General features: G+C 43.7%; 1 long non-coding RNA gene across 1 annotated transcript; it reads left to right on the forward strand.

Annotated features, from left to right (window-relative positions):
- The first annotated feature begins 8,800 nt into the window (after window positions 1–8,800).
- On the forward strand, window positions 8,801–48,815 carry LOC147912944 (uncharacterized). The gene is made up of 4 exons (XR_015549378.1): window positions 8,801–8,921; window positions 15,916–16,003; window positions 16,744–16,841; window positions 48,277–48,815. It is a non-coding gene; the product is annotated as an uncharacterized LOC147912944 (long non-coding RNA).
- The last annotated feature ends 23,274 nt before the right edge of the window (window positions 48,816–72,089 follow it).

Here is a 72,089-nt window from a genome sequence, read left to right on the forward strand (position 1 = left end):
CGGGGTGGCCCAGATGGCGCAGGCAGGGTGGCGCAGTGCTTAAGGGTGCCGGAGCCGGGGTGAGCCGGGTCCTGGGCAGGAGCCGCAGGGCGAGCGCGCCAGGGGCTGGGCGTCTGGGTCTCAGCCTGAACTTGCGGATCTGGAAAGCCCTCTCCAGCTCCAGCACTGCGAGGCTCTGACTCAGCTGGCAGCCTGGGGACCGGCTGCCGGGGGGAAATGCTGCGCGCACATTTATTCTGGGTTTGGATATTTAAAGAGCCGGGCGTGTTGCGCGCCATTTCGGAAGTGCTTGGGCAGGGAGGGGGTTGCAGACCGGGCTTTTCTTTAAACACTTATAGATATCCTGTCCTGATCTCTCGGTCCACAGAGAGGAATTTTCTGCCCCTAAGAATCTGACGTGGGTCCTGCCCATTGTGTCTGCCTGGCCGGCTCCCGGCTGCGCAGCCCGGCAGGAAGCAGGTGGCCGAGGTGGGACACGTGCCCAGCCCCCACCCGGCCTGCCGTGGGTCCCCATCCAAGTGCCACCCCGCTCCCTGACAGGCCAGCGTGGCGGTGGCCCCGGGGCGGCTGGTCTGGTTCTGCTGGGCCCCTGGGGGGCTGCCCCTCCGGCCGGGGGGCGGCACGGAGGCTCCGGGCCCGCGGGGTCGCGGCGCGGGTGGCAGCGCAGGCCCGGGGGCGGGGGCGCAGCTTCCCCTTCCGCGCCGCTGTGTTCACTGGCTCAGGAAACCCCGGCTGCAGGCCCGACTTTGTTTTCAGCCCTGCGTCATTTTTACTATTTGAATGGCCACTTTGGGCTGCTTTTACGGAGGTGGTTCTTTTGTCGCTTTTCTCACTCAGGATGTTGTTCCAATAGACTTCCTCACAGACTCCGTCTGCGGCCTTTGTTTTCCTTTCCACACGCATGTGGAGGAACCGTCCAGAACGAGCCGACATGGGCGAGCGGGGCCTGTGGCGCTGGGAGTGGGCGCTGCTTCATTTTTCTCGCCTGACATTTATTGTTTTCATTTCTGCCCACAGAGGTCATTTTGTTCACATGCTCGTTATGGCACATTCGAGAAATGCAGCAAATAAATATGGGTGATACAGGAGGAAAGTCAGGATCACCCCTAGTTCTGCCAGCCAGCGAGCGAGCTGCCATGAGCATTCTGGCGTTGTCTTGGTTGTTAATTGGGCCGGTACTGCACATATTGTTAACGAGCCAGCTTTTTACACCCAGCACTGTCGTTAACAATGCCCCACGCCCTTGGATGTTTTGTAGGTGCAGTTTTTAAGCCTCTGTAGCTTCCCTTTGGCCCTGCCGCCAGCAAAGCACACCAGAGACATTAGCACGTGTTAAGGAGGAAAGCAGGGCAGGACAACTGTGCAACATAATCCAAATCTGTATGTAAAGCCTGGACGCGTGGGATTGTGGATGACTTTCAGCTTCCTCTTTCTCTTCTGTAGTTGGCGCATTTTTCTGTAACAAACCCAGGAGTAGAGGCAGAATGGTGTAGTGGTTAGAAGTGCAGGCTTGGGTAACAGGCGGCCTGTGTTCAAACAGGCGAGTTGCTTAACTGCCCTGTGCCTCAGTTTCCTCATCTCTAAAGCGTGGACAATAACACTGCTTACCTCAGAGGTAAGTTTTGAAGATTAAGTGAAAGTGAAGTGATGCATAGGAAGCCCAGTAAATGCCCTGTAAATGGTAACAATTGTGGCTTTATATTAGAGTTATGACCATAAAAATTCGAAAAGTTATGGGCTGAATTGTGTTCCCTCAAAATTCATCTGTTGACATCCTAACCCCCGGTACCTCAGAGTGTGAAATATTTGGAGATAGGGTCTTTAAAAGGGTATTTCAGTTAAAATGAGGTCTTTGGGAGTGGATCCTAATCCTTTAAAAGGGTATTTCAGTTAAAATGAGGTCATTGGGAGTGGATGCTAATCCCATACGACTGGTGTCCTTCTAAGAAGAGTCGATTAGGACACAGACACACTCAGAGGGAAGATCATGTGACGACATAGGGAGAAGACGGCCATCTACAAGCCAAGAGAGAGGCCTCAGGAGAAATGAATCCTGGCGACACCCTGATCTTAGACTTCCGGCCCACAGAACTGTGAGACAATAAATTCTGTTGTTTAAGCCACCAAGCCTGTGGCCCTTTGTTATGGCAGCCCTAGCATAATAATATAGTTCCTTAATAAGTATATCAGTGTCACTGTTGTTCATGGCCTAAATCTCTCCCCTGAGTTCCTTATAATCTGAGAGCAGTGCTGAGAGATCTAAGAGACATTTGATATCTCTCATGCAAGTAGAAAACAGCCAGCCAAACAGGCACTGTTCTCCTTGCTCACTCCTGGAGCCCTCCTCATCTTCCCAGGGCGCCTGTGTCCTGGGGATGTCCTCGGGGAGCCCCGTGCTCATGCCTCACCAGGACTGTTTCTCTCCAGAGAGCATTCAAGGCTGTTGACTCCATATGGAGGGAATTTGCTCCTTCCTCCTTCAAGAGCCTTGGCCAGCCATCTTCCCATACAAGATGCCCTCTCTCGAAGGTGTGTCTGCACTTAAATGAAGTGGTTTCTATCCTCCAAATACCAAGAGGAGAATGTGTTCATGCATCCTCCACTTGGATCACTAACAGGATGGTCTCTTATGGTGGGATTTTTTTTAATGTTTAACTTTATTATTATTTTAAAAAATTTTATTTTGTTGTGGTAAGAACACTTAACCTGAGATCTACCCTCTGAACAAAATTTTAAGTGTATAAAACATTATTGGTGATAAGGTACAGCAGATCTCTAGAGCTTATTCATCTTGCTTAACTGAAACTTTATGCCTGTTGATTAGTAACTCTCCATTTCCCTCTCTTTCCAGCCCCTGGCAACCACCATTCCACTCTTTGATTCTATGAATTTGACTTTTTTTTTTTTTTCCTCTGTCCCTATGTGTTTGTTTATTGTTGTTATTATCTACTACTTAATGAAGGAAATCATACGGTATTTGACCTTCTCCCTCTGACTTATTTCAGTTTGCATTATACCCTCAATGTCCATCCATGATGTCACAAATGGCTGGATTTCATCGTTTCTTATGGCTGAGTAGTATTCCATTGTGTATATATACCACATTTTCTTTATCCATTCGTCCCTTGATGGGCACTTACGTTGCTTCCAAGTCTTGGCTATTGTGAATAACACTGCAATGAACACAGGGGTGCATGTACCTTTACAAATTGGCGTTTCCAAGTTCTTTGGATGAATACCCAACAGCGGGATAGCTGGATCATATGGTAGTTCTATCCTTGATTTTTTGAGGAATCTCCATACTGTTTTCCATAGTGGCTGCACCAGTTTGACTCCCACCAGCAGTGTATGAGAGTTCCCTTCTCTCCACATCCTCTCCAACACATGTTGTTTCCTGTCTTGTTAATTATAGCCATTCTGACGGGCGTGAGGTGATATCTCATTGTAGTTTTGATTTGCATTTCCCTGATAGTTAGTGATTTTGAACATCTTTTCATGTGTCTGTTGGCCATCTGTATATCTTCTTTGGAGAAATGTCTGTTCAGGTCTTTTGCCCATTTTTTAATTGGGTTGGTAGTTTTTTTGTTGGTAAGATGCATGAGTTCTTTATATATTTTGGAGATTAGGCCCTTATCAGAAGTGTGGTTTGCAAATATCTTCTCCCAATTGTTAGGTTGTCTTTTCGTTTTGTTGATGGTGTCCTTTGCTGTGCAGAAGCTTTTTAGTTTGATGTAGTCCCATTTGTTTATTTTTTCTATTGTTTCTCTTGCCCGGTCAGACGCGGTGTTTGAAAAGATGTTGCTAAGACTGATGTCGAAGAGCGTACTGCCTATGTTTTCTTCTAGAAGTTTCACAGTTTCAGGTCTTACATTCAAGTCTTTAATCCATTTGGAGTTAATTTTTGTGTATGGTGTAAGGTAAGGGTCTACTTTCATCTTTTTGCATGTGGCTGTCCAGTTTTCCCAACACCATTTGTTGAAGAGACTTTCTTTTCCCCATTGTGTGTTCTTGGCTCCTTTGTCAAAGATTAGCTGTCCATAGATGTGTGGGTTTATTTCTGGGCTTTCGATTCTAGTCCATTGATCTGTGTGTCTGTTTTTGTGCCAGTACCATGCTGTTTTGGTTACTACAGCTTTGTAGTATATTTTGAAATCAGGGAGTGTGATACCTCCAGCTTTGTACTTTTTTCTCAGGATTCCTTTAGCTATTCGGGGTCTTTTGTTGTTCCATATAAATTTTAGGATTCTTTGTTCTATTTCTGTGAAAAATGTTTTTGGAACTTTGATAGGGATTGCATTGAATCTATAGATGGCTTTAGGAAGTATGGACATCTTAACTATGTTAATTCTTCCAATCCAAGAGCACGGAATATCTTTCCATTTCTTTGTGTCTTCTTCAATTTCTTTCAGAAATGTTTTATAGTTTTCGGTGTACAGATCTTTCACCTCTTTGGTTAAGTTTATTCCTAGGTATTTTATTCTTTTTGTTGCAATTGTAAATGGGATGGTATTCTTAATTTCTCTTTCTGCTGCTTCATTGTTAGTGTACAGAAATGCAACTGATTTTTGTATGTTGATTTTGTATCCTGCAACTTTACCATATTCGTTTATTACTTCTAAAAGTTTTCTGGTGGATTCTTTAGGGTTTTCTATATATAAAATCATGTCATCTGCAAATAGTGACAGTTTCACTTCTTCCTTTCCAATTTGGACCCCTGTTATTTCTTTCTCTTGCCTGATTGCTCTGGCTAGGACTTCCAGTACTATGTTAAATAAGAGTGGTGACAGTGGGCATCCTTGTCTGGTTCCTGTTCTTAGAGGGATGGCTTTCAGTTTTTCACCATTGAGGATGATATTAGCTGTGGGTTTCTCATATATGGTCTTTATTATGTTGAGGTACTTTCCTTCTATACCCATTTTATTCAGAGTTTTTATCATAAATGGATGCTGTATCTTGTCAAATGCTTTCTCTGCATCTGTTGAGATGATCATGTGATTTTTGTTCTTCATTTTATTAATGTGGTGTATTACGTTGATTGATTTGCGAATGTTAAACCATCCCTGCATCCCTGGAATAAATCCCACTTGATCATGGTGTATAATCTTTTTAACGTATTGTTGTATCCGATTTGCTAGTATTTTGTTGAGGATTTTCGCATCGATGTTCATCAGTGATATTGGCCTCTAATTTTCTTTTTGTGTTGTCCTTGTCTGGTTTTGGTATCAGGGTAATGTCAGCTTCGTAGAATGAGTTAGGGAGCTTCCCCCCCTCCTCAATTTTTTGGAAGAGTTTGAGAAGGATAGGTATTAAGTCTTCTTTGAATGTTTGGTAGAATTCACCAGGGAAGCCGTCTGGTCCTGGACTTTCATTTTTGGGGAGGTTTGTGATTACTGTTTCGATCTCCTTACTGGTGATTGGTCTATTCAAATTCTCTACTTCTTCTTGATCCAGTTTTGGAAGGTTGTATGATTCTAAGAATTTATCCATTTCTTCCAGATTGTCGAATTGGTTGGCAAATAGCTTTTCATAGTATTCTCTTATAATCTTTTGTATTTCTGAGGTGTCTGTTGTAACCTCTCCTCTTTCATTTCTGATTTGACTTATTTGTGCCTTCTCTCTTTTTTTCTTGGTGAGTCTAGCTAAAGGTTTGTCAATTTTGTTGATCTTTTCAAAGAACCAGCTCTTGGTTTTATTAATTTTTTCTATTGTTTTTTTGGTCTCTATTTATTTCTGCTCTGATTTTTATTATTTCCCTTCTTCTACTGATTTTGGGCTTTGTTTGTTCTTCTTTTTCCAGTTCCTTCAGGTGCATGGTTAGATTGTTTATTTGAGATTTTTCTTGTTTGTTGAGATAGGCCTGTATCGCCTTAAACTTCCCTCTTAGAACTGCTTTTGCTGTATCCCATAAATTCTGGCATGTCGTATTTTCATTTTCATTTGTCTCCAGGTATTTTTTGATTCTTCTTTGATTTCTTCGTTAACCCAGTCATTGTTCAGTAGCATTTTGTTTAATCTCCACGTATTTGTGGCTTTTCTGATTTTCTTCCTATAGTTGATTTCTAGTTTCATACCGTTGTGGTCAGAAAATATGCTTGGTATTATTTCAATCTTCTTAAATTTATGGAGACTTGTTTTGTGGCCTAATATGTGATCAATCCTGGAGAATGTTCCATGTGCCTTTGAAAAGAACGTGTATTCTTTGGTTTTTGGATGGAATGCTCTGTATATATCTACTAGGTCCATCTGTTGTAGTGTGTCGTTTAAGGCCAATGTTTCCTTATTGATCTTCTGTTTGGATGATCTATCCGTTGGTGTAAGTGGAGTGTTAAAGTCCCCTACTATTATTGTGTTACTGTCTATTTCTGTTTTTATGTCTGTTAATAATTGCTTTATATATTTAGGTGCACCTACATTGGGTGCGTAGATATTTACAAGTGTTATATCCTCTTGTTGGATTGTTCCCTTGATCATTATGTAATGCCCTTCTTTGTCTCTTTTTACAGTTTTTGTTTTAAAGTCTATTTTGTCTGATATGAGTACTGCTACCCCAGCTTTCTTTTCATTGCCATTTGTGTGGAGTATCTTTTTCCATCCCTTCACTTTCAGTTTGTGAGTGTCTTTAGGTCTGAAGTGTGTCTCTTGTATGCAGCATATATATGGGTCTTGTTTTTTTATCCAGTCAGCCACCCTATGCCTTTTAATTGGAGCATTTAGTCCATTGACATTTAAAGTAGCTATTGATAAATATGTAGTTACTGCCATTTTGTAACTTTTTTTTTTTTCTCAGTGTTTTAGTAGTCCTTCTCTGTTCCTTTCTTCTTCTATACAGAATTTATGGTCACTTTAGTTTGACCTCTGTCTGAAAGCTGTACTCTTTAACTCCCCTCCTCCTTCATGTTTTTGATATCATATCTAGCCTCTTTGTTGTGCATTTGTATCCATTACGTTCTAATCATGGAAATAGATAATTTTTCCTATTTGTGCTCTTTTCTTTTCCCCTTAGATCAGTCCCTTTAACATTTCTTGTAGCACTGGTTTCTTGGTGACAAACTCCTTTAATTTTTGCTTATCTGGGAAAATTTTGATCTCTCCTTCCATTTTGAATGATAACCTTGCTGGGTAGAGTATTCTTGGCTGTAAGTTTTTTCCTTTTAGCACTTTAAATATATCGTGCCATTCTCTTCTAGCCTGTAAGGTTTCTGCTGAGAAGTCAGCTGATAGCCTTATGGGGTTTCCTTTGTATGTAACTTGACATTCTCTTGCGGCTTTTAGGATTCTCTCTTTATCTTTAATTCTGGACATTTTGATTATGATGTGTCTTGCTGTGGGCCTCTTTGGGTTTATCTTGTTTGGGGCTCTCTGTGCTTCCTGTACCTGGATGTCTGCTTCCTTCCTTAGGTTAGGGAAGTTTTCATCTATTATTTCTTGAAATAGATTCTCTGACCCCTTGTCTCGCCCTTCTCCTTCCGGGACACCTATAACATGGATGTTAGTGCACTTGATGTTGTCCCAGAGGTCCCTTAGACTGTCCTCGCTCTTTTTAATTCTTTTCTCTTTTACCTGTTCACCTCGGGTAATTTCTTCTAGTCTTTCGTCCAGCTCACAGATCCGTTCTTCTGTATCCTCTACTCTGCTTTTGAGTCCCTCTAATGAATTTTTCATTTCCAGTATTGTATTCTTCATTTCTGATTGGTTCTTTTTTATATCTTCCATTTCTTTGTTGACATTCTCACTGAGGTCATCTATTCTTCTCCCCAGATCAGTGAGCATCCTTAACACTCTTAGTTTGAACTCTCTGTCAGGTAGGTTGCTCATTTCTGTTTCACTTAGTTCCTTTTCTGGGGTTTTGTCCTGTTCTCTTACTTGGAATGTATTCTTTTGCCTCTTCATTTTGCCTCTTTCCCTGTGCTTGTGTCTACGTATTGGGTAGGTCAGCTATGTCTCCTGCTCTTGGATAGGTGACCTTATGTAAGTGATGCCTTAGGAGGCTTCCAGTGTGCTTCCCTCAGTTCTCAATGTTCCAGGGGTGACCCCTATGTGGGCTACGTGTATCCTTCTGCTGTGGCCTGTTTGCTCTCCCTGTAGGCACCCAGGGAGGCTGAGTTATGCTCCTGGCCAGCTGTTGTAATGCTCAGCTGCTTGTAGTTGTTGTGGGCCCTTCAGTCTCTTTATCAGGTGTGGGGAGCCCCAGCACAGTTGGCTGCAAGTTCTAATACCACATTTGTGTTGCAGTATTTCTTTTAAGTGAGTAGGCCCCCACCGTGGCAGGTTGTTAGGCTCAGGGCCTTACAATTGCTGTAAGCCTCTAGCCTATTAGGTCTCTTGTCAGCTCTCTGAGGATTGCAGCTGGGTGGGGCTGGCCTCAGGCACAGGAGCACCCAATTGTTTCAGGCTTTGGAAGGTGGGGCAAACCCCCTATGTGGGTCTTTGAGAAACACAAGTCTTCTGCAGCTGACAAGCCCTGCAGCCCACAGGTCCACACACACAGTCAACACAGTCCTGCCCCGTGTGAGTGCCCCGACCTCCCCAAGCGGACCCAGTCTCTCCACGGCGGGAGCCCCACACACTCTGCCACCACCCCACACTCTCCACCTGCTCCTTGTGCACACCCTGCCCTGCTCAAGTCGGCTCAGTTGCCAGGCTGCAGAGAATCCAGTCACCAATCTATGCAGGCCCACAAGTTGCCTGAGGGCTTGTTGTTGGGTGGGGCCAGTCTCTAGGGTGGGCTGCCTGCCCTGGCTGAGCTGGATTAAATCGGTGCTCTAGCGGGTGGGGCAGACCCTGGGCTAGCAGGCCTCAGGGAGAACTCCAATGGCGTCTGTGTCAGCACGCCCACACCAGGCCACAACAATGTCTGCCGCCAATGTCCCAGTCCCTGGAGAGGTCTCACCCCTCACCGAGATGCACTCAGGGCCTATTAGGTGAGTCTCTTGTCACCAAAGCACTGTACACCTTTCTTTCTGGTGATTTTAGGATGCTTCCTGAAACGGGTGAGTTTGCGCGTGGGCCCTTTAGGAGCCAGTTTTAGTTTCTTTGTGAACCGGTTTTCTGGGGCTGCTCCCCAGTGTTTTAGTAGCAGGCACAGTCAGATATTATGCCGCTGGTCTCGATTGTGCTGGGTCCACAAAATGCCCACAGCGGGGGCGCTCCCCGGCTCAGGGCCCCGCGCCTCCAGGGAGGGTGCATACCTGTGCGCTGCTCCCGGGCGGCCGTGACGCTGGCGGCTTGTGAAGGTGGCGTTTTTCCTCTCCAGAAGGGAGTCTCTGCCTCTTCCACCTCAGTTAGGATTGTCCGTTGTTGCAGGAGTTCCTCTCATCCAGTTTTCAGTTCTGTCTCAGGGGTAATTTTTCCACGAGTAGTTGTAAATTGGCTGTGTCCACGGGAGGAGGTGAGTTCCGAGTCTGCTTACGCCGCCATCTTGACTCCGCCTCGAATTTGACTTTTTTATTTTAGATACCTCATATAAGTGGAATCATGTCTTTCTGTGACTGGCTTATTTCACTTATAATATCCTCAAAGTTCATCCATATTGTCCCATATTGCAGAATTTCTTTCTTTTTTAAGTCTGAATAGTATTCTGTTGTGTATACCACATTTTCTTTATTCATTCTTCTGTCAAGGGACGTTTAGGTTATTTCCACATCTTGGCTATTGTGAATAATGCTGTAATGAATACAAGAGTGCTAATATCTCTTCAAGATCCTGATTTCAGTTCTTTTGGATGAGTACGCAGAAGTGGGATTGCAGGGTAGGATTTTGCAGATGTGGAGAGGAGACTGCTGGGAGACATGTCTGCAGTGTGTCCTCAGGTTATAAAAGTGCACTAGCCCTCTCCTGGGAGCACAGGAGAAGTGGCTGTTGGGTAAGGATATTTTTTGTCTTTGCAAACTGAGGGCTGGCTCTTTCTCCTTGGCTAGGTAGTTAACCAGTGCACCTTGTCTGCTCAGTCAGCCCCTCTCCACCCCTATTTTCTCAGGAGACAGTCTTATAAATCTGGCTAATAACTCCCATTTCATTTCCCCAAACTCCATTAGAGGGAAATTATAATGAAGCTCAAATACTCACCAGGTTATTCATGGGAAAGACCTTTGGCTTTTAAAAAATGCATTTTAGATGGCTGGATTAATCTAGTGGCACATTACAATACGGCCCTGCTGAAGTTTGCAGGAGATTCCTGGCACCTGGCATTGTGCATTACACAATGCCGCCAAGGAGCATGAATTATCTTTACAGGAAGAGGCAGGAATTAATATGTCAGATGGAAAAGACCCACTGGCGGTGCCTGATGAAAGCCCAGGCCCCTTGCTCCTTGTCAAGGTTCTGCAAGGTTGGAGTCATAATCACATACCTCCAGAGCAAGCACACTGAGCAGACTCCTTTTGGGAAAGGGCACAAGGGCAGAGCAGCAGAGAATTTATGCACTGCCCTGCTCCATCTGGCCCTGTGCACCCACAGGGGTTGGGGCAGGAGTGTTTGTAGCCTTGGAAAGAGGCACTTACCTAGATGCTTAATTTATGACAGTCACATTGAAAAAAATGCTGATTGCATTCCTTTTATTACCTCCCTAGCACAGCAAGTTAATTAAAAAAAAGTATGATTGCTGTTTTGTGCTCACTTAAGAGGTTGATTTGTAATGTAAATATATGTGTTTGTATGGTACATACATTAATATAAAAATAAAAATAATGATGATAGTATCTATCACTAAATGAGCTCCAGACCCTGGGGAAGGAGTTATACACAGATTGTTTATAACCCTGCCAAACCAACATTATTCATTTCATTTTACTGATGGAAAACTGAGGCTCAGAGTGGTTAAGGAGCTTGCCCGAAGTCACACAGCTGATAGGTGGTGTGTTGGGATTTAACCTAAGTTGTAAGATAGTATTTGTGGCAGGGTGAACTGAAACTTCTCTCCATACACCCTGCCCCAGTCCCACCGTCTGCCTCTACCTAACCCCCACCACTGTCAAGGGAGAACCTGGGCGTTAAATGCAGGCAAGCTTGACAGCACGTGGTTCATTATTATGTAATGTGAGGAAGCTGAGGAATGGGACCTGGAGCAGACTGTATGCTGCCTACAAGAAAGCAATCTTAATAAGAAGACATAGCAGGGGCCGGCCCCGTGGTGCAGCGGTTAAGTGCGCCAGCTCTGCTGTGGCGTCCCGGGGTTCGGATCCCGGGCGTGCACCAACGCACCCCTTGTCAAGCCATGCTGTGGCGGTGTCCCACATAAAGTGGAGGAAGATGGGCATGGATGTTATCCCAGGGCCAGTCTTCCTCAGCAAAAAGAGGAGGATTGGCAGATGTTAGTTCAGGGCTGATCTTCCTCACATACACACAAAAAAATAAGAAGACACAAGTAGGTTAAAAGTAAAAGGATGACAAAAGATATACTTTGCTAGCCACTAATCAAAAGAAAGCTGGCGAGAGGATATTAACATCAGACAGAGTAGATTACAGAACAAACAATATTTTCAGGGATAAAAATATGTCATTTCATAAAGATAAAGAGATCAGTTAATCAAGGGGACATAACAATTCTACACATGTATGCACTGAATAACAGACTTTCGAAATACATGAAGCAAAAACTGATAAACTGCAAGAATAGATAAATCTACAATTATAGTTAGAAATTTCAATACCACTCTCTCCATAATTAACAGAACAAGGGGACAGAAGATTAGCAAGAATATAGGAGACTGGGCAACTCTATCAACCAAGTTGACCTGAGTGACATTTATAGACCACGTCACTCAACCACAGCAGAATATACATTCTTTGCAAGTGCACACGTACATTTACCAAGATTCATCATACTCTGGTCGTAAAACAAGTTTCAATCCATTTAAAAAGATTCAAGTTATATAAAGTAAGTTCTTTGACCAGGGTGGAAGTAAATTACAAATCAATAACAGACAGATATTTGGAACATCTTCAAATAATTATAAATTAAATAACACATTTATAACTAACCAATGAGTCAAAGCAGAAATTATATGATTATCTCAATAGCCATAGAAAAAGCATTTAACAAAATTCAACATTTGTTCCTGATTAAAAAAAAAAACACAAAAAAACTCATAGGAAACTAGCAGGAGAAGGGAACTTTCTCAACCTAATGAGGCATCTATGAAAAATGTATACCTAACGTCATAATTAATGGTGAAAGGCTAAATCCTTTTCCTCCCTTAAGATCAGAAATAAGACAAATGTCAGCTCTCACAACTTCTATTCAACATTGTACTGGAGGTTCTAACCAGGAAATTAGGAAAGATAACGAAATAAAGACATTCAGTTTGGAAAGGGAGAAGCGAAGCTGTCTTTACTTGGAGACAATATGATCATCTATGATCAACTCGATCAACTAATAAGTGAATTATTGCAAGCCTGCAGGATACAATATCAATATACAAAAATCAATTTTATTTCTATATACCAAAAATAAACAATCATGAATAGGAATCAAGAAAAAAATAACATAATTGACAGTAGCATCAAAAATATGAAGTAGGAATAAATTTGATAAAAGCTATGCAAGATCTCTACACTGGAAACTACAAAACATTGCTGACAGAACTTAAAGATCTAAATAAATTGAGAAATATACCTTGTTATAGATCAGTAGACCTAATATAGTTAAGATGTCAGTTTTCCCCAAATTTATCCATCTGTAGATTTAATGCAATCCCTACCAAAATCCCAGTCGTTTTTACGTAGAAACTGTCAGTTGGTTCTAAAATTCATACGGAAATGCCAAGAGCCTAGCATAGCTAAACACCTTTGGAAAAGAAACCTACCTGATTTCAGGACTGCTGAAATCAGGACTTCACGCACGCTCTTTCTTGTGTCTCTTTTTAAGAGCAAAACATTGTTGACAACTCCCTGGAAGTCTTCTCATTGATCTGAGGATGGGGACTGAGATTGAGGGGAGGGCAGATCCCCAAAGGAAAATCTGAGGGCTGTTGCAGAGAAGAGGGAAATGGATAGATGTGGAACAGGCAGAAACAACAGATATCCATTGCAAGACGACCAGTGAAATAAATAGAATTCAGTCTGAGCCACTGTCGCTTTCTCTGGTAACACCCAATAAAACATATGTGGTTCCAGGGGGCGTGTATATGCTGAGGAAGCTACAAACCTCAGGGCCACAGGGCCTGAGAAACAGTGGAGGGAGGACCCAGGAGACTGCCCTTGATGAAGATGTGGGAATTTGAAATATCTTCTCTTGTGAGGCACAGGAAAAGTCCAAGTGAGCAAAGCTTCTAGCTTTGTTCCTCCCCCAGTGATATTACCTTTAGAATTGTCCTCACCGTTAAGTGAAGAATTTCTTACATGGGATAGAGTCCAGGGCCTTGGCGTGGCTGGGTGGACAGGATGGTGTGGCCGGAAGAAGCAGGAGGGGACTGCTCCTCCTCCTTCCGGGTCTAACCCCTTGGATGGAGGACGGCGGAAATGGTGGCCACTGGGGCAAGGCCAGGAAACCTTGGGTGCCAGAGAAAGTCTGTGAGGGAGAGAAAGAAAGAGTGACAGAGGGAGAGAAACAGACAATTCTCAGATGACACTGTGGATTGGAACAGCCAACTTCCGGTAGCAGAAAGGGCGGCTGCCTGAGCAATAACAGAGTGACACACAACAAAGTAAGTAACTCGCAACTTCTCTCAGAAGTAGCGGCTCTCAGAGCCCACAGACCCAAACCGGGCCCCAGGGCCCCTTTCCCGACCCTGTTACTCTAGCTCACTGGCCAGGTCCAAGTAGCTGGGGAAATGTGTCCCCATCACTAGAAACTTCCAGGTGGCTGTCTCCATGCTGTAGGGTCCGGGGAAAGCAGATGGGAAACCTCAGATAGAGGAAGACACTTCCCCTCAATGCAGTCTCATTCCTGCCCCCAGACCCACATCTTCCTGGGAACACACAAAGATGTGTGCTTGTCCTTTGGCCTCCAGAAAGACATTCCCAGTACACTGGAATGGTAATAAAACTGCAAAACGTCCTTAATGCCTACTATGCACCAGGCACTATTCTAAGTGCTGCCCAACATTAACTGTTTGAATGCTCGCAACAACTCCATGAGGGAGTTACTATTATTATCCCCATTTGACAGTTGAGGGAACCGAGGCACAGACATGTTAGGTAACTTACCCGTGATCCCACAACAAGTGGGAGTTGAGGCTGACACTGGAATCCACGCAGTTTGGCTGTGGAGCTCCCATTCTTAGCCACTGTGTTCCCACAGAACATATCATTCAGTGTTGGGACATTCTGGACTCTTCGGTTGTAAATAGCATTGCATGTGGGACAGCAAGTCTAACTCAGACTTCCTGCTCTTCTGTCTTTCCTCCATGGTGAGGGGAGTAACAGGCCTGCATGTCTTTCTACACTCCTTTCCATCCATCTCCGTCTTTCTGGAAAACAGCTACTTAAAGAATGCACCTGGTGCCATGAGAACACCAGCTAACACGCAGGCACAGTGTGGTCTAAATCCTGAAACATGAGACATTCTCCAAAGAAAACAAAGAAGTTAAGGGAACCTTAATTTCCTGGTCTTCTTCAAATAACTTTACTACATTCAGGTTTCTCCACAGATGCTTGCTTTACTACCATTGGCCCATACTGGTGATTTTTTTTTCCAGAAAAAAGGAACATTTTGTCCCAAGATAACCTGGTAGCTCCTCAGAAGACTGAAACTTCTAGAACTTTTAAAATGATAGTTTCTCTCTAACTTCCAAGTCCTTAGTGGGCAAGGCTGTGTGTGAGGTGTGTGAGGAGAGAGAGAGAGAGGGAGGGAGGGAGGGAACAACCCATGAGTTTTACCGCAGAATCCTACCACAGAGGATATCAGACCTAATGTTAGAAACCAGGCAGCTGTATTGAGACTTCACCTCTTTTCTTTTAACTTTTTATTTTGAAGCAATTATAGGTTCACAGGAATTTGCAAAGATAGTAGAAAGAGGTCCCGTGTACCCTTCATCCAGTTTTCCCCAAAGGTAACATCTTACATAACAACAGAATAATATGAAAATCAGAAGATTGACCTTGGTACCATTGTTTTATACATGAGTGCCATTTTACCACATGAGTACATTTGTGTAACCATCACTGTAATCAAGATCCAGAACTATTCTATTGCCACAAAGATCTCCCTCCTCCTCCTCCTCATTCCTAGCCCTTGGTGACTACTCATCTGTTCTCCATCTCTTTCATTTTGTCTTTTGAAAATGTTATATAAATGGAATCATAGATTATTTACCTTTAATATAACTATTGGTATGTTAGAGCCTAAGTCTGTCTTTTTATTTTTTGTGTTCTGTTTGTTCCTTTCATTTTTCTGTGTTGTTTTCCTGTCTTACCTTTGGTTATTTGAACATTTTTAGAATTCTGTTTTGCTTTCTCTAGTGTTTCTGAGTGTACTCTTTGTGTAGATGTTGTAGTGGTTGCTCTAGGTGTTGTACCATGCGTACGTAACTTATAATCATCTACTGCTTTTGACACTTTACCAGTTTGAGTAAAGTGCTGAGACCTTACCTCCTTTTAAATTCCTTTACTCTCCCTTGTTTATAATGTAATTTTCTTAAATATTTCCTGTATGTACATTTAGAACCACATCCAACGATGTTATGCTTTTTGCTTCAACCAAACACAATTTAGAAAACTCAAGCAAAGAAGTCTATTGTATTTATCTTATTTATATTCTTTCCATTGTTCTTTCTTCCTTCCAGATGTTCTAAGAATCCTTCTTTTACCATTTTCTCTCAATTCAAGAATTTCTTTTAGCTATTTTAGGGTATGTCTGCAGGCCACAGATTCTTCTAGTTTCCCTTCATCTTAAAATGTCTGGATGTTATCTTTATTCCTAAAGGATATTTTCACTGGATACAGAATTCTGGGCTGACTTTTTTTTTTTTTTTTTAGCCCTTGGAAAATGTTGTGCCACTTCCTTCTGGGCTCCATGGTTTCTGATGAGAAATCTGCTGTTGTTCAAATTGTTTTTCTTTTAAAGGTAAGATATCATTTCTCTCTTACTACTTTCAAGAATTTTTCTTTGTCTTTAGTTTTTAGAAGTTTCAGTACGATGTGTCTTGGTGTGGTTTTCTTTGGGCTTATCCTGTTTGGGGTTCATTCAGCTTCTTGGATCTGTAAGTTTATGTCTTTTGCTAAATTTTGGAAAATATCCAGCCATATTTTTTCTAATGCTTTTTCAGCCCTCCTCCCCTCTCCTCTCCTTCTGGGACTCTGATGACGTGAGTGTTAGATCTTATATTATGGTCCCACAAGTCCCTGAGGCTCTGCTCATTTTATTTTCGGACTATTTTCTCTCTTGTTCAGACGGGATAATTTCTATTGTTCTATCTTCAAATTTATTTATCCTTTCTTGTCCTCTCCATTCTGTTCCTGAGCCTGAGTTCCTGCTATGTTTTTAACATTTTGATCCTCATATTTTTTCAGTTCTCAAATTTCCATCTAGTGCTCCTTTACATCTTCTATTTCTTGGCTGAAATTGTCTTTTTTTAAGTATGTTTGTTATTGGTTGTTGGAGCGTTTTTATGATGGCTGCTTTAAATTCCTTATCGGATAATTCTCACATCTGTATCATCTTGGTATTGGTGTCTGTTGAACATCTTTTCTCACTCATTGTGATTTTCCTGGTTCTTGGTGTGGTGAGTGATTTTTGTTTGCATCCTGAACCTGGGTATTGTGTTATGAGACTCTGCATTTTATTAAAGTCTTCTTTTTTAGCAGGCTTTCGCTGACACTGTATGGGCTAGGGCAAGGCAGAACTCTGTCCCACTGGATGGTGGTGAAAATTGTGGCTACCACCCACCTTCCTCTGACACTAGGTAGGCATGGAAGTCCAGGGTCCCCACATGGTCTCCACTGATCCTGGGGAGAGGGATTTATAACTGCTGGGTAGGACTGAAAGTCCCAGATCCCCATTCAGTCGTCTCTGACATCACTCTAGTGGGCAGGGGCAGCCTGGTGAGGTGGAAATTGAGGCTCCTCATTCTGCCTTTCCTGATGGGTTGTTAGCATAACTACAGTTTTTTCCTTGGTGGTTGGCAGCGGGTAGGGTGCTTATTCTCTAAAAGTTTTTCATCTTGTTAGGTTGCCCCTTTCCTGGTCCTGTGCCTAGGGAGAGCAGGTTTGTCCTGGGTTTGTTTATTTTTTTTTCACTGCTCCCATGGGCATTTCAGGTTGCCAGCTTCTCCAGAACCCAGTCTGAGATAGAGAAGGCAAAAGAAAACACAGGGGACCCACTGCCATGTTGTTCCTCAAGTCCTGAGATCCCTAGCTGGTCTGCCTTCTCCACACTTTTCAGAGTCTTCTTATGTTCGAGAGAGAGAGAGAGAGATGTAAATATATAAATTTATTTATTTTAATAAATATTTTAAATATTTATATTTCCAATATTTATATTAAATATTTGTATAAATATTTTAATAACTATATTTATTTATACTTATTATTAAATATAAATATAAATGCATATTCATTCTAGGGTTTTTATTTGTACTCAACAGGAGGCACAGAGAGAAGTGTGTCTACTCCATCTTGGTCCAGAGACCTAATCTTTTAAGAAAAGAAAGTCTCAGAGGGAAGAAACAGAAAGTCTTAGCCCTCTGCCCGCTTTAGTTTGGGCACAGTTTGCATTGTAGCCTGGGAAATCATTTCCCCAGCATTCCCACTCAGCACTCAGGTATCTTTTGAAGACTACGGGGATCCTGGAAATAGAGAGCAGGACTGAAAAATGCAGAAGAAGGTGGGGTCATGGGGGTACCTGGGGCACCTTGTCTGTCCTTGCTGATACGGTCAATGACACACAGAAATAGCCCGAGCTTGTTTCTTTGAACTCTGCAGGACAAACCAGGAAGTTATTGGCATCTAAAAAACACTGGTTTTTTAATTCAAAATCCAGCAAGCTTTCCTTTGATTGTCCACCAATAGCTCTTGCTGAGGCTTGTCGAGAGACCTTGCCACCCTTTGCTCCCTCAAAGCCCACCAGGAGTCAGGGTGTCATCCCCACCTCTGTGTCCCTCATCCTCCCAAGGAACCCTCTACCCCAAAGTACAAGGAGAAAGATTAGGCCTGACTGCTGCCAATGATCCAGCAGCAGCAGCAGCTCAGGGGACAGACCACCAAGATAGGAGCGGAGACTGCAAAGCAGTGAGCTCTCAACCTTCAACTCACATCGATCCCATTCAGGAGGTTCCAAACTGCCGAGCCATTTTACTCACTAGATTTTGTCTTTAGGGACTTTGGGTCATTTGCAAAATCAAGCCCTCCCTCCAAAAGTAAAAATTTGCCATTATGTAAGATTTTAAAGAAATATCCTACTGACCCAGAAAATTTTTCTAGAAGCAAAGTTATGGCGTTGTTGCTGGAATGTGTGCTGTCCTCCAAGAGAACTCATTTATTTGGGGTATCACTTCTGAAGGGATTGTCTGTCAAACAAAACAAAAACAAAACAAGTCACCTTCCTTCAGACATAATCTCTTCCTTCAGTGGGTCACGGGGACTCCTGGGGGTTTCTGTATTCTTTTTTTTTTTTTTTAATTTTTTGTTTATTGCAGTAACATTGGTTTATAACATTGTAAAAATTTCAGGTGTACATCATTATACTTCTATTTCTGCATAGATTACATCATGTTCACCAACAAAATACTAATTACAACCCATCACCACACCCATGTACCGAATTATCCCTTTCACCCTCCTCCCTCCCCCCTTCCCCTCTGGTAACCACCAATCCAATCTCTGTCCCTATGTGTTTGTTTGTTGTTGTTATTATCTACTACTTAATGAAGGAAATCATACGGTATTTGACCTTCTCCCTCTGACTTATTTCACTTTGCATTATACCCTCAATGTCCATCCATGTTGTCACAAATGGCTGGATTTCATTGTTTCTTATGGCTGAGTAGTATTCCATTGTGTCTATATACCACATCTTCTTTATCCATTCGTCCCTTGATGGGCACTTAGGTTGCTTCCAAGTCTTGGCTATTGTGAATAACACTGCAATGAACACAGGGGTGCATGTACCTTTACAAATTGGTGTTTTCAAGTTCTTTGGATAAATACCCAACAGCGGGATAGCTGGATCATATGGTAGTTCTATCCTTGATTTTTTGAGGAATCTCCATACTGTTTTCCATAGTGGCTGCACCAGTTTGCACTCCCACCAGCAGTGTATGAGAGTTCCCTTCTCTCCACATCCTCTCCAACACGTGTTGTTTCCTGTCTTGTTAATTATAGCCATTCTGACGGGCGTGAGGTGATATCTCATTGTAGTTTTGATTTGCATTTCCCTGATAGTTAGTGATTTTGAACATCTTTTCATGTGTCTGTTGGCCATCTGTATATCTTCTTTGGAGAAATGTCTGTTCAGCTCTTTTGCCCATTTTTTAATTGGATTGGTAGTTTTTTTGTTGTTGAGATGCATGAGTTCTTTATATATTTTGGAGATTAACCCCTTATCAGATGTATGGTTTGCAAATATCTTCTCCCAATTGTTAGGTTGTCTTTTCGTTTTGTTGATGGTTTCCTTTGCTGTGCAGAAGCTTTTTAGTTTGATGGGGTTTCTGTATTCTTATAAGTTCCTGGAGAAAGGCCAAGCTTTGGTCTCAAATCAACAAAAATGTGTTGTGTGCCCAGCATGGAGGTGCTGATGGAAGCAAAACATTGGCTTTAGCGTGGGAAGAGTTTGTTCAGGTCTCAACGACCAGTTTCCCCTGCAAATAAGTTCCCTCTCTTTTCAGTATTACAGTTAATTACCAAGCACCTTCAGGATAAACTTAACAGAAGTGCAGCATTTGTGCCAACGTTTTCTCTTCCAAATTTTCATTCATTTATTCATTTAACAAACATACACTGAGCACTAATTTTGTGCCCGGCCCTGTTCTAGGTGTTGGAGATATAGTACCAAAGAAAACAAACAAAACCCTGCCTCCAGGTTGGCTTACATTCTAGTGGGAGAGAGATATCATAAGCCTAAAAAATAAATGAAATATATAGTATGTTAGAAGGTAATAAGTGCTCTGGAGATAAATGAAGCAGGGAAGAGAAATAGGAAATGCCTGTGGGTAGGGTTGCAATTTATAACAGTGTGGTCAGGGAAAGCCTCATTGAGAAGGTGACAGTTGAGCAAGGACTTGAAGGAGGTGGGGAGCAAGGGCAAGGAGGACACTCCAGGCTGTAGCAATGGCCCTGAGATGAGAGTGTGCCTGGTCTGTTCAAGGAACACCAAGGAGGCAAAGGAAAAGACTGTTTGCACTGGGTGAGCTCAGGTCAAGGTCAGGTCAAGTAGAGACAAGTCTTGCAAGTGGGGTCTTCCAGGGAATGACCAGACAGGTGTGAGAATGGGGCCTTGACCCTCTTCTGCCCAGCTGCTGGTCTTCCCTGAGATTGAAGGCTGCTGGTTTTCCAGGCTACCGTGGAACTGGGGAGTTGGGATGAGAACAAGGCAAGTTAAAACACCATAAAGCTTGTTGTTCTTACTGAGATTCTGCCGTTTATTTTCAGTAAACATTTCCAAATCGCTGCCAGCCTGTGGTTAATTTTCTGAGTTCTGAAAAAGCTGATTCTCTTGATTTTTGCCACTGTTCTCATTGCTTTTATGGAAGAGAGGATTTTCAGAGGTCTTTACTCCATCATTGCTGCTGACCTCACTCTTAGAAGGACACTTGAGGCTGGAAACTGACATAACCAAAGATGACTGTGCAGGATGCACCCAGAGTTTTCAATGGGTATGCAAATTTGAGATGGGAGTAATATCTGGATGGATCAGGGGTCCTATGCAGCAGGACATGGGGATAAGGCGGAATGGACAGTTTGGAGTCATATTAAAACTGACATTTGAAGTTTTTGAGGAGAAAAATGAACATGGTGAAAATAAAATTTTAGGAAGATTAATCTGGTAGTGGGTTCAGGAGGTGAGCAAGAGTAGAAGCAAGAAGGCCAGTCACCATAGTCAGAGGCAATAATTGTGTGCCTGAGAGAAGCAGTAAGATAGGTTGGGTGTGCGATTATTCCAAAGGAAGCTTCTGTGGGATGGGCAATGACTGGTTATTGGGAGGCCTTCAAAGAACAGTTGTGTTCATAATTGTTCTGTGGAGCTGCTGGCAGTGAGACACCCCTCTTCAAGTTTTCTTCCTGCCAGCCCAGAAGTTATGTAGCTCCCAATGGGGTCCTTTGGGCCTCACCCTCTTGTACTGTCTGCCCCCCGTGGATGACCCTCCCAGTGAAGTAGTTGAGTATCTTGAAGTTCCTGGCCAGTAATTCCTCCAATAGTGCTGCTCCTGGTAGGGAAGCATGGCTGGTGTTCACACAGCCAGGCTCTACTGTAAACACACATGTGGTTTTTAAATCATAGGGGCCCCTAGTTTAAGGAAATCATACGTTTGTCATCCGTTTGCTGGTGGGGCGGGCACTGTGTAGAGAAAAAGCAGAGCCTGGCACTTTCCTTCCGGGATACCATCGATAACCAGCACCTCTCTTCTAAGTATACTGGCCCAAAGGTAAGGGCGTGGAGAGGGGATTCATCAGACACAGCAGGTGCCGAGATTCCCCCATGCAATTACACCTCCAAATTGGTAGATCCAAACCCTTCTGTAGGTATCTCCAGGCAACCAGACAGATAACAGACACCCAGAGATGCCTCAAATTCCAGGCCAGATCAGGCCAACGGTAACCTTAAAATTGGAAAGATTGATTAGGTCAGACACTAAGCCTTTCCCAAAGTGTATACCATGGAATTCTGGTCCCACGAGTGTCTGCTCACAGAGATCTAATGAGCTGAGGAAATGCTTCGTTTTCTGTTTCCTTCTAGAAGAGTCACAGTGCATGTTGGTACATTAAAATCTCTGAGAAGTCCTGTAATAAGGAAACTTTCAGTCTATTTAACTTAGCACTTCCTAGTCTTCACTGACCAGGGAACTCTTTCCTGTTGACAACCCACTTTGGAGGAAGGCCTTTAACAAGTGTCACTTACTCTCCTCCCTTCTCTTTCTCTGGTCATTCACAATATGGCAGCCCTTTCACATCAAAGTTCCAAGGGCTTTGATCAGTGCAGGACCCTTGAAAAAATGAGAACTTCAGTTAAGCACATGGCAAGTCACCCAGACAGCCCAGGTGTCACAGCCCTGCTCTGCCAAATTGCTCCCAAAGATCCTGAATGGCATATGGTTTCTTAGAAACTAGGAAGGCTCCGTCTGCCGTCTTCTCTCAGACCTTCCTCGAGGTTCCTCAGTGTCAAGTGGGGCAAATAGTAATGGTGCTAGCCTTGTGGGATTGTGGTGAGGTTACTTAATAGGTGTTCATGTATGTCAAGTGCTCGGCACAGTTCCTGGCACACAGTGAGCTTTATATGCATTAGCAATTCTTGGCCCAAGGACATGTCTTAGTGACCCGTGTTGTATTCATTATCATTAAATTATTATTAGTATATAATGTTAGCATGGATCTATTATTCTGACTTTTTTTGTGTATAAATGGTTAAATAGTCCAAAGTAGCAGACATGATTGCAGGATGTGTGCACACTCTCTGCCTCTGTCTCTGTCTCTCTGTTGGTCTCTGTCTCTCTCACACACACTCCACTCTCTTACTCTGAATTCATTAATTCCCACTGATCCGTGTCTCAAGCCCAGGGGCCCATTTACAGCCCCCCTGAGGTATGAACTCAAAAGATGAGAGAAAGAGAGAAAAGAGGCTTTCTTTGGGGAAGAGAGATGGGAGGAAGGGGGTGGGGCCTGAAAATATACAGGATCATTGTTCAGTGAAGGTCCCGACAGTTTTATAGGAACAACTCAGAGAGAGCTCTGGGCCAGCCATTCCCACTGAGGGGACAAAGAAGCCCTGGTCTCCATCAATCTCTCCGAGAGTAAGGTGTGTGCATCATACCTCGTGACAATTAGAAAATAGCGTCACCAAGACAGCAGGAGAGAAAGGATGTAAGCGACGGGGAAGCACATTCTCCCTGGAGGTGAATGCTGGTCAGGAGGGTGGCTGCCCCCTGCCTCCAGGGGAGGGGAAGTGGTGGGTTGGATGGGCTCTCTGCCACCCACCCCTCCCCACCTCCCGCTGGCAAGAGGCAGAGGGGACCCTTTCCCCTCTAGGCGCAGGCATTGGAAAGCAGGCACACAGCAAGGTGGTGTCTGCCTGTCGGCAGTTGAGGAACATTTCTGAGAAAGTCGGCAGGCTCTGGAGAGCCCGGCCTTTCCTCCCAGGAGCAATGGGGACAGGAGGGAAGCCAAGGAGACCAGGCCGACCTTTCCAAACAGAAAAGGCATGTCCCTGGCCCTCAGAGAGCGAGAACTGGGCACGGCAAGGGGCCACCTGGGAACTGGGCTGCAGGGTGACACGGCGTTGTATGCGCACACTCACAAAGATGGGCCACTTACCACGACTTAATGACAAAGAAAAAACCCTTCAGAAAATATAGGCCTCCACTTTCATCTCCACCAGGTAATGAATTAAAGATGACAAAGGAAGAACACACGTCAGTGGCTTGCCTTTTTCTGGGCAAGAGAAAAACTGGAGTCGGAATTGCTCTGCCCTGAAAGTGTTCCCTGTCACCCCCGCCCTGGGACGACTGAAGTGGCACTGGAACCTCCCGAGGCCCAGTCCCAGCTCCTCCACACCTGCCACCTGGGCCTGGAAGCCTGGCCGACCCTCGTCAAACAGAGCGCGAGGCTGGGTCCCCTGTGAGCAGTCTGACATCTCACAAACAGAAAAGGGACAGGTCCAATTTAGAATGTGTCACCATCTCCGTGCCAGGCTGGGAGGGACGGCGCTCACTGGAGGCGTGGGCACTGTGCCAGGGAGGCTCAGGAATGATCTGCTGCCTGCCAGGTAGTGGGCCCGCTCAGCGTGTTCCAGACGCTGGCTGTGCTGGCTGCGCCGGCCGTGTGTACAGCCCAGACACGCGTGTGCTGCTGAGCTCCCTGTGCACGTGCCGTGTCCATCGGATCAGCGTCCCGGCTCTCTACCTGCAGAGTGGAGTGAGGGTGAGCTCTCAGCTAACCTCTAGATTTACTGCTGCTCTAGGAGCCCTTGGAGATGACCTCAAACCTGACCCCCGGGTCTCCACCGCATCTCCCACAGCCCCGCTCTGAGGAACCCAGGCCCACACCACCCGGCCACCTCCAGCAGAGCTGTCTTCTTCCCATGCCCTGCCCTGATTTGTGTGTCATTTGGTCCTGTTTGAAGAAATCGTCCTCTGCTGAGGCTGCCGCTGGCCTGCTCGCCCCTGGCTGCCTGGTGGGCAGCTCGTGGCCGGTGGGATTCTGTAGGCCTGGCCCCTCCTCTGGCCCAGTCTGTGGCTCTGCTCTGCTGGGCTCTGGTCACAGCAGCTGCCTCTCGAGTCAGAGTGTATATCTTCAATTTGTTCTGGAAAAAGTCCCCATGGGCAACCTGGGCCTCCCTGGGGAGCCAAAGCACAGGTTTCCAGGAACACCGGGCCTGTCACAAAGCTCGGCTCGGTCACTGCTCCAATTCAGGGAGGCGTGTGACACAGTTTCTTTGTGTCTAGTGGACGATACCAAAGGCCTGTGTGAGGAAGGGGGTCACCCGGCCAGGACAAACCATTTCATCTGCTCTTTCTTGAAGGCTCAGGCCCGGCAGGACAAAGCCCTGGGTCTCCCAGCACATTCCGTGCCCTGTGCGTTGTAACCACGCAGAGGCCTGGGGGGCAGAGACTTGATTCACGAGCTCCAGCCAGGCTATTAGCTGCAAGCTGATGGCTTCTGAGCACTCAGCGCTGCTAATTGTCTGAGGCAGCCTCGGCCTCCTGCTACAGAGCCTGAACATCCGCAGGCTGCACGGGCTCCCACCTGCTCTAAGACCGAAGCCTCAGTCAGCATCACTCCTGATAAATAGCACTCCCTAATCCAAGTGCTAAATGAAATTAGACTTGAAATAGTCACCCAGTGAACACCTGGTTTACTGCTCATGGTAACTAACAGCTCCCACGTTACTAAATGCTCCTTTTCTGCGGCCAGTTCCTCTCTTTCCAAAGCTCTCTCACTTGAATGGAACCCAGGGCTCTTTCCCCTTTGTGCTGGGTGTAGTCAGTGTGAACAGGCAGGTCTTTGTGGAGGACAGTCTGATAAATGTTGACCCTTTGTGTGCACGTGCTCATGGGTTCCCTGCTGACAGGCTCCGGCAGTGGGAAAGCTGACTTCTAGCTCCTCGTCCAGGCCCCATCCACCATGACTGGCAGTCCCAACACTCGGGGCTTGATTTCAGCTCAACCTGCCCCAGCTTCAGGCTACGGCTGAAAATATTCTCCTCACCCTGCTGAGGCCACAGCCCCAGGCCTCTCAGCCATGGCTGGATAGTGGGGCCCAAAGGTGTGGGCATATGTGTTTGGGTTTCCAACAAACACTGATTGCGTATCAACTAAGTGTCAGGCACTGTATTGTGGGTTGTGACTGCAAGGGGAATAGCCATGGTTCCTGCTTTGAGGCACCAGAATCTTTGAACAAGGGGTAGAGGTGGTCCTTTTTATTTGTTTGTTAGTTTATTCACTCACCCATTTACTCAAGCTTCATTTAGGGCCTTTCATGCACCAGACACTATGAAAGAACACTCCAGATCCTAGTCTGGAATGAAACCTAGTTCCTGCTCCACAGGAGGTTGCTGCCCATAGGCAACATTAGATAAACCAAAGTGTACAGTGGAGGGTGCCACATATTATGGCAGAAATAAGCACAGTAAATGGTGGGAGCACGCAAGAGGGTCGTCCACAGCAGAAGGCCCCACTCCCATGTTCTGGCAGTGATGCTGGAGCTGAGTTGTCAAGAGCAGTGTGGTAGATTAAAGGGAGCTCAGGGTCTTTGCCACTCCTCCCACTGACACTTAGACTCCAACTCTTCTGCCCTTGAGTCTGGGATGGGCTAACTTGCTTGACCAATAGAATGCAGCAGAAGTGATGTTTGGAACTCCCAAGGTTAGGTAAGAAGAAGCCTTGCAATATCTACCTCCTGGCTCTTGGAACCTGTAAGCAGTCTCACTATCCTGGAGAAGTACATGTAAGGGCTCTGATTGGCAGTCCCAGCCACCCCCATGAAGGCAACAGATATGTGAATGACGTGATTGTGGACCCTCCAGACCAGCCCATCTGCTAGCTGAGTAATACCGAGTTAGCTCTGTTGATGAAGAATCGCCCTGCTGAGCCCTGCCCAAATCCTTGATCTACAAAATAGAAATACTAGGCAGTGAGGCCTGTGTGATGATGGGTGGACGTATCCCTGTGATCATATTCACATCAATGGGGGCAGGAGTGTGCAGGTTGTCCTCCTGGTCACAGGGCATAGCATGGCCTGTTGCTGGGAACTCCTCAAGGAAGTTTCCCTTCACTGAGATAAATTGTCACCACCACTCCCACACTCCCTGTACCACCACTCTTTACTCCACAACTAGGCATTCTTGCATCCACCGATTCATTCTTTGATTTGTTGGAAATATAATAATTTGATGTAGATTCATCACACTAACAACACTTATTCATCACTTATCAGGCAGGCACAGGGTTCAACACTTACATGAATTATCTAATTTAATCCTCATGACATCCCCCTATGAGGCAGTTAGTACAGCCGGTTCTGCTGTAACACTTGTTCAAAAATGGGAATTTGTTCCAAAATAACTGATATATTAGGGAGCGATTTGAGCATAATGTGAACTTTGCATTTGCTTCTGTATGATTCTATCCACACACACGCAAAACTAGGTGAACAGAGAAGACTGCACCCGCTGTGCCTCAGACACCTACCGCTCCCTCAGTTCACATGTTCCAGGAGCCGCACCCATCCGCATCCAGCGTTACCACTTCCCATCCAATTCAGGTACTCTCCTTCCGCCCTTCGCAGTAACTTACCCACCCACACCGACTTTGCAAGCACACTTCAGGTCTTGTTCAAGGTAAAGCACCGCACTCATTCACAGCAGTTATGTATTTCTTAACCATTGAACATGTGTAAATCCATGCTACCATTTTTATTAGGTTCCTATCTTATTTTATGTCACTGACAAAGGTTTTGGGTGTCATGCCCCTAACCCCATTTTCCCCATAAGCCCTGTGGTTTTTATCATGGGATTTTGCAAAGAGTGGTGACTTTTAGGAACTCATGTGTCATATTGAGGCAGAACTGACTCTACTGTTATCTCCATTTTTTTTTTTGTGAGGAAGATCAGCCCTAAGCTAACATCTGCCAGTCCTCCTCTTTTTTTTTTTTTTTTTTTGCTGAGGAAGACTGGCCCTGGGCTAACATCCGTGCCCATCTTCCTCCACTTTATATGGCATGCCGCCACAGCACGGCTTGCCAAGCAGTGTGGCGATGCTCGCCAGGGTGGGAACCTGCGAACCGGCCCCCGCAGCGGAGTGCGAGCACTGAACCGCTTGCGTCACCAAGCCGGCCCCTGTTATCTCCATTTTACAGATGGGAAACTGGTAGGTAGAAAAAGCTAGTAAGAAACTCAAGTTCCTGGTTGAGAAGCTAGACTCTGCCGGGCCGTGCTCCCCTCTCTGGGAGCGCAGGTGCTGAACCTCCGCCCTGCGTCGTCCCTTGGAACGTGGGTGGGACAGGGCAAGTGGAGGAGGAGCGGCTCCCATCCCCAGGCTCCGAGCTCTGCACCTCTGGGCCCCCCTCCCGTGACGTTCCCTCCCGTGCCTTTCCTCTCCAGCCCCTCCCCTGGGCCCACTGGCCCTGATGCTCAGCTGGCAGAGCGCCTCCCACGCCGCGGCCTCTGGCCGCCGTTTACTGTCCTCCATCTCCTCGGTGTGTGGTGCAGGGCTGGCACCCGACCGGGCCTCATAAATGTTTCTGGGGCTGGACTAACCGGGGCAGGAGGCTTGGCTGCGGCGAGCAGGCAGAAGGAGCCAGGCTCCTGGGGCAGGCATGGAGGAAGGCCCAGGAGGGCCAGCGGCAGCCTCTACCGCACGCTCAACAGCAGAGAAACTGCTGCCCACGGGATTCCAGGCTCAGTCAGAGCCCTGCTCCCATATCTGATCAGAAACCAAGGAAGACAGGGCCCTGCAGCCAGCAGAGGACTTCTCGTAAGCTCCCCAAAGGTGAAAGTGAGCTCCTTGCCCCTCAGCCGGTCGGTCCTTAGCCGGTCGGTCCTTGTACCTGCACACTTGCTCTTGTTCGCCCTCCTTTAATGCGTCTGTCAGAACCCCCGCCCTGTTTCATAGCTGACCCGACAGGGAAACCCCTCACCCTCCTGCAACCTGCAAGATTCTCTCTTTGTCTCTGTAGAACCCAGTGCCCTGTGGTTTCCCGTGCTCCTTTGGTAATTAATCGTGTCCACTTTGTGATGAGGCTGAAGTCATCAACTGGTGCTATTACTTAACTTCTCATGCACAGGCAGATCCTGACTTAAGAATGAATTGTGTTCATAGGTCTAGTATAAGTGGGCCATTGGAATCAGAACACATGTTCCCACAGAAGCTGTGTTACAATGGAGGGTGGGCCCCCGTGTCAACTCACATAAGCCTATTTAATCCATAATGTGGCTGAATCAGATGGTAACAGAGTTCTGAGAGCTGGAGGGTTGGGGAGGTCATGCAGGAGGGAGGGGAAGGCAGAAAAGAGTTGCTTCTTCCTGAAAACAAGACCAACTGTCAGAAAAAAAAACCCAAAAAACATTGAAAGGATCAAACATACGTGTCTCCATCTCTCCTTCTGGAACCTCCTCCATCTGCTGCTCTCTCTTTCCTCGTCACCCTCCCTGGGCCTCATGCCTGCCCCTGGGGCACCCAGCCAGGTGTCCCTGTTCTCCAGAATGCTTCCTAGAGTTGTCTCCCCCAAACCTCCCTGCCCCCATGAGAATTCTCATTTTCTCTGTGGGGATCATCTAAGCAAGGTGTTAGGAGTGAAACTAATAAATGTGCCACCCCAAGGAGGATAGCGGAGCAGTTAATAGCAGAGGATTGAAGTCCAGCAGATCCGGGTTCAGTCCCAGCTACAGTGGCTGGTGACCTTGGAGGAGGAATTAACCTCCAGCCTCAGTCTCTTCATCTGCTGATGACATAGTTATGAGGGTGAGGCGGAGTAGTGAGGTGACTTGTGTGGACCTAAACGCTTTCTCCAGAGGCGTGTCTTATGCTATCAGGTGATGAAGGACTCAGCACCCGGCCCCACGGGCGTCCTCCACAGTGGGATAACCTAAGCTTCTTAAATCTGTCAGTTTTGAAAAATTTTCAACTTCTATTTCTTCAAATATTGCTTCTTCTCTATTTCCTCATATCTGTCCAACTAAGACTCCAATTTCTTGTATTTTACACATTTTTACCGTTTCCTAATGTCAGTTAAGCTTGAAAAAACATCTTTTTCCCCCCTCTGCACTGCTTCATCCTGGAGGTTTTTTTACTCATTTCTCTTCCAAGTCACTAAACCTGTCTTCTGCTCTGTACTGTCATTGTTCAATTGATTGAATTCTTAATTTCTATGATTGTATTTTTCAGTTCTAGGAGTTCCATTTGATTCCTTCTTATAGATTCCAGTTCCCCATTGAAATTCTCCATCTTTTCCATTATTTTCTTGAATTGTTGATCATAGTTATTTAAAGTTCTGTGTCTGTTAACTCTAACATGTAGAGCACCTCGCTCTGTTTCTATTTTCTGTTTCATCTCTTTCTACTCCTTCCTTTTTTTCCATTTATTGCAGTCTCCTGTATGTCTAATAATGTTTTCATTGAATGTTGGACAGTGTGCATGAAAAATCGTAGAGAGTTTGGATGATGTTCCCTTCTTTCAGAGAGGATTTAATTTTCTTCTGGGAGGCTGCTAGAGTATTTGATCACCTTGATCTGATCAGAAGCTGGTCGCCTATGTCAGGTTTTCTCCTGCTCCTGTGGGCTAACTCTTCCACATTCTCAACTGAACGCGGGGGTGTTTATTAGTGCCCCTCCTTCTTGGCACACCCTGAACTCCAACATCTGTGTTTGTAGCACCATAAGACTACTGAAGTTAAGGCTTAGCTTTTGTAACCTCTTGGAGGCCGATTCCTGCTGGGTTTCTCAGTCTGTCGATGTGATGGATGCAATGATGCACTGGCCGGATCCCCCTCCAGGAATGAAAGACTTATTCCCCCAACTGCTGGGAGTCTTGTCAGAAGGTAGCCTTCAATCATAAGCCCTCTTTGGGGATTGCCTCTGCTGAAGAAAACTGCTTCCCCCAAGGTCCACCTCCTTCCAGGGGTAGCCTGCACCCTGTGCAGCAACTCCGGACAGTTCTGAAGCGTTGTCCTAGCTCCAGAGCTCCCTGTGGGTTGGCAGAGGCCGAGCCTGCAACACAACCCTGCCTCCTTCCTCTCCTATCCACGGAGGTTGATCCTAAAACACCTTCTAGTGAGCATCTTGCTTACTAATCTCTGTCCTAGGGAACCAACCTGTGACGTTAGGCCTGTATAGGCAAAACTTAGAAGTAGCAAATGCTCGCGGGGAAGTTGTGCACGGACTACCAGGCCCATTTCAATGCATTTCCTGTGTCTTCAGGATCTTGGCCCCTGTGGGGCCCTGGATGCTTTGGTTGTTCTCCAATGCCTTCCAACAGCTGGCCTTTGTATTTCATCCAGCTTTTATAGCTGTTCTCAGTGGGGGATTAATCTGATATCATCCACTCCATCGTAGCTAGAAGCAGACCATGCTGACTGTTTTAATTCTCAGAAGCCAGAAGGAGTAATGAGGGACTGTTGCTGTGGACCTAATTCTGTTGAACAAAGAATAGTTGACTAGAGATGCAGACCTGATGAGAACCTGAAGAGAAAATGACCCAGCCGTCTTTGACTATGCCACACCCAGGAAGGGGAGTGCAGAGCACAGCCAGATCTGTGCCCTGGACATTAGAAATATAGATTTCAAATCTCCCAAGGAAAGAGATAAAATCCTATGGCCAGATAAGTAAAAGGGAAGAATTATCAAAAGACATCCCAGAGTGAAAGTGAAATTTTGACACTATAATAACAACATATCTTAAAGAAAGAAAGACAAGCAAATCTAAAAAAACAGATAGATTGATATGCTGGTATGCTTTTTGGCATTATTTGTTGGAGTATAAATCATAAGTAAACAATGGCTATGCACAGACGAGTTAAGAGTTTGGACAACAGCAACAACAACAGAAGGGCCTAAATGAGATGTGATGGGTGGGGTGAAATCTAACAAGATGGGATTTTATAGGGACAATGAATGTACTCAGGTCCCGAGAACCCAACTTGTCAAGAGCAGGGTGATAAAAATCAGGTTTAGTAAGTGTTCATGAGAAAAACACCATAAGCGCTTTAGTTTACTTTAAACGCAGTGTGGATCAATAGTATGAACTTGCTGTCAAAAGTTACTTAAATTAATAGTAGTATAGTGTCTCAAGTGAGACAAGTGAAACAGTCCTGTGACACTCTGTGTGGTACTCTGACCTCTGACCCTAACTACCACAATCTGAGGGAGACATCAACTGACTGGGATGTGTTCAAAGCAGGGCAAGCAGGATGGTGGAATGAACCACATGAAGTACTTCTGAAGAAACAGAATGAGAAGTCAGTGTGCGGTGGGTGTTGTCTTCAAGTAAGACTTGCATACGAATACATGAAGGAATTTAAACAACCAGAGCTGCTGGAAAATGGAATGCGTTTCCTTTAAAGGTGGTGACGTCTCCCTCACTGTTGTGTGTTCAGGAGGAACTGGAGACGAGGGTCATCAGTCGGTTGAAGGGTGGAGGAGGCGTGGGAATGTTTTGGTTGACCCACATAGTTTAAAAAGTTTGAGCCAACGTTAAAGCCTGGGAGATTTTACATAAATATCAGATGTCTGGATTCTGTTGAAAAATTGGAAGACCTGCCAACACTAGGCCCTCTTTTCTGCATGTCAACCAATGAACTGGAGCTAGTTTTCTCATCCCCTTTACACCAGACTGTGTTCTTCAGTTCTCCAAAGTCTTCCCCATTCATGCAATGTGTGCTCTTGACCAGGCCACTTGAGCTCATTTCCATCACCTGCCTGGCTGCTGTAGGCAGTGGGGCTGGAACCCCCTATTGTAGAGGACTCAACTATTAGACAAGGGCACAGCAACCCTACAGCCTGACCAGCCCTCCCTTTTCAATGGGAACTGCCCACTCAGAGCCCCCACTGCCAAGATGGCTGTGTTTTTACCACATTACGTCACCTTGGACTGAGCAATTTGGGTTGATATCTGATCCCAGGGCTGTTAATTCACAGGCTGAGAGTGATACATAATTGGGCCTGGCATGGAACAATGTGCTGAACCAATCAAATTTTCTCTCTCAGCTTTTAAAGCTAGGAAACACAATGTGAACCAGCAAGTTTGCAACAGTTTTTTTTTTTTTTTAATTTTATTTATTTATTTTTTATCCCTAAAGCCCCAGTAGATAGTTGTATGTCATAGTTGCACAGCCTTCTAGTTGCTGTATGTGGGACGTGGCCTCCGCATGGCTGGAGAAGTGGTGCGTCGGTGCGCGCCGGGATCGGAACCCGGGCCACCAGCAGCGGAGTGTGAGCACTTAACTGCTAAGCCACGGGCCGGCCCGCAACAGTTTTGATGCTAAGGAGACACCTGAAAAGTCATGAAGGACCATGAGCAAGTTGAAAGTGTGAGGCAACTAAAAGGAAGAGTTCATTTTAAGAGAGATGGGAAGGAGCATGTGAAGAAAGAGGGGCAGAGATACCTTGAGAGAAAAATCATGTGGCCTGAGAGAGACAAATCGAGTGGCTGGTCCCCAGAGCTGTCTTGATTCCTTATAGGTTTTCAGCCTCAGACCCAGTTCAAGTGTTCTCTTACAAGAAACTCCAATTTCTTGAGCTAAGTTGAATGTTCTTTTGTCCCTGCCTTAAGAAAAGCTAATCAGAGCCACTCGCAAGGCCTCTGCCAACCCAAGAGTCTGTGGCTCTACAAATTGAGTTTCAGGGTTTCCCTCCACGATATGACTTTCCTCCACACTGTGGACAGATGACAGATGCAGTAGGAATCCATCTCTGAGACTATTTTCTCTCCTTTTGCTTTTGCAACAAAGGTATGCATATAATTTTAAAGGCATAAACATGCAAGCATCTGAAGATCTAATTTTATCGCATTATCATATTCCCAACAAGGAAAAAAAAGCACGTGGGTAAAGCTACTTGCATTCTTATATACATCTGTCAGCCCTAATCAGACAACTCCACTTAGGTGATAGAAAACTATTCAGATGTTGTCATCATTCTGGTGAACCTGAAGCGTATTTAACTTGTTGATTAAGTACTTAACATTACAAATGAATGCAACACTGTCTGTCAGTGCTGGTGTGATTATTTTGGAAATGTTGTAAGTTTTCAGGTTGCTGTGATAATGAGTGACCTCTGTGATACTTAAAGTTGCCTGGCTGCATCAGCCTTTTTGAGGAGTTGCCATGAGGGCTCCAAGGAGAGGAAAAGAAAGATGCGTGCGTATTGTAACTCACCATAAAGTCGCTGATTTGTCTTTTTTAAGCAACTGTTGTGGAAATGAGATGACAAAGAACTTCAGGCTGTAGCTGCCCTAGTGAAGGGAGTTGTGGAAGTGTGGAGAAAATTTGTTTTTGGGGAAAGCTGCCAACTATGATGGCGTCTCCTTGGCACCAGCCAAACAATCTGAAACCTGTCTCGGAACAGTCACATAGATTGGGGGACACACAGAGACAAAACAGCTGGTAATTGACTGAACTTTCCACTTTGCAGCCAAGTATTTTGGCGTCATGGAGATTAAGACTTGACTGATCTCACCGGAAAATTGTTCAAGCCTTTGCTACGCTCTGTTTCCATAGACACTAGTTGAGCATTCCCAGAAAAAAAATCCACACCTGCTTAATCATTTCAAAAAACAATAGGTACAGGCATTTATTACAAATTAGTGAAACAAGCAATGTTTCCCTTCTCTCTGTTTTTGCTAGAATTTCAAAGATTTCCGTTGTCAGAAAAAGATATCTTAGCAATTGCTAGTAGTAAAGACAAACTAACAAGAAAAGCTGTCAGAGAGAAAATTTTATTGTTCTCTTTTTAAATATATTTTTAAGTTAGTAAAATACAGTAAAATTCTCTCCTTGTGGTGCATGGTTTGATGGATTTGACAAATGCACAGTATTGTGTATCTATCACCACGGCCATATAGGAAGAAGTCTATCCCCCCAAATTCCCTTTGTAGTCAGCCCTTCCCTCCACCCCCACTCCTGGCAACCACTGATCTGTCCTCTGTCTCTACAGTTATGCCTTTTCCAGAATGTTATATAAATGGAATCATACCACGTACAGCTTTTCAGTTTATTAATTATTAATTCAATTTATTAACTTACTTTTGCTAAAGTTTTCACTGATATAACGTTCTGTTCAGAGAGACAAAAAGCAGGAAAAATATTTTGGGCTGGGGTAATCTTAGGAAACAAGAACGAGGAATTGGGGACGTTGCTGTGCTCATCTACAGAATTATTTTCATCTGTGCAGAGAATGCATCCGAAAGGCAGTGAGAACTGATCACAAAGATTTAGACACCCAAAATTAGCCTCTGTGCACTGCTCAGAGGAAGGATCTGTGCGCTTAGCTCTGGGCCACCTTTAACCAGCCTTGGGAGCTGACCCAGGGCTGGGTAATTAACATGAGTAATTAGCTCCGGTTTAGTTATGAGGGCAGTTGTGGCGTATGCAGCATCAGGCTGGTGGAGAAAAGTGCAAATTAACTCTGTGGCGTGCTCCACAGCGGCCACCTTTATTATGCTTTATCAACATAGCAGCTGGATTAGCCCTCCATTCAGTTTGCTTTCCCTCATTACGATAATTACCTTCTGAACAATGGCATGTGTCAGCTTGATCCTCCTTACTAGGGGAACATGATTTGTTTGTACCAGTAAACCTGCTGGCAGGAGGGGCAGCTGGCCAGGCTAATATTTGGGTCTTGAGACTGATATTAAGTTTTACAATTCAAGTTCGATTTGCTCTACTGGAGACTCTTGGAAGAGTCACTATGCATCAGGCTCTGTGCTGGATGCAGCTACACACTTACAGATGATCACCCCCGTTTTCCAGATGAGGAAATCTGTGTTCTAAGGACTCCCTTCCAGCTTCTCTGCCCCTACATGCTTTCTCCCACGTTTGTCGGCCCTGGATGGTGGTGTTCTTTAGGAGCTTTGACAGATCCTACAAAATGGCCACCCCGGTGGCCAGCTTCTATCAAGAAGCGATGATACCTCCACAGGGGTCCCACACTGTGTTTTGTCAAAGTCTGTCCTCCTAGCTTCACAACCACCCTGGGAAGTAGACTAAGGGCAGGGAAGCCAAGTCACTTGAATTCCTTAGAGCCCCTTTAAAATGGCTGCTCCTCCAGACTCTCCATGTGTGTCTCCAACTGTTGTTTGCAAGGAGGTTTAGGAAACCTTCACCATCCTAACAATCCTAACAAACAAGGGAATGGGCTGAACTCAGACTCTAGAGGAGATTTTGATCCCTCATAACTGGGAGCAGTGAGTGAGCCCCGACCTGTGCTGCTCCCTGGAAAGGGCTCTTCTGCAGCCCCAGCGGAGTCTGAAACCCCCATTAGTCCCATTGCAAGAGGTTTTGTCATGAAGATTATGCGTGTGTGTGTAGGCACACAACACACTGGTGGAAAGTACAAGAAAAAGGGAAAGATAGTCTAGTCTGTTCCTTGGAAGAGTTTGCTGGGGAACAAAACCATAGTCTTCTCAAACAACTTGGTGACACAGGTCCTTAAGATGTACACAACCCCATAGTGTCATATCCTTGTAGGAATCGTGGAGGTAATCTGACAGGAGGTGAGAAAACACAGGCTCTGGAGTCAGGTAAATGTGGGCTCAGTTTCCAACTTTCACTTACTCTCTGTATGACTTTGAGCAAGTTCCTTAACTTCTGTGAGCCTCAGTTTCCCCACCTGTAAAATGGAGGATAATATTACTGCCCTCATAGTGTTATTGTGATAAATAAGATGGTGGAGCGAAAGCTAATCAACTGAAGCCTATTTGACTCCAAAATCCATGCTCTTAGGCACTAGGCAGCTACATATACTTTTGTATATGTGTAATAGATAGATGGTCGTGTGTGTGCACATACTTCTATTACAGTGAGCTCAGTTGAGAAAGAAATCCATTTAAGGTTTTTTCAATTCTGATTGTCTTAGGATAGAGCCAATAGGTTGAATGTGGGCATGTAAGGCCTTTTAAGAACTACTAATAAGTATTTAGAATACCAGATGGCATCTCACTGTAATTGGGAATTTCACCTGCTAGGGCTGAAAGGTGGTCTGTTGAAGCATTGTGCTTAAGTAGTTTCTACCAAACTTCAGGCAGTAAGAGGTGAGCATGTAGTTATCTGGACTGACTGTAAAAGACTGATTATGGAGGGATTATGTGCCCTAGTGCCAGCCAGCTATTATCTAGTGGGTTTATTTATGGTTAGTTGAGAACGACAACCCGGAGAATCATCCTTTATGTGGATAATGTGGTGTTATCAGACACTGTTTGGGCACCTCATGTCCCACTGGGACACTGCAATAAAGCAATATAGCAACAAACAGCATACACACCTCCCCCCACCAAAAACACCCTACAACTGTGGGCTTGCAATGCTTGTTTATAAGAAAACTGCCAGATGCTCATTTAAAAAATGGCATTAAAAATTATCCAAGTAATATGTGCTTATTGTAGGAAAATTGGAAAATGTGGTTAAGCAAGGAAAAGGAAATAAAATAGTCACCTACAAATCCCCTTCCTTTCTCCATCAAGATAACCATTGTTAACATCTTGGTGTGTATCACTTCAGGATCTTTTAAATGTATGCACACACACACACTCACAGACCACATGTATAGACATATGCATATGTTTATAGAAATGGGATTACTCTATACACAGTTTTATAATCTGAATTCTTTGCATAGTATCTCATGAACACTTTCCAAGTTATGAAATCTTTGAGGTACTGTATCTCTTTATAGGGGGAGCTGGCTTCAACAGTAGACATTTACAGTGTCCCTACAAAGTGCCGCTCTCCAAAGACGCCTGGCTCCTAGGTTTAACCCTTGGGTATATTGTGAATTCAGGGAGCTTGGATGGGCGATGGGAACCCCACATGCAAGAAATCAGCTTTCATAGACCCTAAATAAGAACCAGAGTTATTGTGGCTTCTTCATAAAAAAGTGAACTGGAATAACAAATGCCACTTGACATCTCAGCCAGCGGGGACCCTTTGCTGTGTGTGCACATTTGCAACCCAAATAAGTCATCAAAACCTGAGAATAGAATGGGCAACCGAGCCTGTGGGGCTGGGAAATGCTTCCTTCTCACTTCTTTGGCAAGGGAACTGATCTTCCCACCATCTTCTTACCGCCATCGTACCATAAACTGGCAGCATAGTTCCCTCTGTGGGCTTATGGCAGCCAGACCTCCAGCCTGTGGCTAAAAGACGTGAGCTCGTTGCACCAGCCACATCTATATTTCTCTCTTCTTAAGAGCTTTTCTGCCTACTCGGATCAGTGCGTCTTGGTGTCTTGATTCTAATGAGCTAATCTTTGAGGCTTCAGAGAAAAGGGTTTTGATGTCATTTCAAAACGATATTAATGGAATTAACCATAATTTATTAACCAGCAAAAGCTAGAGATTTCAAAAGTTGTTACTAACAAGCAAGGGTGGGCTATTTCTAAGATGTGGGGTGTTTGTCTGGTTCCTGGTAGAGGTTCCTCCTAACCTCCTAGGTGGCTGGGCAGGCTACTACGTTTCAGCCCGCAGCTCAACCCCACAATGGGCATTCCTGTTCCCCGGTGCCACTTCATTGTGTGCTCAGCACTCTGGGTGGCGAGTGGTACTCACTGGAACCAGCTGAGGCCTAAGGGTGAGAGAGTATATTGGAGAGCTTCCTGTACTCAAACCACAGGAAGGACAGTGGTGCGGGTGGGACCCAGCTGCCTCGGGTGCCGTGGACGGTGCCCACTGCCTCTCTCTTGTCTCTACTGCTCTCCGAAGGCTGATTTCAGTCTCTCCAGGGGAGTATTTCTGTAGCTTCTGCCCACAAGGGCCCTTGGCAGGGGTGGGGGGTGGGGGGAATTGGGTGGGAGGGTGTCTGACTGGCCTGACTTGGCTCCAACGCCCCTGGTGGTGGGAGTGGGTTCTGTGATGACAGCCCCTCTCTGGCCTCACTGATGGAATGCAGGGGAGGCTCATCTAAAGGTGGGGAGTGTGTTTCTCAGAAGTGGGCAGATAAAAAAAAAATAGATATACTCGACCCTTCCCATCCAGTTTTATTTTTCAGTTCTTTCAGGCATAAGCAGTCTACGCTACTCTCTCCTTAGACCCCTCGTCGTCTGATCACCTCTGTTCATGTGCTTTTGTTTGCGCTGGTTCCCAGGCACAAATACCTCCTCCTCTCCCTGTTGATCCAAATTCTGCCCATGCCCTGAGGCCTAAATCTCATCAGGAAGTTCTCCCCCACCTGTTCCAGCCTTTGTTGAATCTCCTTTCCCCAAAATTGTAATGATAAACTTCTTGTGTTCTCCTCCGTCTCGTTTCCTGAGTTGAGTCTTACCTCTACAGCCCTCCTTTGCCCCATCCTAGGATGACTGACCGCACGTTCTATCTCTGCCGCCTCGTTTCCCATGGACAACTTGAACCCAGCACATTCTGGCTTCTTCCTCATTCTGTTTACCAAAATGCTTTTGCTCGACTCACCCATGGCATTCACACTACCCAATGGCCACTTAGTTTTTATCTTACTTGAACTTTTAGAAGTATTCGACTCAGTTGACCCAGTTTCATCTGTAAACTCTCTCTTCTCTTGGATTTCATGACACCAAGCTCTCCTTATTTCTTCCCACTCTAGATACTCCTACTTGGTTTTTTTTGTTTTTTTTTTTTGTTTTTTAAATAGATTCCTTGTCTTCCACCTGACCAAAGCTCCGGCCCTCTTTTGGTCTCCAGCCTTTCTCTACAGAATCTTCACCATTTCCATGTTTTTAGATACCAATTACATGCCACTGACTCCCATGTTTCCACCTTCACTCACCTCTTCTGGACTCTAGGCACATATATCCTACTGTCCATCTGACATCTCTACTTGTATGTCTCATAGACATCTCAAAGTTAACATGTCCCCAAGTGAACTCATTTTCCCCAGAAACGTGGTTCTTCTCCAGGCTTCCCTATCTGGGTAAATGGCACCTCCAAATACCCAGTCTCTTTTGCCAGAGTCAGCCTTGACACTCTCCTCTCCCTCACTACCCATATCCATCACCAAATTACAGCTCTCAAACAGATATCACGTTCAACTATTTCTCTCTATCGCCATTGCCACCTCCTCATGCTGCACCACCATTCCCTCTTACCTAGGCTGACCTTCAGGTCACAGCTTAGGTCACTCCTGACAGCCTTCCCTGACTTCCCCAGACTGAGTTGAGACTGTGTATGATGCTCTATCCCAGCACTTCTACTTCTTTCAATAACATTTATTACAGCTTTTATTGTACAGTACTCATGTGATTGTTTATCTGTGTCCCACTAAATGGTCCGCTTCGTGAGGGCAGGGCCTCTGTCTTGTTCATCCCTGTTTTGCCAGGAACATGGTATGTGCTCAATAAAAAAGGATTAAATGAAGAAATGAATTAATAAATATAACTAGATTTTACTATCCCCAAAGGACAGAGTGGCTTTTCAGTCTTTTCACTCTCAGCCAAGAGTTTAATAAATACTTATTGACCTCAATTCTGTATTGTGAAAAAACAAGAATAACAACAATGACAAGGAAGAAAATTACAGCCTTGTAAATCTACGTGATAGAATGCAAGTTATGTACTCTAATATAATTAGTCTCTGCAAACAACGGACAGGATTATGCCCCTAAGATCCCTGAATTTGTGAACTAGCGATGTGTGTAATAATGTCAGTTTATTATATTTTGAAATAGCAGATGAACTGACACACACATCTGGATTTTTGGCATCGTGTAGACAAAACATCTGGATTATTGGCAGAATATGTCAACTTAGCTAATGTGTTTTGGAGCTGTGTAAACAGTCACAGATTATTCTGAAATTATAATTCTTGGGAGGTAGCCATGTGAATAAATGGAGAAGGAGATTTCTAATTCCAGAAAGATGTTGGACTAGAAACTTGAAATCCCTCCTGCCACAACACACAGAAATTCTGGATACATCTAACCCTTCAAAATTGCATAGCTGGGATCACGAGTGTCTGAAACAAGGAAGAGACTGAAAATCAGAGCAATATGTCCATGAGCTGACCTGGGAGTTTATTTTTGGTTTTGGTTAACCTAGGGGCTTGGGTTTTAATACCCATTTGAAGACGGGAGAGAAGATCTTGGAATCCTGAGCAGTATAAGTCAGGACTTTTGAAGAGCTGAACTCTCGGTGGGAAGGGGGATTAGGAGAAATCTGTCTCTTGGCACAGGGGGAAGACGAGGAAGCTGTCTCAGCTTGAGTTTAGGGAAATAGTCTCCCCAGAGAAAATTAAGCCCTGGGCTTGCCCTTGGGTTTTGGGTCGAAAACATGACTTTCATCTACTCAGAAAACATGCAAATATCTCTGCAAGTCTCAGGAAGCTCCTAGTCAAGAAGTAAACATAACAATCTGTCCCACAGCGGATCTCCCTGGAATGCCTGCAATCCTGAATCACCCTGAAGTGACATGCCAACAACACAGGCCTCACTGTATTTTCTGAGAAAATAAGCCCCATTAAAAATGAACTCATGAGTTTAAAATATTAGAAAACATACAATGAAATAATTCACTGTGAGCAAGATCCAGCAGACACAACAAACACTAAGATTCAAGTCCCATGAACTTGAGATAATAGAAGCACAATCAGAGAGGGGAAAAAAGTATGTTAAAAATGCTTTAAAACATTATGGAAGGAGTCAAACCCTGGAGGAAAGATCAAGACACTATAAGTAAAGAAAAGATTTGAAAAATAACTAAAGAGGCCTGCTAGAAATGAGAAATTTATTCATTGAATGAAAAGCTCAGTTGAATGGATTACACCCCACATTAGCACACTTGAGGAGATTAGAGATATCGACATTACATAAAATACAGCAGACAGAAAGACAGAAATATGAAAGAGAGTTTAAGATAATGAAAAAGTCTAATACAAACATAATAAGAGTTCCAGAAGGAGAGCATAGAGAGAAAGGTTTAGAGGAAATATTTGAAGGAAAATGGATGATAGTTCTGAATTGATTAAAGACATGAACCCTCAAATGGAAGAATCCCAAGGAATCCCAAGCTGGGTAAGTATGAAAAGGATCCACGCCAAGATACTTCCTGGCGAAACCGTTAAACACTAAATAAAAGGAGAAAATCTGCAAAGCAAAGAAGGAGAAGAGATCACACACCAAGTAGCAATGATTAGAATGACAGTAGATTACTCAATGCCAACAATAGAGATCAAAAGATAATATAATAATATCTTCTTAGAGTTATACTATCAATCAAGAGTGAGGGAAAAACTAAAGACAGTTTTAGTTAACAAATAATCTAGAGAATTTGCCACTCACAGGCCTTCATTAAAAGAATTACCAAAAAACGTATCTAAGTAAGAAGGAAATAGAGGGAAGGAAGGAGGATAGAAGAAGCAAAGTCGAGAAAGTAAATGAGAAAACATGGGCAGATCTAAATAAGCATTGACTGTGTAATAGAACAACAATAATAATGACTTATTTGGGGACTATAACAACAAGATGAATTGAAATAGTAGATCAGAGTAACAGGAAAGATAGGATAGGGAGGTAAGAGTGAAGGAATTTTAAGATTCCTGTGTTGTTCCACTGGAGGTTAAAGCTATCAATTAACTTTAGATCTTGTTAAATCAATATAACTGTTAAAATTTTAAGTAAATATCAAAATAGTAAGGTTAGAATATATAACTTCTAAACCACTATTGAGGAGGAAGGGGAAGAGCAAAAGTCTCATTAATCCCAGAGAAGGCTGGTGCCATTGAGGGAACAGATGTTAAGATGTGGAGATTATCCTGGATTTTCTGGGTAGGCCCAATCTAATCACAGGAGTCTTTAAAAATGGAGAACTTGTCCCAGTCGTGGTCAGAGAGAGGTGTAATGATGGAAGATGGGTTGGAGAGATGTGATGTGACAAGGACTTGATCCACCATTGATAGGTTTTAAGATGGAGGAAGGGGGCCAGAAACCAAGTTAGGAATGCCTGTCAATTTTTTTTTCTGCTCAGTTTGGCTTAAATGCTTACCAATTGATTTATCTTTTCAAATAACCAGCTTTCAGTTCATTGATTTTCTTTATTGTTTTTAAATTTTGTTTTTATTTCCATTTCATTGATGTCTTTTCTTACTTTTATTAGGATTATTTTTTGCTTACTTTGGGTTTAATTTGCTCTTGTTTTTGCTTTCTTAAGGTGGACACAGTGAATTGATTTGAGACCTTTCTTTCCTAATATAAGCATTTAATATTACAAATTTCCCTCTAATTTCCCTCTACTTTGGCTAAATCCCATAAATTTTATGTTATGTTTTCATTTTCATTCAGTTCAAAATATTTTTTCTTTGACTTATGGGTTATTTAAAAGTGTGTTCTTTAAATTTTGAATATTTGAGCATATTCAAATATATTTCTGTTACTGATTTCTAGTTGCGTGAAATTATATTGTGTTCAGATAATGAACTTTGTATGATTCCAGTCCTTCTAAACTTATTGAGACTTGTGTTATGGCCCAGAATTTGGCTTATCTTGGTAAATGATGTGTGTAACCTTTAAAAGAATGTGTAATCCTGCTATTGTTGGATGGAATATTCTCTAAACGATCAATTACGTCAAGCTGGTCGATAGTGCTGTCAGGTACTCTGGATAATTACTGATTTTCTATTTGTTCTAACAATTACTGAGAAAGGAGTGTTGAAATCTCCAACTATAATTGTGTACTTGTCTATTTTTCCTTTTACTTCTACTAGTTGTTGCTCCATGGGATTTGAAGCTCTGCTAATGGGTGCATTCATGTTTAGTTTTAGTACATCGTCACGATGAATTGACCTCCTTATCATTATGAAATGTCCCTCTTGGGGCCGGCCTGGTGGCGTAGCGGTTAAGTGCACGCGCTCCGCTGCAGCGGCCCAGGGTTCGGATCCCAGGCGTGTACCGACATACCGCTTGTCAGGCCATGCTGTGGCAGCATCCCTTATAAAGTGGAGGAAGATGGGCACGGATGTTAGCCCAGGGCCAGTCTTCCTCAGCAAAAAGAGGAGGATTGGCATGGATGTTAGCTCAGGGCTGATCTTCCTCACCAAAAAAAAAAAAAAGAAATGTCCCTCTCATATAATCTCAGGTAATATTTCTTTCTCTGAAATCTACTCTGTTTGGTAATAACATAGCCTCTCCAGCTTACTTTTGATTACTATTTGCATGGAGTATCTTTTCCATCCTTGTACTTTTAATCTATCTGTGGCTTTATACGTAAAGTGGATTTTTTGTAGACAGCATGTGGTTGGGTCTTGCTCCTCCCCACCCCCAATATAGCAATCTTTGCATTTTAATGGCAGTGTTTATACCATATACATTTAATGGATTTAATTATGTCATTGGATTTAAATCTATCATTTTATGATCTCTTTTCTGGTTGTTCCATCTTTTGTATGTTTCTTTTTTCTCTTTATCTGCGTTCTTTTAGATTAAGTATTTTTAATGATTCCATCTTATCTCCACTATTGGCTTATTATGTATGTCCTTTTTGTTTTAGTGGTTGATCTAGGGTTTACAGTGTATGTCATTAACTTATAACTGTTTATCTTTAAACAATATTAAATCCCTTCATAAATGGTGTAGGAAATTCATAACAGCACTCTTAGGTTTCCCTTCTCCATCCTTTATGCTATTATTGTTCTAAATTGTCCTATGTATGTTATAAACCACACACCATATTGTTATTACTTTTATTTATTTATTTGTTTATTTGTTTATTTATTTATTTTGTGAGGAAGATCAGCCCTGAGCTATCATCTGTGCCCATCTTCCTATACTTTATATGGGATGCCGCCACAGCATGGCTTGACAAGCAGTGTGTCGGGGCGCGCCTGGGATCTGAACCTGTGAACCCCGGGCTGCCGAAGCAGAGCATGCGCACTTAACCACGGCACCACTGGGCAGGCCCAGTTATTACTTTTATTTTACTCAGTCAATTATCAATTAAAGAAATTTAAAACATTAGAAAAGAGCCTTTTATATTTACCTATTAATTTACTCGTATGGCCTGCTTCATTCCTTTGTACTTCCAAATTGCCATCTGGTATCATTCTCCTTCTGCCTGAAGAAGTGGCTCTAATACTTCTTATAGTGCAGGTGTGCTGGCAATGAATTCTCTCAGCTTTTGTTTGTCTCAAATGAGAATGAATGTAATGAAAAATGAGAGTGATAAAAGCAAATCAAAATATTTTACTAATTGTGATAGATTTTAACATATTTTACCACCAGTTACAATATAGAAGCTTGGACTGGATTTTTAAAAATCTTGTTCTATGCTGTTTACAAAAACATACCTAAAACATAATGACACAGAAATGTTACAGCAAAGGCAAATACTGATTGATACTAATTAAATAAGCTAAAGCTATATTAATAACAGATAAGATACACTTGAAGGAAAAAAGCACTATTAGGAAAAAGAAGTTGGTTACATAATGATCAAAACAAAATTCAACACAAGACATAACAATTCTGAACTTTTAAGTACCTAATAATTTAAAATCATAAATACCAAGTGGACAGAATTATAAGGATACATTCACATATCTACAATCTTGGCAGGAGAATTTAACACCCTTCCCCTAGTCATTGATAGATAAAATTGGCAAAAAATTAAAATGATATAGGGATTTGAATAGTATAAAGACAAAGATTATATATTGGATCTATATGTCTATATCTATATCTGTCTATATACAGAGAGAGAACCTCGGATCCAATAATTAGAAAATACACATTCTTTCATTCATGCATGCAATTTTTAAAAACAGAGAAAACTTTAAAATATATTAAACATCTAACATACATGTTCTCAACAACAAAGAAAAAAAATGAAAGAAATTAAATAACACAAGAAAACAAACAAAAACCCATATTGGTAAATTTTAAAACTGACTTCTAAATAATTAATAGAATATAAGAGTAACCCACCATATTAATAAATTAAAGGAGAAAATAATGTAATCATTTCAGTACATACAGAAAATAAATTTTATGTAGTTCAAAACCCATTACAAATAAAAATCCTTAGTAAACTATGAATAGAAGGGAACTTTCTTAACCTAATAACCTATCAAAAATGTACAGTTAACATTATAGTTACTGGTAAAATATGGGAAGCATTCCTTTTTAAATCGGGATCAAGATAAGGATATCTACCATCACAACTTCTAATTAGTATTAATCTTGAAGTTCTAGCAGTAAGAAAAAGAACTGTGATCATTGGAAAAGAAAAAATCCTAACCAGTAATAGTTCAAGATAATATGTTTATCTGTAGATAAACTGTTATATAAGTATTAGATAAGTATCTAAACTATTTAGACTACTAACCAAACTGCGGATAAATTTATGGGAGAATTCAGCAAGGTTGCTAGATATAAGACCAATGTACAAAACCTAATAGTTCTTCTATATGCCAGCAATAAACTATTAATAAGTGCAATTATAGACCATATTTTCTATAGCAACAAAAAATAGCAATCAGATACAATGTAACAAAAATGATAGGTCTTTATAAAAAATTATAAAATTTATTGAAAGACATAAACAAGACCTAAAGAAGTGAGGAGTTATCTTCATGATGGAAAGGCTCAGTATTGTAAAGTTAGTAATTCCCCTGTATTAATTTATAAATGCAATGCAATTCCACTCCTCACTGGAAATTTTCCAAATTAATCCTAAAATTATTATGATAGAGTAGAAGAGGCCGTGAATAGCAAAGGTGGTTTTGTGGCAGACTAATGGCAGGGAGAAGTGAGGGGTTGTTGTAAATACTAAGACTTATTATAAAGCTATGATGATAAAGACAGTAGAACTGGTGAAGGGTGGATGAACAGACCAGCAGGACAGATTATCAATTCAGAAACATGTTCCATATTTGGTAACTTGGCATTTGACAGAGGTCTCATTACCAATCAACAGAGAAGACGTGGACTACTCAATAAACAGTGCAGGGACAATTTCATCTCTATAGAGAAAAATAAAAATGGGTTTTTATCTTACTTCATTCACAAATTACAGACTTGTATGAAAAGCTATAAAACTTTTAGTAGAAAACATAGAAGAATACTTTTATGATGTTAGGGTAGGGAAACTGTTCTAAAGAAACAAAATGCACCAATGACAAATGATAGGCTTGATCATTTGATTAGATTAGTGTTAATCCTGCATCATGAATGATGCCATAGACAAAGTAAAAAGACCAGCCACAGAGAGGGATAATATATCTGCAGTCCCTGTAAGTGACAAAGGATTAATCCACACCATAGAAGAGAATCATGTAGATGAATAAAGTTAAGACAAACACCCCCATAGAAAAATGAGCAAAGGATGTGAACTGACAATTCCAGAAAGGAAACCAAAGTGGCCAATATGGAGATCTCAGCCATAGTAATACTATGGGAAATAAAAATTAAAATGGCAACAAGTTATCTCTTATACCCTTCAGAAAGGCAAAATTTAGAAGTCTGATAAGAACTGGTGAGGATGTGGCAAAATGGTAATCCTGATACCCTGCTGGTGGGAGCATATATTGGTACAATCCTGGAGGGAAGTGGGGTGCACCTGTTTGAAGATGCTCACACGCTATGACTCAGCAATCCCAAAGGAGCTGTGAACAAAGATGTGCGAGGCAGTCAGCCCTCTGTGTAACAAAGTTGTCACTTCCCCAGGGATAACCAACATGGCATTTAACCTGAAACACATGATGCCTAAATTGGCAATCTCACTCTCCACCCCACATACATACTTCTTACCTCCTTTTCTTCTTAGCACTTAACATTACCATAGTATATTTTTCATATATACTATATTTCATATATATCATAGTATATATTTTATGTATTTATCTTTTTTATTGTCTGTCTCATGAGGGTAGGAGTCTTTGTCCTTTTTTTTTTTGTTTCAGTCCTACCACCCCAGCACCTAAAACAGTACTTGGTTTATTTTTGGTACCATGTAACTATTTGTGGCAAAAATAAATGAGTGAAATCACAAAAACATAATACTAAGTGAAAAAAGCAAGATGCAACAGGGTATGGATACCATTCATGTAAGTTTTAAATCATATAATAGTACAAAGTTTATGGCTACCAAATGGATATGTAGTGTCAACACAAGTAATCAATAACCAATCTATAGATAAGAAAGATAGTGATATTTATTGAGCCTAATGTGAGGACTGGCCCAGAAACTCTCTTCCCCAGGGAAGAAACCACTCCGGGGAAGCATTGGTTACCGCATAGTTATGTATCATTTCAGAATAAAGACCATACACCAAGCACGACACGAATACAATTTTTTTCCAAAGTCACAAGGAGATGTTTTGCCAAGGTTTAGCATATACATAGCAGGTCAACTTGACCTTGCTTCTCTGGGAAGAAGAGCTTATCTTCAAAGAAGTACTGGTATTGGCGTCAGAAAGAAGGAGACATCCAGCTCTATCTTTCAAGACGGCATTCTTTGCTTTGGGAAAACGTTTGAAGCACATGTACAGTGCACGTTTGGTGGGTCATAAGTCAAGCTGCTCTGGGAAAAACAAGTTTTAGGCCGAATCAGATTTAAACCAGAATGGCTTCCCCATATACCTCAATATGTGTAAACTTTTTATTCTTATTATTTTTATCAGTAGTAAAAAAAAAAAAATACACGTAAACTTCAAGACAGTAGCTGTCTCTGGGGAGAGAGTGTAGGGGAAGTTTTGGGGTGGAGTTTTAGTCATATCTATAACATTTCATTTCTTATAGAGTTCAGTTGACCTGATGTAAATTTAGCAAAATGTTCGTCTGTTATCTTGGCTGTTTGAAATATTTTAGAATTTTTTAAAAGTTGAAGGTAAAGGAAGAAGAGAAAGGTTGTTAGGTTATCTCGTATTAGGCTGTTTGTCTGTGCTGATGCCAAGGCCACCTTGGGTGTATGGAATTCTTCACATTAACCCTGCCCTCCCGAAGGTCGCCAACATGCCCCAGGCGATCAGGCACAGGTGTTTCTGGTTCTGTTTATGTTGGAAGATCTAATTCTGCCGTGTTTTATTTAATCAGGGATCTCTCTTTTCCTGGGAGGAGAGGGCATCAACTACTGGAAATGAGCCCTGCCCCACGGTCAGCCACACGGTCCTGTCCAGTGCCCAGGAGGCAAGCAGACCAGGCATCTCGCCCATCAGACGACGGGGGCACGCTGGGCGAGAGCAACTCCAAGGCTGGAGCAGACGGAGACATTTATTAACACAGATAAGTTTTTATTGAATTAAGAGGGAGCACTTACAAGGAAGCCTCTAGAGAGTAAAAGCATTAAGTCATTTTGAAACATTTTTCTCCTGTCAAGAGAGCAAATGAAACACCAGCGTGGCCATCTGATTCTGCTTCACTCACGTGTGCAGAATGGCGGCCCCGCAAGTGAGGGAAAGCGCTCACAGGCAGTTCCCACAACAAGACTCTACTGATAGGAGTCAGAAGTGACCTGTCTACAGGACATTTCCATGACCAGAAGATCCAGAGAATACACTACCCTGATAGCAAAGGAAGGCGACATGTAAGGTACCATGATCTTTTTTATTATTAAAAATATGGTTTTTTAAGAAAGTGTCGAGGTACTTTCCTTCCTTGCTAAGTTGCTCTTACTAAGGGTAAAATACTTTACATAAAATGGCCACCATCTTCACCACAACCCTACCATGGTCATTATTATCCTCGTTGTACAGAAAAGGCCTCGAAGCTCTGGGAGGTTAAGTAACGCTGGTCACGGAGCGGGGGCAGGCCTCCAGGTGCCCTCATCTCAACACCTTCACCTCTTTCCCCTGCTTCTGCTCCTCGCCCTCCCCATCCCCCTCGGCCTCCCCATCCCCTCTCCTCCTCTCCCTCCCTCTCTCTGTCTCTCCACCTCACACACACACATTTGAGACTCTCTTTGATGACCAAGCATCTCTGACTCATATTCTGAACATGAAGTTGTGTGTGAGGGGTTGTTGCACGTGTACTGAACTGAGATTGTACTGTGTGAACTGCTATTTCAAGTACTATATTTCTCTTCTCTAATTGGTTCTTTTTCCTATCTTTCTTTTCTTATTTCATTGCTTTCTAGTTTTGTTTTGTGAAGTCCTGTTAATATTTTTGCTGGCCTTCCTTTACATCTTCAAGAGCTTACACATCCTCATTTTAAATTCACTTTGAGGTTGCTTCTATCACGTGCATTCACAGAGAGTAGGTGTCTCTGTTGACTATTGAGTTGGTGGGAGCACTTTCTTAGAGCTACATTTCCAGTGTCCTTCAGAACTTTTGTTTGCAGGGCCGCCCGGATTGGGAATTGTTTCTGATCTCTCCCTGGTTCTGTGGTGGCCTCCACCCGCCCACCTGAGATGGCCTGTGTTCCTGACTTGGCGCTCCGTTCCTTGGTGATAGCTTCACCCAGGTGAAGCCTTTCTCTGCTCCTTCCCCAGCTGTGAGGATACCAGCCCTGTTCTGCCCTTCCTGCCTCAGTCCTTCAGGAGCCCATCTCCAGCTTCCTACTGGGAAGGGGAAGCTTTCCATCCACTTCCTTCTATGATGGAACTCCAGACTCCTCTGCCTAGAGCCCCACAGCCTTGTGATATCAGCACTCACCACTGCATGTCTGTTCAATTTCTAGTCCTTTGATGTTTATTTTGGTGCTAATTGTGCCCCTGTCTTTTTTATGTAAGGAAAAAGCTCATCTCTAACTCCCATGCTTGGAGGGCAGAAGGAGATTCAAAGGGGAACTCATGATATTACTTTGACCCGAAGCCCGAAAGCTGCTATTAATTTCTTTTTTATTCTTTGAACAGGAATGAATGTTTTGTTTAACTATTTTCCCTGCTTCCTTTTATTTTTTTTCACCTAAAAGTAGAATGCAGAACATTCTCCACTCCCTGTGGAAAGTCTCGATTTCTGAGGGTATTGGCAAGATGGTTTGGATTTTTTTCAGGTTTTTATGGTAGCTCATTCAGCTATAATGGGTGGAGTCTGGCCCATTCCTGTATTAAGAGGACTAAAAATTGGAGGAAGGGAGGGAGGGGATGAGAGCTGCATTCCATGCCTTATCTTTAGCACTTACAAGAACCATATAAATGTATTCAGAATCCCTAAAGCAGGAAGAGTGTAGTAAAACCCATGTGTTCATAGGAAATTCTGTGGCTATGTGCTCTGCAGTATGTTCTGGGAAGAGCCACGAGGTAAACAGCCAGAAGAGACGTGGCCTGGGGCCTGAGAGAAGGCTTGGGGGCCCAATCTAGCTCCCCTGCCCCAGGGCTGCCATGCCCGGTCACCCCTCCCGTGCTTCTCCTGGTCCTTGTGGATGCAGAGGCTGAGAAGATTTGTAGCCAGGACCGGTCAATGGTCTGCTCCAGGCCTGAGCACCCACATCGTTGTGTCTGGGGTTTAAAGGGTCTCAGGCCTGGGAAGTCAGGGAGACTCTTTCTACTCGGCTGCTCTCTACTTTCCACAATAAAATAAACGAAACTTCAGAGTCGGCCTGTCCAGTGCAGCAAGCAGCATGATGCAAAGGCCAAGAGCATAGATCCAGGAATCAGAAGAACTGGGTTAGGCCTGCCCCTACTGGCCGTGTGACTTAGGCTACTCAGTCCCTCTAGGTCTCAGGCTCCTTGGCTGATAGTAACCCGAGACTAAGCGTTTGGCTCACGTGAAGGCTCTTGTGAAGATTAAAGGAAGGAGTACATAGTAGGCACTTAGCACAAGGTGAGTACTCAATACTGTTACTCTTATTTGCATTATTTTATCATCTGGGATCAGAAAGGTATTGCAGGCAAATTAGAAAGCCAACATTTGGGGCCAGCCCGGTGGCGCAAGTGGTTAAGTGCGTTAAGCCCAGGGTTCACCGGTTCGGATCCCAGGTGTGCACCGACGCACCGCTTGTCAAGCCACGCTGTGGCGGTGTCCCATATAAAGTAGAGGAAGATGGGCATGGATGTTAGCCCAGGGCCAGTCTTCCTCAGCAAAAAAAGAGGAGGATTGGCAGATGTTATCTCAGGGCTGATCTTCCTCACAAAAAAAAAAAAAAAGAAAGCCAACATTTTTGCTCCTGGGCCAAGTTCCGAGAACTAAACAATTCTGCCCTCACTCCTACCCCAGCCCCAACTGGGGCTATTCATTAATTCAAATTAATCTCATAATTCTAATTGCATGTCTTAAGTTTTATTGGGTCTTGATTTCTACTCCCAGTCTACCTGAAATGCCACTGTTTTCATAAAAGTCAATTACAGAATGCTTCTCTCCAGGGACTCAAATGCCTGGTTGGGAGGTGGCGGTGAGGCCTGAGGCCCTGGGTGAACCATAGTTTCACCCACTCCCCACCTCACTGAAAAAGGACAATGCCCAAAGGGACCACTAATAACCACCAGTATCTGTTGGACCTGTGCTGCCGAGGCTGCCTGCCCCACTACCCTCACTCTTGAGGATTTATGTGGAGAACAGAAAATTGTTTTTCTCTTCACAAATTGCCATGAGCTGTGTGCCACTGTTTTTAATGTGAACCATGTTTGTTGAGGAGAATCACAAGGTTACCTCTGATATGACCCCTGGTGTAGCACGAGCATGAGTGGGAATATATGTGCATATTTTCAAACAAATTTCATCTATACTTTTTATGCTCCAGAAATGTAAATATGATTTATCTTCAAAATTTGGTTAATCTTATTTTAATTGGTTGCATTTTTACCATCAACTAATTATTGCTTCTCTACATTAATTGTCTGCCTTCTTTCCTCTCTGACTCAACAAGCCATTTTCCCTAGTCAAATATAACATTTTAGAACTAATTTTTCTACAGCTTGCTCCAATTCTCTAATGATTTTCTGACTGTGCTGTGAGGGCCCTAGGGTTCCAAGGCCCAGGGCCAGTGGGAGAGGAAGGGGGTGGGGAGGAGCCAGAGGGATGAGGCTACCCTGCCTTGTTTTAATCCCATCAGCCCAAGTTTTATGTAACATATTGGACTTCTGTGTAAGATTTCACTTGAAGGAAGAATTCTACTATTCCAAACAACTATTCCAATGCATTTCATGTGTGCCCACACCTCATGGATTGTTAATGTCTGAGTGTGATTAAAATGATGCAACTTTTTTAGTCAACCAGACCTCATACACTGATGTAAGTGGTTCCCCTTTGAAGTTATCACATTAAGACATTACAGACTTATTCCTATGATGTTGCCATTTCTCAAAACATTTTCGGCATTTTTTTAGAATTGACTCCAGGGCTAAGTATATACTCCTTTGACAATTTTTACTAGAGACAAAATCTCATGCATAAAATGGGGATAAATATAGTACTTCTATTGTCCCACTGAGCAAAGGAAATACATGTAAAACTGAATTTGCAAAATGTACACTAAACAGATTTTATGTTTTAAAAAATTCTCTGAGGGTGATTTAAGTTTTTGAAATGGTCCAAAATCATTCTGAACTAAAACTATCAAACTAGATGGATAATCAAGCGAGGTACTATAGGAAGTGGTCCAAAGATAGGGGTGACTGGACTGCAATGGGTTTGACTTTCTTGGTGGTTTAATGTTGACTCTAAAGGCACTTCCAGAAGGGCAGGTTTCAAGATTAGCATAATATTTCAGGGCAACACCTTTGAAAAACACCACTCGTGAATATACTCTGCTTGTTAACGTTGTAGTGCCCACCTCTGGATACGGGGATTTGGAGAGTGTGGGTCCCATAAGGAAGTGAATATCCCAAATCATCATCCCCAGAGCCTGGCATAGTGGCTGGCAGGAGGTGGGTAAGGAATGGATGTTGGTTGAAAATAAAGCTTCTCAGGGCCAAGTAAATACACATTTATGGAAATACTGATTGCTAAAAGATGGATTTTATGTCTAGTAACTACACTTGAAACCTTGAATTTTCCTCGTATCTTTGTTTTTTTCTTGGGTTTTCAGACAACCCAGAGGAGCTAAGTGACTCACCCGTAGTTGCACAGCAAGCACATAGCAGTGTCAGGACCAAATCCAGGGCTGTGACTCCCAGCGTGGGGCTCCCTGCCCCCACTGTTGCCCAGTACCCAGGCCGGCCTTGTGGGCACCTGACCTGTGCATTCCCGCAGGCCCTCGCTTGGATTCATGATCTGCTGTTGCCGTCTTGAAATTCTTAATAATTTTTGAACAAGGGGCCCCTCATTTTAATTTTGCGTTGGGCCCCGCAAATTATATGGCCTGCCTTGCCAGTACCTTTGTGGGTATGATTCAAGGATTAGTCATGTCTCCTGGGAGAACTGTGTTCCAGAATCATGGCTTTCTAGTGCTGTAACTTCAGGATCAAAGACGGAAGCCAACAGTAAAGGAGGGTCACCCAGGACTCTCCACGCCTGGGCTTCTCTTTGGTGCTTCATTCATAGCAACCACTGACCAGTTGGCTTGTTCCACACTGAAGCCGGCTCTTCCTGTGGCAGCTCCCTGTGCTGGAAGGTAGCCCGGAGTGAAGGCCAGCCGTTGTAGTCCGGGTGAAAGGGGCCAGCCTGGTGGCGTAGTGACTAAGTTCACGTGCTCTGCTTCAGCGGCCCAGGTTCACAAGTTCGGATTCCAGGCTCGGACCTACGCACCGCTCATCAAGCCATGCTGTGGCGGCATCCTCTATACAAAATAGAGGAAGATTGCGGGGGCAGCCCGGTGGTGTAGTGGTTAAGTTTGCACACTCCACTTCGGCGGCCCAGGGTTTGCAGGTTTGGAACCCTGGGTGCGGACCTATGCACTGCTCATCAAGCTATGCTGTGGCAGATGTCCCACATATAAAGTAGAGGAAGATGGGCACAGATGTTAGCTCAGGGCCAATCTTCCTCAGCAAAAAAAAAGAGGATTAGCAACAGATGTTAGCTCAAGGCTAGTCTTCCTCACACACACACACACAAAATAGAGGAAGATGGGCATAGATGTTAGCTCAGAGCTAATCTTCCTCAGCAAAAAGAGGAAGATTGGCAATGGATGTTAGCTCAGAGCCAGTCTTCCTCACAAAAAAAAAAAAAGAAAGCTGGTTGAAAAGTGAAAAATCCTCTCCTTAGGCATAATCACTGGCTGTTTGGTATGTTGCCAAGAGAGTTTAGCTATCGTTTTTGTTTATTTATTTTTCTACTGAACCAATTGATTTTTTTCCGTGAATTGCCTGAAATGAACAGTCATTTTGATGCCGTGTGGGGACAGCTACTGGCTTTTGTTGCATGGAAATTGGTTTCTTTTCTGATGGGACCTCTCCAAGTCACGTGCTCAGCTGATGTGGTTAAGCGTGGAGCCGGCTCATAAAAGCTAATTTATCAGCTTCACCATCTTCTTCCCTCCGAGGCTGGTCCTCGGCAGTGCCGGGAGAGGAATAATGCCTGTTTGACCCTTTTCCCCCTTTCCTCTGGGCGTTCTCTGACACTCTTCTTCACACGTAAGGTCCTCAAATGCTCAGGGCCACCACTGTAGCCCCCCTTGGCCTGGGACACTGCTCTGCATTTGCAGTATTTGATGTTTCAGCACAGTTTGCCTGTGCTGGTCCTTATTTCCTTGGAGGGCATGCTCTCCGGTCCCTGACCGTGAGTGTCTTCGGTGGATGCCTTCGCCCGGCGCCCGTCTTGTGCTGGCTTGCTCCTGCGGCCCGCTCCAGGCTGACGTATGACTCAGCTCAGCTGGATGCATATGCAGGCGGTGGCAGGCGCTGTCATCGTCCTGCCCCATCTTGCAGCACCACCGGATCTAGTCTGTGCCGGCAGCACCTACTACGAACACCTGCAACTCTCTGCCTGAGGGCTTTCTCTCAGCTGCCAGTGGGGGAGACCGGGGTGCCCCCCCAGGAGTGAGTGGGAGTTGGAGGATACATACCCCAGCATTTATGGGCAGGTCAGGACCCCTGCAGCCTGTCTTGCACTGTCTCCCAGACATCCTCAACAAGATGGCGCCCAGCTTGCCCGCAGTGGTAAACTGCTATGTGCATACCTTTAAGGTCTTCCTTCCACTCCCTTCTCACTTCCCACGCCCGTGTTGGTGTTTCCTGGACTACCTGCCAACTAAATCACGTGCTTCCACATCTTTGTCTCTGGTCTGCTTGTGGGGGAACCAGCCTAAGACCACTGGTGCCAGGAGAGGCCGCAGAAGCAGAGCCTCAGGACTGGATTCTGGAGCTGCATGGCTTGCTGGCTGGTGGTGATCGCTTCCAGGTGCTGTAGAATCACACTCGCTAAGGCTTTTACCTGCTGTGGATTGAGATGGGCTACAGGTGGAAGGGCAAAGGCAGTGGCTTATGCAGTAGCTCTAGTGACTGAAGATACAGGGGTAATGACCATTTTAAGGATTGGTTCTAACTGCCAGAGAAACCCAGAAGAAAGAAAATAAGAGGCTCAGGTCAGGCAATTATCAACTCAGGGCACAACGTGAAAGCCAGAAGCCTCCATGGAAGTGCTTAAAGAGTTCCTCATCTCCTAGCCCGAGGGAGATGATGAAAGCCAGCCCCCAATTTTGTTGTAAAGATGGTGGAGGTCTAAAGTCAGAACCCTGTTAGGGAAGGAGTGGGCACTGGGGACCTGTGATGGGGCCTGTAGGTGGGTGAGCCTGATCTTCTGAACCCTCAGGACTGGCAGGGGGCAGCCTCCTTGATGCTAGGGAAAAGCATTCTCCCATTGCCTGCAGACCGTGCAAAGGCCTCACCTTGGCAGATGCCTTGCAAGATGATGTGTTTCCCCAAGAACTCTTCTGCCTCCCCTCATGGTTTCAAGCCCAGTTACTAGGGTCATGACACAGCCTGGCCTGAGCAGGGAAGTACTGTCCCTGCTACTGGAAGACAGGGGCATGCTCCCAAGTGCTGCAAGGCCGCCTTACAGATGCTGGCAGGGACTAGGGAGGATGTGTGTGGGGATGGATCATAGAGGGAGGTCGTGGAGACCAGGGAGGAAGGAGTATAAGGCTGGGTGAGGGGAGGTGGTTACTGATATAGTGCCACACTTCTGTGACCCAGGAATTAGCCACCAGGCAAGCTGGCCCTACACACTGCTGGAATGGCTTCTCGGAGCGCAGAACGATGGCCCCAGTCCATGAGGCGGAGATGCTGAAACTGCCTTAGTAGGGAATCGAGGGAGGGCCACATTCTCAGAGCTGCGAGTGTTGGGATGGACCTATGATGTAAGACCAGAGGGGCTGAGAGCATGCTCCCTCCACGAATGTGATAAGAAGTGTGCTAGTGGGGAACACCAGAACCACTGGGAGGCTCACCTGGGACTGTGCTCTGGACCGTGGCTGATGGGAGGAGATGCTGTTATGGAACTGGGCTCCCCAGTGTTAACACATATGACAGAGGTCCATTCTTCCGAGTCCAGATAGCAGCACTTAAACATCGGAGGCAAGTAATTGCCATAACAGATAGCAAGAACAGAGTGGCCGCTGGGGACATTGACCCACAGAGACCTGTGGCGATGGCAAATAGACCATGGAGTTCCTAGTGGTAAGATGGAAGGGAAACCAATAGAGTATTGCTTACTAGTAATTACTAGTAAATGAGATCACGAGAGACTGAGCAGAAGGTTGATATCAGCCACAACTGTGGAAATGGCCATCTCTGTACAATGTCTGGGACCTAGTCTATTCTCAGACCCAGAGACCAATAAAAGAGGAGGCCGAGCTTCCCTGAGGAAGGACCCTGCCACACCAGCGAGTGGCTAGAGTAGCCATTCCTCTAATCCTTCCCCAAGGAGCCTAGAGCTCTTTCCAGAATATATACACCTGGAGAAGGGGAACAGTCAGGTTTTTTGAGGGCTTTTGGATACACGGGTCCCGGATGTATTGGTTATCTATTGTTGTGTAACAAATCACCCCAACACTTAGTGCCTTAAAATGACAACAATCCTTTATTATCTCTCACTATTTCTGTAGGTCAGGAATTTGGGAGGGACTTGCAAGGCACACCCGAGGTGCCAAGGCGTTAATGCCGGGAGCAACCGCAGCCAAAGATGAATGGAGTGGAGTCCCAGTGCCGTTGATTAGCTACAAGCTCAGCGACACACGGTGTGGTGGTTCTTTCTCTTTCCTGTCTCACGTTCCCTTATCTACTGGTGCTTCCTGAGATCACTTCTGTAATAAACCACTCCCACTCAAATCCTGTTCAGGGTCTGCTTGTGGTGACCCCAGCCCAGACAGTGCTGCAGTCTCACCTGTCTGGGACCAAGAAAGTGGGTTTTTGGGGCAAAGAAGGATATACTGAACAGGCTGCAGGAAGAGCCCGGGGGCATCTGCTGCCTTTTAAGGAAAGTAGCCCAAATCAGCACTTTCCTGGACACATTGCTATGGCTTGTGCTGCTCGTATGAAGGGACACCATTGCTACCCACCTCACCACAGGTGACAGGCCTGGGATTGCTACGTGAGTCAAAGACGATGATGGCACAGGTTAGACACCTCAGAAGTGGACGGTGCAAAAGTGCCAAATCGGGGTGCTCCTGATTATATGATGACAGAAGCACCCCACAGACCGGGAGTGCCATGCTGGGTGGACGAAGAGGACGGTCACTCACCTTGCCACCTCTGCACTGACGTGTTATGGCTGAGTCTCCATCAGGTCTGCAGCACACCCAGGTTGGAAGCCCTGCGTTGCAGAGCGAGCATGTGGCTGAAGAGAGCTCCTCATCCTGTGTATCCTGTTACCTCCGGCTAGCTGGACAGCGTGGCCTTGCAACTTAAAGAGCCCCTCAAACCACCATGCGGCCACCTGCAACATCAGCAGGTTCCTAGCCAAGGTCTGTGTAATGTCCTGACGAGAGTCCCCCCAAGGCAGCACCTGCCCCTCGGGTTCCTCAGGGTGTAGCCGGCTCTCCCTCTCTCCAGCCAGGGGGCTCCAGTGTTCTCCTCCTATGGACGGCTGGTGGGCGGGCCCCAGATGGCAGTTTTAAGGGGATGCTCCAGATGAGGAAGGCGGGAGGCCTGAGTCCCATGGCCATGGTACCATCCACGTGTCCTCTTATGGACCCTAGCACAGTGGTTCTCAACTCTGGCTGCCCGTTATTCTCACAGAGAAGCTTTTCAAAAAATATATGTATTTACTACATCATGTTTACCACCAAAAGTCTAGTTTCCAATGTTACCTCAATAAAATAAAAGAATATATATATATATTTATATATTTGCCTGGGTCCCACCCCTAGAGATTCTAACTCAACTGTTCTGGTTTGAGGCACAGGCATTGGTATATTTTAAAAGCTCCTCAGGTGACTTTAAAAAAAAACCTTTTTATTTTGAAATAATTATAGATTCACAGAAAGTTGCAAACAAAATGTACAGAGAGGTTCTGTATTCTCTTAACTTGGCCTCCCCCAATGGTGACCTTCTACATAACTGTAGTAGACTGTCAAAACCAGGAAACTAACACCAGCGCAACGCACGGAGCTTCTTCAGATTTCACCAGTTCCACCAGCATTCTGTGTGTGTGTCTGTGTGTGTGCGTCTGTGTGTCTGTATTATGTGCATCTGTGTGCATCTGTGTGTCTGTGTTTATGCATCTGTGTGTGTGCATCTGCATATATGTAAGTTTGTGAATCTGTGTGTGCGACCGTGTGTCTGTGCATCTCTGTGTGACTGTGTGTCTGTGCATCTGTGTGTGTGACTGTGTGCATCTGTGTGTGTGTGTCTCTGCATCTGTGTGTGTGACTGTCTGTGTATCTGTGCATCTGTGTGTGCGACCGTGTATCTGTGTGTCTGAGTGTGTGTGTCCGTGTGTGTGTGCATCTGTGTGTGTGTGCATGCGTGTCTGTGCATTGTTTGTGCCACTGTGTGTGTGTGTACATCTGTGTGTGCAACTGTGGGTCTATGTCTGTGCATCTGTGTGTGTGTGTCTGTCTGTGTGTTTGTGCGACTGTGTGTGTGCTACTCACTCCATCTCCTACCTTGGACCAGCCAGCCTTTAACTCTCCGCACCTCAGTTCCCTTGTTTATAAAACCAGAGTTCAGTTTTAATATCTCCAAGGTCTCTTCCAGGTACATCACTGAAAATCAGGCAACTTGGGTTAGACTCCAAAGATGGGATTTGCACCTCCCAAGAAGCTGTTTGAACTGGGTTGGGCAGGGCAGAGAGCGGGCAGAGCAGGTCCTGGCTGCTGAGGGCTGGAGTGGGCCCTGGAGAGGCATCTTCAGCATCTGGAGAAGTGGGAGTGGTGGATGGGGACTCATGTTGTAAACGCTCTCTTCCCATCTCACGGCCACAGGTTTCTCCCCACCCAGGACTTTCCAGACTTTGGAGAATGGCCCCGTGGTGCGGCACTCGCTAATGAGCCACTGGCAGGGTCTCTGAGTGGCCCAGGAGCCAGTTTGACATATATTTCTGAGCCTCGGCTGTGGCGTCTGAGAGTGAATGCTTTGTGAAGCCACCCACCTGCTCGTGGGCGGGGCGAGGCCTGTGGTGGGGGTGAAGGCTGGGGAGACGCTGCTCTGGGCATCTCTGCAGGTACATGGGGAGGAGGTGGCTTGAGGGTGTGGAAAGAAGAAGTGGATGGCTGCAAAATCAATGGTGCCCAAGGCCGATGGCACTGCGGGCCCAGCGTGGTGCTTGGGACAGAATCCTCATAGGCCAGTCTGCGCGGCTCTGAGTTGCGTGAGCAGAGCAGTGGGGTGGGTGTGGCTTAGGGAATCTTGCTGGGGCCTGTGGCTCGGTGATGATGGCCTCAGAAGCCTATGGCCTTGACCATTTGGTTCTCTGCTTGACCAAAGGGACCACAACCTCATTGTTTATTGGCTTCGTGGGCGGAAATCTTGCTTGGGCAGGCCCATGGGTGTGGGGTTCGGCCCCCCGTAAGAAACCAGGACTGGGGCCCAAGTCATGGGTCCCAGGGAGACGAGGGAGTGTCCAGATGTTGGAGACCAGGGAGGGGGCAGGGAGCACCAGGCCTTCCAGGTCAAGGGTCAAGAACTGCGCTGAGTCACGCTTGTCCTTTGCTAGGAATAATATTGGAGCTTCTTTGGAAACTACTTAGAAAACTGCTTTTGGAGGCAGACCAGATGTCACTCTTTACTAGCTCTGTGACCTTGGGAAAGTTGCTTCATGTCTCTGGGCCTGTTTCCTCAACTCTAAAGGGAGTATAATAGTATCACTAACCTCCTGGAGTTGCTGGGGCTTAGGTGACCCAAAGCCCCAGTGCAGTGCCGGGCATATAGCATATAGTACCCTACTGCGTTAACCTTGTCTTTTTTTTCCTGCATTCTGATGCTTTGACGTCGGGGGTCTTGCTGACCCGAGGGACTGCCCCTCCCATGGTTAGCCAATTCCTAGAGATAGCAAACCACTTGCCTGCAAGGGCGTTCTTCAAATACAAGCTAACCAGCCTGGAACCCACACCTCCCACCACCTCCTCTATCAGGCGCTCACACTCCGGGCTGCTGCCCACCTGCCCTAATCACCCCAGGGCCAGGCGCCAGACAATTAGGGACAGCCCCTCTGGGTCAGAGCCCGCTGAAATTACCCAAACTCGCCAATCCTAAGCTGCTGGCCCTACCTTCCCGTTCCTTCCTACGGAAACCGCGATGAAGGCTCTTGCCCACGTTTCTCCTCGCTCCCTCTGCCTCCTGACTGGTGCCTCCCTGTGTGGCCGCTGCGGCCTCCCATGACACGCCATGCCCCCTCCTCTCGAGAACTGTGACAGACTGTCATTTCAATGGCAACCATCTCCTGATCTGTTGGCCTTGTTGTACCTCAGATTTTCTATTAGTACACTGTATTTCATTAGACTTTATTTTTTAGAGCAATTTTAGATTCAAACAAAATTGAGTGGAAGGTACGGAGAGTTCCTGTATACTCCCTTCCCCTACGCGTGCCCAGCCTCCCCCATATCAACATCCTCCACCGGAGTGGTGCTTTGTTACAACTGATGTATCTTGACACGTCATTATCAATACACTATATTTTAAAACACCTAAAAATATGACTTGTGTACCTGTTTGGGTTTGTTGGTTTGTCAGTGTATTCGCCTAACCTTCCTAGGCTCACAGACACCCAAAGCAGAGGTTGTCCCAGTCTCGGGGGCATTCCGGGTCACCGATATCAGGAAGCATTAGGGTGAGAGCAAAGTGCTGGGAAGAGGGCAGAGCAGGCTGGCAGCTGGCATAGCGTGGCTCTTCTTCCAAAGGAGCGACCTTCAGAGATTATCATCACCCAGTGGTAAAGGGTCCAGTTCACCAGAAAAATACAACAATTTGGAATCTTGATACTTCTATATTCACCTAACAACATAGCCTTCAGATATCTAAAGCAAAAACTGACAGTCATGAGGAAAAGTTGACAGATCCATACTCATAATGGGAGAATTTAAAGTATTTCCCTAACAAACTGGCAGATCAAAATGACGAAAAATGGTAGTAACAATAGAAGATTTGAACAACACCATTAATAGATCTATAGAGAGAACACTTTACCCAATAATTTAAAAATAAACGTTTTTCTTCAAGCATGCATGGAGCATTTTCAAAAAGTGATCACATAAGAGCCACCAACACACCGTGAGAAATCCTGACACTCAGTAACACCCAGGCCGTGTTCCTTTAGTACCATGCAGTGGAATGAGGAAAAATGGTAGGAAAAAATCCCCAGATTTTCCATGTACTTGGAAGTGTTAAAACACTTCTAAATAATTCATGACCAAAGAAGAAATCATTTGGAAAGGGATTGTAGGAGGGAGAGTCGAGACAGGGAGAGCAGGGAGGGGATACCTGGAATAGTCTGGCAAAGAGATGATGGTGGCTTGGGTTAAAATGGCCGTGAATGAAAGAAAGAAAAATGGATTGATTTGTGATACATTGAGGAGGTGAAATTGATAGAAAGAAAATGCACTGTGGCTCTCTCCCATCTTCCTGACTGAAGCCTGAAATCTTTTTACCCCTGCCATCTACTTCCAATTTCCCATGCCAGTTTTTAGTGGCATTGGAGTCATCCCCAGGGAGATTCTGGGCCTCTGGCATGAGGTGGGGCAGGGCCATCCTCTGGTCCCTGGAAGGTGAACAGCAAAATCAGCCACTGAGAGGCACTGTGCAGGGTCCAGATCTCTCCCTTCCGCCCGCCCTCGTGGATGGGTTACTCTGCGTGTACCACTCACCTCCTCTGTGGCTCTGAGTCAGGAAAGAGCAAGAGTGTGTGGCTGAGAGACACTAGCTCCGCTCGTGTGCACCGTGCATTCCTGGAAACCAGTACAAAGCTGGTTGCCTAAAGAAAATTTTTTTCCCTGCGGAAACAATGTTATAATTAAGGGTTGCATCCCGACCAAGGACTTAGTAGCAAATAACTCACAGACCTGATGCGCCCACCACGTAAATATTGATGCAATGACTTACAGAATTTAGAGATCACCTAATCCAACCTCCGTATTTTACAATTAGACTAAATGTCTCATAAAGATAACCATGCTGGTTTTGCTCACCACTATATTTTCAGGACCTGGCACAAAGACTAAGATATAGAAGCTGTTCTTATTGTGTTTTCTTACCTTCTGTCTTTGTCTATTTGGCATCCATTCATCACTGGGCCAATTATATTAGCTATATTTTCTCGCCTCCCCCCAGCTTTATTAAGGTATGATTGACAAATAAAAAATGTGTATATTTAAGATGTACAATGTGATATTTTGATGTGCATTGGGAAATGATTACTACAATCAAGCTAATTAACGTATCCACCCTTCATGTAGTTACCATTTTTGTGTGTGTGGTAAGAACATTTAAGATTGACTTTCTTAGCAAATTTCAAGTATACAATAAGGTATTATCTGTATTATACAATCCGTATTATCCATATTATAGTCACCACGCTGTACATTAGATCTCCAGAAACTATTGATCTTGATAACTGAAACTTTGTACCCTTTGACCAATATCGCCCCATTTCTCCTACCACCCATGCGCCAGCCTATGGCAACCAACGTTCTACTGTCTGCTTCTATAAGTTTGACGTTTTTAGATTCCACTTATGTGAGATCATGCAGTATTTGTCTTTCTGTGCCTGTTTTATTTCACTTAGCATAATGTCCTCCAGGTTCATCCACGTTGTTGCATGACAAGATTTCCTTCTTTTTTATGGCTGAATAATATTCCATCGTATGTATGCATATATATAGGGTGTATATATAGTCAATTGTGTATATATATAACTGTATATATAGTGTATATATTATATATATACACATATATATATAGTATATATGTATGTCTCTCATATCTTTTTTATCCATTCATCCATCAATAGACACTTCCATTGTTTCCATATCTTGACTATTGTGAATGCTGCAATGAACACGGGGGTGCAGATATCTTTTCAACATAGTGATTTTGTTTCTTTTGGATATATACCCAGAAGTGGGATTGCTGGATCATATGGTAGTTCTATTTTTAATTTTCTGAGGAACCTCCAGACTATTTTCCATAATGGCTGTACCAGTTTACATTCCCACCAACAGTGCACAAGGGTTCCCTTTTCTCCACATCCTCTCCAACACTTGTTATCTTTTGTCTTTTGATAATAGCCATCCTAACAGGTGTAAGGTGATATCTTTCTTTGGTTTTGATTTGCATTTCCCTGATGATTAGTGATGTTGAGCAATTTTTCATATGCCTTTTGGCCATTTATATATTGTCTTTTGAGAAACACCTATTCAGGTCCTTTGCCATTTTTTAATCAGGTCATTTTTTTTTCTTGCTATTGAGTTGTTTGAATTCCTTAGGTATTTTGGATATTAACCCCTTATCAGATGTATGGCTTACAAATATTTCCTCCTATTCCATAGGTTGTTTCTTCACTCTGTTGATTGTTTCCTTTGCTGTGCAAAAACTTTCCAGTTTGATGCAATCTCATTTGTTGATTTTTGCTTTTGTTGCCTGTACTTTGTGGTCATATCCAAAATGTTGTTGTCCAGACCAATGTCAATAAGCTTTTCCCCTATGGTTTCTTCTGGTGATTTTACAGTTTCAGGTCTTACATTTAAGTCTTTAATCCATTTGAATGGATTTTTGTGTATAGTGTGAGACAAGGGTCCAATTTCATTCTCTGCCTGTTGATATCCAGTTTTCAAACACTCTTTGTTGAAGAGACTCTCCTTTCCCCATTGTGTGTCCATGGCACCTTTGTGGAAGATCAATTGACCATAAATAAGTGGATTTATTTTGGGGCTATTCTGTTCCATTGGTCTATATGTCTGTTTTTATGCTAGTACCATACTGTTTTAGTTATAATAACTTTGTAGTATATTTTGAAATCAGGAAGTGTGCTGCCTCTAGCTTTGTTTTTCTTGCTCAAGATTGCTTTTGCTGTTTGGGGTCTTTTGTGGTTCTATATGAATTTTAGGATTTATATTTCTATTTCTGTGAAAAATGCTGTTGAAATTTTGATAGAGATTGCCTTGAATTTCTGGGTCACTTTGGTAGTAAGAATATTTTAGCATTTTAATTAATTCTTCCAATCCATGGACATGGGATATCTTTCAATTTATTTTTTCTTCTTTAATTTGTTCCATCAATGTTTTATAGTATTCATTGTACATATCTTTCATCTCCTTGGTTATATTTATTCCTAAGTTTTTAAATTTTTTGGATGCTATTGTTAATGAGATTGTTTTCTTAATTTCTTTCTTGAATAGTTCATTGTTAACGTATAGAAACACAACTGATTTTTGTACGTTGATTTCGCATTCTACAAATTTACTGAATTTGTTTATTAGTTCTAATAGTTTTTTGGTGGAATCCTTAAGTTTTTCTGTATACAAGGTCATGTCATCTGCAAACAAAGACAGTTTTACTTCTTCCTTTCCCATTTGGATGCCTTTTATTTCTTTTTCTTGCTTGATTGCTCTGGGTAGAACTTCCAGTACTATGTCGAATAGGAGTGGTAAGAGTGGGCACCCTTGTCTTGTTCCTGATTTTAGAGGAAAAGATTTCAACTTTTCAGGATTGAGTATGATGTTTGCTGTGGGCTTGTCATATATGGCCTTCATAATGTTGAGGTACATTCTTTCTATACCTAATATGTCGATAGTTTTTTTTTTTCATGTTGAATTTTGTCAAGTGCTTTTTCTGCATCTATTGAGATGATTGTATGATTTTTATCCTTCATTCTGTTAACATGGTGTATCACATTTATTGATTTGTGTATGTTGAAACATCCTCGCATCTCAGGGGTAAATCCCACTTGATCATGGTGTATGATCCTTTTAATGTGCTGTTGAATTTGGTTTGCTAGTATTTTGTTTAGGATTTTTGCATCTATGTTCATCAGGGATATTGGTCTGTAATTTTCTTTTCTGATAATGTTCTTGTCTGCCTTTGGTATGAAGGTAATACCGGCCTCATAAAATGAGTTGGGGAGTGTTCCCTCCTCTTCAATTTTTTGGAAGAGTTTGAGAAGGATTGGCATTAATTGTTCTTTAAATGTTTAGTAGAATTCATCAGTAAAGCCATCAGGTCCTGGACTTTTCTTTGTTGAGAGGTTTTTGATTACTGATTCAATCTCCTTGCTCATGATTGGTCTTTTCAGATTTTCTATTTCTTCATCATTCAGTCTTGGTAGGTTGTAGGTTTCTAGAAATTTATCCATTTCTCTAGGTTATCCAATTTGTTGACATATAATTGTTCATAGTAGTCTCTTATGATCCATAGTATTTCTGTGGTATCAATCGTAGTGTTACCTCTTTCATTTATAATTTTATTTATTTGAGTCTTCTCTCTTTTTTCTTAGTCTAGCTAAAGATTTGTCAATTTTGTTTATCTTTTCCAAAAAACCACTCTTAGTTTTATTGATCTTTTCTATTGTTTTTATAGTCTCTATTTCATTTCTTTCTGCTCTGAGCTTTATTATTTCCTTCCTTCTGCTAACTTTGGGCTTAGTTTGTTTTTCTTTTTCTAGTTCTTTGAGGTATAAAGTTAGGTTGTTTATTTGAGATCTTACTATTTTCTTAATGTAAGTATTTATCTCTATAAAATTCCCTTTTAGAGCTGTTTTTACTGCAACCCATATATTTTTGTATATTGTGTTCCATTTTTGTTTGTTTCAAGATAATTTTGATTTCCCTTTTGCTTTCTTCTTTGACTCATTGATTGTTCAGGAGCATGCTGTTAATTTCCACATATTTAGGAATTTTCCAATTTCCTCCTGTTATTGATTTCTAGTTTCATACCATTGTGGCCGAAAAAGATGCTTGATATGATTTCAACTCTCTTAAATTTGTTAAGATGTGTTTGGTGGCCTAACATATGATCTATCCTGGAGAATATTCTGTGTGCCCTTGAAAACTGCTGTTGAATGGAATATTCCATTTATGTCTTTTAGGTCCATTTGGTCTAAAGTGTAGTTCAAGTCCAATGTTTTATTATTGATTTTCTGTCTGGATGATCTATCTGTTGTCGAAGTAGGGTATTGAAGTCCCTTTCTATTATTATATTGCTGTCTATTTCTCCTTTAAGTTCTGTTAATATTTGTTTTGTATATTCAGGTACTCCAATGTTGAGTATATATATATTTATAATTGTTATAGCCTTTTAATGAATTGACCTCTTTATCATTATATAATGACCTTCTTTATCTCTTGTGACAGTTTTTGACTTAAAGTCTATTTTATCTTGATATAAGTATAGCCACTCCTGCTCTGTTTTGGTTACCATTTGCATGGCACATCTTCTATCCCTTCACTTTCAGCCTTAAAGCTAAAGCGAGTCTTTTGTAAGCAGCATATATAGTCATGCACTACATAATGACATTTCAGTCAACAATGGACCACACATATGACAGTGGTCCCATAAGATTAGTACCATATAGCCTAGGTGTGTAGTAGACTATACCACCTAGGTTTATTTAAATACACTCTATGATGTTTGCACAATGACAATATTGCCTAACAACACATTTCTCAGAACATGTCCCTGTCATTAAGTGATGCATGACTATAATTGAATTGTGTTTTTTAATCCATTCAGCTACTCTGTCTTCTGATTGGAGAATTTAATCCATTTACATTTAAAGTAATTATTGATAGGTAAGGACTTACTATTGCCATTTTATTAATTGTTTTTTTTGTTGCTTTGCAGTTCCTGTCTTCCTCTCTTGCTGTTTCCCTTTGTGATTGATGATTTTTTTTTTTGTAGTGGTATGCTTTGATTTCTTTCTTTTTACCTTTTGTGTATTTACTATAGGTTTTTTCTTTGTGATTACCACGAGGCTTATATATAACATCTTATAGTTATAGTAGTCTGTTTTAAGCTGATAACACCTTAACTTTGCATAGAAAAACTGCATTTTTACTTTTCCTCCTCTCACATTTTATGTTTGATGTCACAATTACATGTTTTAATATTGTAAATACATTAAAAATTATTGTAGCTATAGTTTTTTAAAAATACTTTGTATTTTAACTTTTATACCAGAGTTAAAAATGATTTAAGCACCACTCCTAGAGTATTTGAATTTGACTATATTCTTACCTTTACACTTTCATATGTTTTCATGTTGTTAGTTAGTGTCCTTTCATTTCAATGTGAAGAACACCCTTTAGCATTTATTGTAAGGCAGGTCTATTCAGGTCTACTGGTCTACTGGTGATGGACTTCTTCAGCTTTTTTTTTTCTGTCTGGGAAAGTCTTTATCTCTTTTTCATTTCTGAAGGACAGCTTTGCTGAGTATAATAATCTTAGTTGGCAGTTTTTTCTTTCAACACTTTGAATATATCATCCCACTTTCTCCTGGCCTGCAATGTTTCTGATGAGAAATCCACTGATAATCTTAAGGGGGTTTCCTTGTATGTGACAAGTTGCTTTTCTTTTGCTTCTTTCGAAATTCTCTCTTTGTCTTTGACTTATGAGAATTTGATTATAATGTGTTTTGGTTATGATCTCTTTATGTTTAATCTATTTGGAGTTCTTTGGGCTTCATGGATCTAGATGTTCATTTATCTCTCCAGATTTGGGAAGTTTTCCATCATTATTTCTTTAATAAGCTTTCTGTCCCTTTCTCTTTCTTGCTTCTTCTAGGACTTTAATAATGTGTATACTGGTTCACTGATGGTGTCCCATAATTCCTGTAGGCTTTCTTCACTCTTTTTCATTCTTCTTTCTCTTTGTTCCTCTGACTGGGTAATTTCAAGTGACAAGTCTTTGAGCTCACTGATTATTTCTTCTTCTTGACTGAGTCTGCTGTTAAAGCTCTCTATTGAATTTTTCAGTTCAGTCACTGTGTTTTTCAGCTGCAAAAATTGGGTCTTTTTTTGTGGTTTCTATCTGTTTGTTGAACTTCTCATTTTGTTCATGTATTGTTTTCCTGACTGTTTAGTTGTTAACTGTGTTCTCTTGTAGCTCACTGAACTTCTTTAAGATGATTACTTTAAATTCTTTGTTAGGAAGTTCATAGATTTGGGTTTTTTTTGTTTGTTTGTTTGTTTGTTTGTTTGCTGAGGAACATTCTTCTTGAGCTAACACTCACTGCCAATCTTCCTCTTTTTTTTTTTTTTTTTGTTGAGGAAGATTAGCCCTGAGCTAACATCTGTGCCAGTCTTCCTCTATTTTGTATGTGGGTCACTGCCTCAGCATGGCTGGGGAGTGGCTTAGGTCTGTGCCTGGGATCTGAACCCATGAACCCTGGGCTGCCAAAGTGGGAGTGCACTGAACTTAACCACTACACCATGGGGCTGGCCTTAGATTTTCATTACTTTAGGATTAGTTACTAGTGCTTTGTTTTGTTCCTTTGGTGGTTTCATGTTTCTCTGATTATTCATGATCCATGTTGCTTTGTGTTGATGTCTGTGCATTTGAAGAAGTAGTCACCTCTTCCAGTCTTTACAAACTGGCTTTGGCAGGGAAAACTCTTCACCAGTCAGCCTGTCCAGAGATTCTGGGCAGGCCAGCTGGTGGGGTGCATGGGCTAGCTTGCTTCTAGAGTCCTCGGGGTGCTGGCCTCGTGCCTGGGTCAGTGGGCAGCTGGGCCTGGTGCCTGAGTCCATTGGGGTCAGCCTGGTGCCTGGGTCCACGGGGGTGCACCTGGAGCCTGAGTACACTGGGTTGGGCCTAGAGACTGAGTCCACAGGTGTGGACCTGGATCCTGAGTCCATGGGGGCTGGCCTCGTGCTGGAGTCCGCAGGGCTGGGCCTGGAGACTGGGTCTGCAGGGATGGTCCTGGAACCTGGGTCAGCAGGGGTCCGCCTGATGCTGGGATAGGTTTTGAGCCTGAGTCCTCAGGGGCTAGCCTGGCACTGGAATGGGCCTGATGCCTAGGTCCATAGGGATGCACCTGGTCCTGAGTCTGTGGGGGCTGGCCTAGCACTAGGATCCACTGGGGCAGGCCTAGTGCCTGGGTCCATGGAGGCAGGCCTTGTGCTGGGGTTGGCCTGGAGCCTGACTCCATGGTGGTAGGCTTTGAGCCTGAGTCCCTAGGGGCTGACCTGTAGCCTGGGTCCACAGGGGCAGGCCTGGCACAAAGGGTGGGCCTGGAGCCTGGGGCCACACAGGCCAGCCTGGTGTCAGGGTTCACTGGGGAAGGCTTGATGCTGTGGTCCATGGCAAAGACGGGTGCTTACTTCATTCTCCTTTCTCCATGCAGTGGGTATCTTTCTCAATGTTGTGCTGTAAGGGGTTGGGGGAAGGGAGGCGAGGTATCTTCGTCCATTCAGGCTGCTATAACAAAATACTACAGACTAAATAAATCATAAATGCAGAAGTTTATTTCTCACAGTTCAAGATCAGGGTGCCAGCATGGTCAGGATCTGGGGAAGGCTCTCATCTGCATTGCAGAATGCTGAATTCTCCCTGTGTCTTCACATAGTGGAAACGGCAAGAGAGCTTTCTTGGCCCTCTTTTATAAAGGCACTAATCTCATTCATTAGGGCTCTGCCTCCCAAAGGTCTCCCAAAGGCCCCACCTCCTAATCCCATCACAGTAGACATTAGGTTTCAACATATAAATTTCGGGAGAACACAAACATTCGGACCACAGCACATGGGTAATGTGAAACTGTCCTTCCTACCCTCTTCAATGCATCTTTTCTTATTTCTGTTCTCTACTCAAGTGCTGAAAACTGTCACCTGGATTCCTTAGTTCGCATGATGGTATTTTCATGTGTAGGTGGTTGTTCAAATTGATGTTTCTGTGAGAGACAAGTGCTGGAAACTCCTATTCTGCCGTCTTGCTGATGTCACTCCTATTAACTATACTTGTAAATTTTCTTCATTCTTGATACTCTGGCATTTGGGAGTCTTACAGACCCCAGCAGAGACTGCCCTCCCCAGGACTAGCCAATTCTTAGAGCTAGCAAAGGGCTTGGCCAGGAGCACATCTTTCATATGCAAACCAAACAATCCCAAGTCAATAGCCCCAACTACCTCTTTAGTTAACTCTCATACATGAAGCCCATATTTCCTCTTCCCTAAATCATCCCAGGGCCAGGTACCAGGTAACTAGACCATCCTCTTGCCCAAGTCCACTGGAATTATTCAGTCTAGTCAATCCTAAACTCTGTACCCTACCCTGTCTTGCCTTTCCTGCAGAAGCCATAATAAAAGCTCTGACTCAGGCTTTTCCCTCCCTCCTGTCTACTGCCTCCTGCCCATCCTGATGCTTCCTCTGTGGCCCTGCTTGGAGTGATGTGTCCCTTTCTCTTGGGAAATGTAGGTAATAAATTCTTCTTTCAATAGTATTGGCCTCTCTGTGTCACCTCCATAAATTAAAATCCCACAGTACATTTCAGAACAAAAGGTGCCCAATAAATACTTGACTATCTTGTGAATGAGAGAATGAATGGATGAATTAAAAATGTGTAGCAATTTTAAGTGGCTTGCCCAAAGTCACCTAGCTAGGCAGCGATCGAAAACTTAAACCCTCCATCTCTCAACTTTTATTTATTGCTGCCTTCCTTTCGGCCTCAAAGTACTTGCCGTATTGGTGTACAAGGAGCTGCCATATAATCTAAAGACTACACACGGCAAACAAAATACACCTCTGTCGTATCATAAATTTGACCTCCCAAACCATTCTTTCAGGCTATCACAAACAAAATGTATAGTTCCTTTATAATTGTGCTTGCTTTTCCAGAAGTAAAGAGGTTTTAGGGATGATTCCTATGTTTCTTTTTAAAAGCTGTTTCAGGGAGAATTGAATGGAAACGCTCTTTTTCTTGTAGTAAGTTGCCCTGAGAGCAAGCAGAGGCTTCCAGAACAATCCCATTGATCAGTCTTCTCCAAGACAGTTATTATATCTTCTTAGTTTTTGAAGGCATTGCTAGGGGACTTCAGCTGGCAGGGCTTGGGAATAGCGTCTCCTAAATCTTTTTCACATTATTTCTGTTCTTCACCGTTTCCCACCTCAAAGGAAGCCTGAAGGGTGAGAGTGAAGGGGAGGCTGCAGGAGCAAAGGGGCGTCTCTAGATTGAAGACCTTCTCTTGCAGCCTTGCTTCCCCTCATTGCTGCCTGAGTGGAGGAGGCCATGCAGGCTAAAGCAAGGAATGATGATAGGCCTTTGGGAACTGCTCTTCTATGAGATAATCTGACAGTGTTGGAAGATAAGAGCAGCCAAACACAAGCTAGAAATCAGGGACTATCTATATACTGTGATGGGTGAAAGAAGAGTCTTCGGACCAACTTGGGTTGAATTCTACCTGTATAACCTTAAATATACTGATTAACCCTCAGTGTGCTCATCTGTAAAATGGGACTAAAAACATTCACCTTCTCAGCTTATTCTTAGAATTAGATGACATAGTAACACAGAATCAATTAAGTGCTCACCAAATGGGAGCTGTTGTTGCATCTCATAGGGCAGGTCTATGGAAAGGTGATGGTTTCTCAGAAAAGGCCTTGTATGTATGGTGCTAACATGAGGGTGGCTGGTATCTTCCCAGTATTAGATCACCCTAAATGTTGAGGTTCAGA

The sequence above is a fragment of the Ceratotherium simum genome, chromosome 32, assembly GCF_057802395.1.
Source record: "Ceratotherium simum simum isolate JZ-2026a chromosome 32, ASM5780239v1, whole genome shotgun sequence".
Taxonomy (NCBI): Eukaryota; Metazoa; Chordata; class Mammalia; order Perissodactyla; family Rhinocerotidae; genus Ceratotherium; species Ceratotherium simum.